The sequence below is a fragment of the Benincasa hispida genome, chromosome 7, assembly GCF_027475165.1.
Source record: "Benincasa hispida cultivar pf3 chromosome 7, pf3_genome.v1.1, whole genome shotgun sequence".
Lineage (NCBI taxonomy): Eukaryota > Viridiplantae > Streptophyta > Magnoliopsida > Cucurbitales > Cucurbitaceae > Benincasa > Benincasa hispida.
The window spans coordinates 11320276-11392364 of NC_143484.1; the positions used below are offsets into that span (position 1 = coordinate 11320276).

At 34.9% G+C, this 72089-nt stretch overlaps 1 non-coding gene across 1 annotated transcript; it reads left to right on the forward strand.

The window, feature by feature from the left end:
• The first annotated feature begins 22831 nt into the window (after positions 1-22831).
• On the forward strand, positions 22832-22938 carry LOC120069287 (small nucleolar RNA R71). Its single transcript, XR_005479498.1, has one exon. It is a non-coding gene; the product is annotated as a small nucleolar RNA R71 (small nucleolar RNA).
• The last annotated feature ends 49151 nt before the right edge of the window (positions 22939-72089 follow it).

A 72089-nucleotide genomic window follows, 5' to 3' on the forward strand; every position in this document is an offset into this window, starting at 1 on the left:
CAATAAGTTCTTTCTTTAGACTCTCTCTCGAGTAGCTCTAAAGGGTATTTGGCACAACATAAATCAAGAAAATCGCAAGCAATATACATCCTAGGTCATGTTAGCTTAGTTTTCCTCAACCCATTCGACTAGTTTAGCTACTCATGCGAACTAAGAGAGTGAACACATGTAGAAATAGAACTTCCATTGTATAAAATGAAGATGAAGTACAAAATAACAATGCAAGTATAGAATAAAGGGTCTGGAAGCAATCTCTTGCTGTCCAGGCTTTTACACTGATTTCTACTCTTGCTCAAAAGATAATCTCGCTCTCGCGAGAGTCGGCCCACTCTCTGCTTCTTCGCCCCAAGGTTCTCTCTCGAGTTGCTTTGAGCGATCTTCGACGTCACCACTCTTCTCTTGCTCTGCCTTAAAATGAAAGAAATACTATGGACAGAGGCGTGAACTTGTGGAACAAAAGATTGTAAAAATGGTGAACCCCTTTTCTGAAGAATGCACTTGGTATTTATAGAGCATCCATGGTGAAAGGTGGCTTCTCTCTCCTGGTTGTACAAATAGGACAACTTTAATTCCTGACTGATGCACTGAATAATTGTCACTGAAAAAGCTGAATGTACTTTGTGACCGTTATCGACTGTCAACTTAATTTGGATTCGACTATCATCGGCTTTCTATCCCATCGTGCTTAATTGGCCTTTCACCCAGATGCGCCCACCATGTTACACTGACCAAGTTGCGGCGATCCTTCTTGGATAAATGTTTGCGAGCATAATCAATGCAAAGCCTTGCGGTAAAGTTGCGCTCGACCAATGATTTCCTATGATCGCAATTCTTGCATTGTGTTAACGCATATTCTATTAAAAAATACAAAGATCAACTGTTCTAATGCGCTGAATGCATGCGATCGCAATATTATGAAATTGATGCTTAATGAACGCAAGTTAACATATTTTATCAAAGCAATCTAACATTGTTTAAGAACTTAGCACTATGATAACGTGCATTTCTGCCCGTTATCAATAGCTGCTTTTTTTATTAACAAAACCCCTTCCCATGTATTGAATTGTCATACTTCTAATTTTCGTCTCAACCAGTCACATGCTAATTATTCCACGCTTCAAGTGTTTGGTTGTCTCTGTTTTGCTGCATCTCTGCCTTCTCATAGATCTAAATTTCATCCATGAGCTATTCCATCGATTTTTATGGGATATCCTCCTGGCATGAAAGGATACAAGCTTTATGATATTGAAAACCAGAAATTTTTTGTCTCAAGACATGTGGTATTCCATGAAACTATATATCCTTTTCATAAGATCATATATCAAGACCATGCCATTGACTTATTTCTAGATCTTATTTTACCTACCTCTTTTGATTTTTCCAGTACTTCTATAGTTCTTACTCCAGTAGTTAATGAATATGATTACCCAGTTGAATCATGTCCCAGTCATTCTTCTGATTCCAATGTGAATGAACCTCATCCATCTCTTGTCGGGAATGATCCTTCTCCTTCAAATCACAGTCATTCTTCTACATAGCCTGTTATTGCCCCAGCGTGAACCTCATGTCCTGACCAAAACCATATCTATCCAGATATGCCCTCACAAGTTATCAGCAACCATCTACCTACCCCTTAGACGTTCTACTCGAACTATCAACCTTCCTTCATACCTAAAAGACTTTCACTGCGGTCTTTTATAGTCTCAACCAATTACCACTTCAACAACTAACTTAGTGTATGACAAGCTTTTCTCTGATTACAAGCACTTTGCCTTATTTGTTTCCTCTGTTTTTTAACCCAATTTCTACCATCATGTTGTTCCTCATGAACATTGGTGCAAAGAAATGACTGAAGAATTCACAATCATGGAAACAAACAACACTTGGTTTGTTGTTCCTCTACTAGCTGACAAACACTCAATTCGATGCTAGTGGGTTTACAAACTTAAGTTTAAAGCAGATGGACCTATCGAAGATACAAGGCTCATTTGTTGCAAAAGGGTATACTCAACAAGAGGGGCTTGACTATATTGAAATCTTTTCACCAGTAGCAAAGCTTATGACTATCAAAATCTTCTTACAATAATTGCCTCACTCAGTTGGACCCTAGTCCAACTCGATGTGAACGATGCATTCTGACATGGTGCTCTTCTTGAAGAAGTATATATGGACCTTCCTTTGGGTTATAAACATGATCATGTTACATCTAAGGGCAAGAAACTTGTATGCAAACTTCACAAATCAATCTACAGGTTGAAACAAGCTTCCCGCCAATGGTTTGATAAGTTTTCTCATGCCATTTTATAGCTTGGCTTCAAGCAATCCAAGAGTGATTACTCTCTCTTTGTTCATGGAAGTGGTACTTCTTTCATTGCACTCTTGGTTTATGTAGATGATATTATCATCACTAGTTCTTCTACTGATGAGATCACTTGTTTAAAACAACTATTGAATGCCAAGTTTAAGCTGAAAGACTAGGGATCATTACGCTACTTCCTTGGATTAGAGATCGCTCGATCAACAAAAGGTATATTTTTATCCCAAAGGAACTATGGACTTTATCTATTAGAAGATTCAGGGTTCCTAGTGATGCGTTATTTTATGAGGTGAAAATATGGAATGAAATGCGGTGATGGAGTTGCGTTGAGCAACAAGTTTTCTCAGTGGAATCCAAGTATAAACCCCACTGAGTTCTTCTGTAAGTCTAGGGTTGAACTCAAAGACTTAGGAAACAGTATGGGTGGTACTTTTTAGGAAGACTTTTTTTGGTGTTGTTGGTTGCGGTAATTGATGCTTGTATTTATGAAGTGGAAATATGGATGATATACATTGATGGAATGGCGTTGTGCACTCAAGTTTCCCCAGCGGAATTCAAGTGTAAATTCCTCTGAGTGTCCTGGTAAGTCCAGGGTCGAACACAGGGACTTGTGAAAATAGATTGTGTTGGTAATTTTTATGAAAACTTTGCAGTAACCAAGTAAATAAATAAGTGTTGGGTTTGTTGTTTGCGTTGATAAAAAAGAAATAAATAAAGGCGGCGGATTTGAGAAAAGACAGTTGTGTTGATAGATGCAATGAGTATGCGATGAACGGGTTGAGAAGATCTTTAGCTAGCGTTACTTAGGAATGTGTCAGACTATGCGATCATGTTACAACCATGCACAGCAAGTCATTTTCCAATGTAAATGTGATGCTTTTAAATCTAGGACGCATGTGTTGAATGCAAAATGTCCATAGAGCTCATCCCTAAGTCTTTACTCTTGTCCTATGCAATGATGCAAAATGCATGAAAGCAAGGTGACTGCATACAATCATATCCTATCTCTAGGATGCATGCGATGCGTTGATAACAAATAGTGCTCATTCCTAAATGCCTATCTCTCGTTTATGCATTCTAATCTGGCTCTTCCGAGTCTAGATTCTAACCTGACCTTCCCAAGTCTAGATCCTATCCTTAGACTACCCTCCCGAGTATCTCTAATGGACGAATGAAGCATACATAAACAAGATAATCGTAAAGAATAAAGATTCCCTAGTTGTGCTAGCAAAATGCTTCTCAACCCATTCAACTAATTTAGCTACTCATGCGTGAATAACAGAGAGTGAATAGATATAGAGAAAGAAATTCCATTCTTATAAATGAGTTGAGTACAAAATGTCAATGGAAGTTAAAGGTAGAGAGCCTGGTAGCAATTCCTTGCTGACCGAGGCTTTTTACACTGAAATCTCTATTCTGATCTAAAGATGATCCCGCTTCTGTAGGCGTCAGCCCTCTCTCTATCTTTGAAGCTTTTGGCGCTCTCCCAAGCTTACCGAAACGATCTACCGGCACAACTTTCTCCCTCGCATCCACCTTAAAATGAAAGAAAACTAAAAACAAAGACGTGCGAACTAAACGGTGAACTGATCTACTGGTTAACCCCTTTTCTGAAGAATGCACTTGGTATTTATAGAGCATCCATGGTGAAAGACGGCTTCTCTCTCCTGGTTGTACAGATGAGACGTCTTTAATTCCTGACTGATGTGCCGAATAATTGTCACCGATAAAGCTGAATGTACTTTGTGACCGTTATCGACTGTCGACTTAATTTGGATTCGACTGTCATCAACTTTCTATCCCATAACTCTTAATTATCCTTTCACCTGGATGCGTCCACCAAGTTGCACTGACCAAGGTGGGCAATCCTTGTCGTGCGAATGTTTGCGAGCACGATCAACGTAAAGCCTTGCGGTGAAGTTGCGCTCGACCAATGATTTCCTATGATCGCAATCTTGCATTGCGTTAACGCATATTCTGCACAAAAATACAAAGATCAATTTTTCTCATACGTTGGACGCATGCGACCACAATATTATGAAAATGATGCTTAATGGATGCAAGTTAACATATTTCATCAACGCAATCCAACATTGTTTAAGAACTTAGCACTATGATAACGTGCATTTCTGCCTATTATCAATAATAAAAAAAATAAATGCAGCGGATTTGAGAAAAGTTTGATTATGTGATAGATGCACTGAGTATACGGAGGAATGAGTTGAGAAGGTCTTTAACTAGCGTTACCTAGGAATACGTCAGACTATGCGATCATGCTACACTCATGCAACAGCAAATCATTTTCCAATGCAAATGTGGTGCTCCTAAGTCTAGGATGCATGTGTTGAATGCAAAATTGTCCAGAGCTTATTCCTAAGTTTATACTCTTTTCCTATGCGATGATGCAAGATGCACACAAAGACAAAGTGACCGCACACAATCCTATCCTATCTCTAGGATGCATGCGATGCGTTAATAGCAAACAGTGCTTATTCCTAAGCTTCTATCTCTTGATTATGCATTCTAATCTGACTCTCCTGAGCCTAGATTCTAATTTGACTTTTCCAAGCCTAGATCCTATTCTTAGACTACCCTCCCGAGTATCTAATGGACGAATGAAGCATACATAATACAAGATAATCGCATAGAATGAAGATCCCCAGTTAAGGATAGAGAGCCTAGTAGCAATCCCTTGCTTCCCAAGGCTTTTACACTGTCAACTCTATTCGGTTCAAAAGATATTCCTGCTTCCGCAAGAGCTGGCCCTCTCTTTGATCTTGAAGCTTTCGGCACTCTCCCAAGTTCACTGGAACGATCTATCGGCAAAATCTCACTTCTCTCACTTCTGCCTTAAAATAAAAGAAAATCTAAGAACAAGGCTATTCTAACTATGGGGAAAATTATCTAAGTATCCGAACTTGCTGAACTCCTTTTTTTAAGGTTGCCTCCGGTATTTATAGAGCTTCAGCGTGAAAGGCGGCTTCTCTCTTATGATTGCATAGATGGGATGGCTTCTCAACCCATTCAATGCATACTCATCGCATCTTTCGCTTTATCAACTCTTTTCGAAACTCCGCCACATTTGTTTATTTTTATTACTGCAACCAATATTCCCAGCAACTACTTGATTTATTTGGTTACCGCAAAGTCTTTTGAGAAATTACCACCGTATATTGTTTCCCAAGTCCCTGAGTTCGACCCTGAACTTACCAGGAGACTCAGTGGGGTTTACATTTAGATTCCACTGAGAAAACTTGAGTGCTCAATGCATTTCCATCATCACATTTCATCCATAATTCCACCTCATAAAATAACGCATCAAGTTTTTGGCGCCGTTGCCGGGGACTTTGGCAAAGCAGTGTGCTAACGGTAATTTTTCTGATTTCTTTGCAGACTCTCAATCTCTGGCGAATTACGACCCGAAGATTGAGATGACGTTTAGATGGAGATTAAGAGACCGCAACAACAGTCAAATAAAGAAGATATAGCAGAGCAGCCTGGAAACGGAGCACCAAACGAAAACAACATTATGGCGAATCCAATCCTTCTGGCTAACGATCGTAATAGAACCATTAGGGATTATGCATCGCCAAACCTCTATGATTTCTCTCCAGGAATCATGAGGCCTACCCTCGATGGAAGCAGATTCGAAATGAAACCGGTGATGCTGTAGATGATCCAGACTGCAGGACAATTCGGAGGACAGCATGGCAAGGACTCGCACGCCCACCCCCGTAGATTTATAGAAATCTGTAATACTTTTGTGTTCCCGAACATCTCTACCAAAGAAGTTCGACTAACTCTTTTTCCATTTTCTCTATGTGATCAGGCAAGAAAATGGGCATATTCCCTGGACCCGGGAGAGATCACTTCATGCCATGAAGAAATATTTTTCACCTACTGAGAATGCTAGACGAAGGAAACTGCTAACCAATTTTGAACAAGACATGGATGAATCGTTTAGTGATGCTTGGGTGAGGTTTAAGAGGTTGGTCAGGGACTGTCCACACAACGGATTGCCAGACTGTCTTCAGATGAAAATCTTTTATCATGGTTTAAATCCCGCTTTGCAGACCGCTGCCAATGCGGCAGCTGCTGGTGGTCTGCTAGACAAAACGTATGATGAGGCTAAGAACATCTTGGATCGCATCTCTAAAAACCACGAGGATTGGAGAGAGAGTGATCGAAAATTGAGAATCAAGGATAACGACGCAAGTAATGGTGCTATTGCTTCACTACAGAATCAAATGACCGCAATGATGAACTTAATTCAGGGAATTACGATCAGCAGCCCAACACCGCAAAATGGGCAAGTAAACGCAATTAATCAAAAGACTGCAAGGTGTTCCACTTGCGATGATGGATACGCAATGGAAGAATGGCCACAAAATCCACAGTCTATTTACTTTGTGAAAAATAATCCAATTTCGAATACCTACAACCCCAGGTGGAGAAACCACCCCAATTTTGTATGGAAGAATCAGCAGCAGAATTTCCAATCTGTGGCGTAGAAGGAAGGGCCACTTGGATTCTTCCTGCGAATAACGATTAAACAAGCAATCAAGCCAGTAGCTCGAAACCACCGCAATCTTCCTCCTTGGAAAGCTTGTTGAAGCAGTATATAGAGAAAAATGAAATTGTGCTTCAAAGTCAGGCTACGTCCATCCAGAATCTAGAATTACAAATGGGCCAGATTGCAAGCGAGCTAAAGAACAGAGCGCAAGAGGTTCTGCCAAGTTCAACAGAACTCCCACGCAACCCGAGGGGATCAGGTAAAGAGCAATGTCAGGTTGTGATATTACGGAGTGGAAAAACTGTGGAGGGAGAAAGAAAGTGCCCAGCCGGACTCCTCCTATTATGCTGGAACCTAAAATTGTGGTGACTCAAGAAGAAGAAGGAGAAAAAGAAGCAATAGAGCCAGAAGTTGCGTCCATCTCAAAGCCAACAGAGAAGGGGACTTTGAGAGTGCAATTACCACCTTTCCCGCAGAGACTCAAAAAGAAAAAGAATGATGAGGTACATTACCAATGCTTCCTGTCTATGTTAAAACAATTACATATTAATATTCCATTCAGTGAAGCGATTGAGGAGATGCCTTCTTACGCTAAGTTTTTGAAGGATATGGTAACCAAGAAGAAGGGCAATGGTAAGTTTGCCATGGTGGCTTTAACACAGAGTTCGAAATCAATAATTCCACCGAAGATGTGCGATCCTGGGAGCTTTACTATACCTTGCTCCATTGGAGGACTGTACATCGGGCAAACCTTGTGTAACCTTGGAGCCAGCATCAACTTGATCCCTCTATCGATCTTTAAGCAGTTGAATGTAGGAATTTTGTTTTGTTTAAAATTATTTGACCCTCTCACTATTTTTCTGACAACGATCGAGACACAGGATTGTGGGGTGTTACACGACGAAGCAACTTATCTTACTCTGTCTTACACGACGAAGCAACTTATCTTACTCTGTCACCGCAATCCAAGGAAGATAGATCGCCACAAAGAAGGATGCATCAACATAAAATGCGGCCGACAGTGTAAATTTGGGGGTTGTATTCTTCCTTAACTTTATTTAAAATTTTGCACTATCGCTTTGCATTTTAATTTTGAAAGTTTTATCACCGCATCCTTTTTTATTACCGCAGTCATTTAATATTTATAAATTTAGTGAGTCGCCGCATGAGTTCTTTGCCTATTATGATTTCCATGATGAGACTCATGTTTCCATTTTTTTCGTATATACTAGAGTCAACTTAATCTTAGAAAAGTCACCTCATGAAATATTTCTAGAACTTAGAGATCTGCTAGTTTTCTTTCAAACTGACCCTTTACCAAATCTTCGAAGAACATCGCATGACTTCTTTTAATCTTTTGGCAATGAGAACATTGCCGTATTTTAAATTTGGAAGTGAGGTATTTATTTTCGACCTTGCTATTTTGAAAAAAAAGAGAGAGAAGAAGAAAAAGAGAAAATTTTTGAGAATAACAACTCCACTGTCAACGAAAAGGGTAAACTCATGTTGATAAGAGTTAAGTTGTAATAGGCACTTACCCGTAGTTGGATGTCCGCATGACACACGTGGGGGCAAGCCAAAATGAAAGTAAGTCGCCAGGATCATTGCATAAATAAATGACCGCAACTCTGCTGCCAAGTGGGTATGAGTTCAGTCTGAGGAAGAGCACCTTGCTCATAGTTTGATGTCTGCATGACACACGTGGGGGCAAGGCAAACGAAGGCGAGACACTTAGATCAGCAAAAGGTCAGAAAAAAAAATAATAATGTTAAGAAATATGCAAGGATAAAAATAATTTGACACCTCGGAGGAAAAGTTTTCTTTTTGAAATAAATCATGCGATGTCTCAGAATTTAGTAAAGTCCTTTTGAAGGTTAAGCTTGCGGTCCCTAGGTCTTAGAAATATTTTAAGAAGAGACTTGAATAAGACTTAAGGAAATTTTGGTGTATAGGAGTTTAATGAAGTATCCTTGAGAAATCTAGGAAAAGAACATTGTGGTCGACTTGTTAAAGGAAATCTTTAGCTTATGCTTGAGGACAAGCATGGTTTAAATTTGGGGTGTGATAACGGGTAGAAATGCACATTATTACAGCACTAAGTTATTAAAAAATGAAGGTTTGCGTTGATAAAATATGTTAGATTGCATCCAAAAAGCATTAAGTTCATAATATTGCGGCCACATGCGTTCATCGCATTAGAACAGTTAACTTTGGTATTTTTATGCAGAATACGAGTTAACGCATGGCGAAAAGCGCAATCACAAGAAATCATCGGTCGAGCATAGCATTACCGCAAGGCTTTGCAGTGATTTGCATTCACAAATATCTACTCAAGAAGGATTGCCGCATAGAGCCGACGCAACTTGGTGGGCGCGTCTGGGTGAAAGGCATAATTAATCACGATGGGATAGAAAGCTAATGACGGTCGAATCTGAATTAAGTTGACAAGTCACTAACGATAACAAGTACACTCAGCTTTTCATGACAAATATTCGGCGCATCAGTCCAAGAATTAAAGCCATCCCATCTGTGCAATCATAAGAGAGAAGTCGCCCTTCACCCCGAAGCTCTATAAATACCGAAGGCATCTTTCAGAAAAGGAGTTCACAAGTTCACCTATTCACGAGTTCGGATACTTAGATAAATTTCTCCATAGTTTTCATTTTTATTTTAAGGCCGAGCAAGAGAAGAGTCGAAACACTGGAAGATCGCTCAGGGCAACTCGAGAGAGAACTTGGAGGCGTAGAATGCGGAGAGCGGGCCGACTCTCGCGAGAGCGAGATTATCTTTTGAACATGAGTAGAAAAGACATTGTAGAAGCCTGGGAAGCAAGAGATTGCTACCAGGCTCTTTATTCTCTTCTTGCATTGTTATTTTGTACTTCATCTTTATATTTATACAATGAAATTTCTTATTCTAAATTTGTTCACTCTCTTAGCACACATGAGTAGTTAAACTTGTTGAATGGGTTGAGAAGAACTAAGCTAACATGACCTAGGATTTTCATTGCTTGTGATTATCTTATTTTATGTTGTGCCCAACGTCCCTTTAGAGCTACTCGAGACAGAGAAAGTCTAAAGAAAGAACCTCAGACTTGAGAGAGCTATGTTAGAATCTAGACTCGAGAGAGCAAGATTAGAACTGCATAAACAAGAGATAGGGACTTAGAGATAAGCTCTGTTTGCCAACATACATCGCATGCACCCTAGACATAGGTATGATATTATGCGGTCGCCTTATTTGTGTGTGTCATTTTGTTATTGCATAAATAAGAATAGAGGCTTATGTGTAGGTCCTATAGACTTATCGCATATATCGCATGCGTTCTAACATTAAAAGTCGTAGCATTCGCATTGAGAGATGGTTTACTATTGTATGTGTATTGCATGATCGCATAGCATGAACGCATCCTAGGAAGTGTTAGGCAAAACTCTTCTCAACCCGTTCACCGCATACTCATCACATCTTCCGTTTTATAAACTCTTTTCGAAACTCTTCTGCATTTGTTTATTTTTATTACCGCAACCAACATTCCCAGCAACTACTTGATTTATTTGGTTACCGCAAAGTTTTCTGAGAAATTACCACCGTATATTGTTTCCCAAGTCCCTAAGTTCGACCCTAGACTTACCAAGAAATTCAATGGGGTTTACACTTGGATTCCACTGAGAAAACTTGAGTGCTCAACAAATTTCCATCATCACATTTCATCCATAATTCTACCTCATAAAATAACGCATCAAGTTGCGGTCATTTATTTATGCGTTGATCCTGGCGACTTACTTTCGTTTTGGCTTGCCCTCATGTGTGTCATGCGGACATCCAACTACGGGTAAGTGCCCTTCACAACTTAACTCTTATCAACATGAGTTTCCCCATTGCATTGACAGTGGAGTTGTTATTCTCAAAATTTTCCTCTTTTTCTCTTCTTTTTTTTTTTTCATAGAGCTAAAAATAGCAAGGTCGAAAATAAATACCTCACCCCCAAATTTAAAATGCAGCAATGTCCTCATTGCCAAAAGATTGAAAGAACTCATACGACATTCTTAGGAAGTTTGGTAAAGAGTCAGTTTAAAAGAAAGCTAGCAGACCACTAACTTCTAGAAATATTTCATGAGGTGACTTTTCTAATACGAAAAAATAGAAGTATGTGTGTCATCATTGAAATCATAATTGGTAAAAAGAAATCATGCGGTGACTCACTAAATTTATCCATGTTAAATGATTGCGGTAATCAAAGAGGATGCAGTGATAAAACTTTCAAAATCAAAATGCGATGCGATAGCGAAAAATTTGGAATTAAGTGAAGGAAAAATACAACCCCCAAATTTGCGCTATCGCCCACATTGTTTGTTGGCACATCCTGCTTTGCAGCAATCTCTTGTCTTTAGATTGCAGTGATGGTATAAAGTAGTTACGTCTTCGTATAGCGCCTCCACAATCGTTCACCTCGATCGTTGCAAGAAAAACATTGAGAAGGTCAAATAATTTTTAAACAAAACAAAATCTTTTACCCCATTTTCTTTTTAAAGATAAAGAAAATGATAGGGAAATGCAAATAGATAAGTGATAACAACAAAGTGATGAAAGTTCATGAAGTATTGATGTAGGAGAAAGGATATTCAAAATGATTGTGTCCTTGATGAGGTTGAGTCATGTAGTAACTTAGGGACCGCTTATTCCAAGCTGGGCTTTTCACGTCCACGGTGGCTTTTTCTTCTTTTCTCGATCTTACGGAATCTTGACTGCCTTAATCCGGAGCTTTTCCCTATTGATGTTCATTATGATTTCCCCCCTATACACATCAATTTGGGCGTGACCGATCGAGAGGAATGGTCGTCTCAATATGATGGGCACATCTTTGTCTTCCTTATAATACAAAATGATGAAGTCTGCCGGCAAGATGAATTTATCAATTGAGATTGCGGCGTCTTTCAACTCTCCTTCGGGATGCATTCGGGATCTGTCCGAAAGTACAAGAATCTCTGTCATAGGCATGAGTGTGCCAATATTCAATCGTTTGAAGATTGATAGTGGCATTAAGTATATACTCACCCCAAAATCACACAATGTTTCGCCACTGCAGACCCCGCCAATGGAGCATGGTATCGTGAAGATTCCTGGATCGCACATTTTTTGTGGGATCATAGCATTTTGCGTTACTGCCATTGTTGTGATCTTGTCTTCATCATTTTGTTTTTCTTTTAATCTTTGCAGGCATGGTGGCGGTTGGACTTCTTCAGTCTCATGTTCTATTTACCAACCCTTGGGCTGACACTTACTACCTAATAACTCTTGCGGAATAACTCTGATACCAATTATAATTCATATGCAATGGGACGTCTTTAGGCCCACAATTTATTAACTTAGAAACTTAATATGTTTAAAGTATTTACAACATTAGATTTACAAGTCCCAAAACCCACAAACCCTAGTCCCTAGATGAACAATAGTAACATGTGTACAATATTAACAGTAACCACCTAGCAAACGGTTACAAGTCTTTTAGTCCTTTAGTGGCAGAGCAGATACTGAGCTGTCTTCAGAGGATTTGACCACTACCTGTAGGGGGAAAAACAAAAATATTTGAAAACGGGGTGAGCTTATGCCCACTGAGTGACTGAGAAAATATAGTAAATTCTCATGCATAATTTCAGAAAATAGTTTTGTTTGAAATATAAACTTTTGCAGCATAAATATTTTCCAAGCGTAAATTATATAAAGCTGTTTTAAATATAAAACAGTAAAATCATTTCTCAAATCAAAGTACTGTAAAACTGGTAAAATAATCCCAACATGAACTACTAGTCCAGAGAGAATCTTTTTGCTCAATCTCTGACTTTATTCACTTGTGGCCACACTAAGTACCTTCACACATTAGGTACTACTGCTCAGATACCTTCTCCTTGTACTTCAGTATCGAACTACTAGGATACCTTCTCCAACGTACTTCAGTATCTCATTGGCTTGGTACCTTCTCAAACGTACTTCAGTACCAATAGATACCTTCTCCTTGTACTTCAGTATCTAGTTGGGTGGATTCCTTCTCCTTGTACTTCGGCATCGCATTTTACCAAAACTATTTATAAACAAATTTTCTCTTTAAAGTATGTACAGTATAACACATATACAACATGGCTTTAAAGATGGTAACGCATGCTGGATAAAATCAATACATATACATATGTAAATAGTTTTTCAACAATATGCATGTGTTCAAATCACAGTTCAAACTTGCTTGGAAACCATTTTAGAAAACTAGTAGGCATGAGAATTATTTTCGCAAACATGATTTCTGTAAAATGTTTGTAATCAAAACAGTTTAAAAACGTTTTAGTTCGAAATCATTTTAGCCACTCACCTCAAATTCTTAGGAACTTTTCACTCTAGTAGATCCTCGGGTCCCTTTTTCACCCCTATAATCCAAGTTCAACTTTCAACTTAGATTACTCATAGTTCTGAACCTTATTTGGAAATACTTCCTTCTACAAACCTATTCTAAAATGTCTTAGGAATCTTACCGTAAACTTTCAGCTCATAATTTCTCGTGGTTTGGCCAGAATTTCAAAATCTTCAAGATTGGCTCAGACTGATCCGACAGTCTGACCCTTATGCCTTCTTCTCAACCCTCAGGCCAGTTACTTTTAGCCTTTTCCTCCGGCAGCCCTAATCTAAAAACTAGACTTCCCAAACTTTCAGATGGCTTTGAAATCACTCCAAATGCACGAGTAGATTGGAAGATCTCCTCGTCCAAAATTGACACATTCCTCTGAACCCTCACTGCCCTCTACTTTCTCTACGAAATTTATGATTTTTGTGTGATTTGAAAATGAAATCACAACAGTGTCGCTCTCTCCACTCTCGGCAGTGTCGCTCTCTCCCACTTTCTTGCTGGTCTCGCTCTCTCCAGCAATCTCGCTGGTCTTGCTCTCTCCAATCTCGCTCTCTCTAGCTTTAACTTTTCTCTCCACTCTCGCTCTCTCCAGCTTTCTCGCTGGTCTTGATCTCTCCACTCTCGCTCTCTCCAGCTTTCTCGCTGGTCTCTCTCTCTCCCATCTTCTATCCAATCTCGCTCTCTCCCATTTCCTCTCCAATCTCGCTGGTCTCGTTCTCAATGATCTCGCTCTCAACGATCTCACTCTTAGCTACTGCGAATCGTTTGTCTCTGTGCAACTTCTACACGTTTTTTCTAGATTTTTCCCAAAATAATTTTCCATATTTTTCTCAGTTCTTCAATCCTTTCTTCATCCATAACGCATTTCACATAACTTCTCTATTCTTAGCCGAAATTTCCCAAACTCAATTTCCATATTTTTCTTTTTCAAATCCCCATTCCTTCTTCACCATTCCACATTAACTTTTTCATCAACCTACTCAACTTATTTATACAAATTTAAATAGAGACACACAATTAAGTAGAAAATTAAGACAATTTAAATAAGAAAACACACTTAAGTGTAAAATTGGGATTCTGGGTTCACATTTACCTCCTCCTTATAAAAATTTCATCCTCGAAATTTTGCCACAAGTCCATCAGTTAAGCAACTGCGGATACTTATTTCTGATTTGCTCATCAACTTCCCATGTTGCTTCTTCTACAGCATGATTCCACCATAGCACTTTTACTAATGGGATTGTCTTATTCCTCAAGACTTGTTCCTTTCTGTCCAGAATCTCCACTGGTTCCTCCTTATACGACAAATTCTCTTTCAACTGTACTGGTTGCTCAGATAATACATGAGTAGGATCTAGCACATACTTTCTAAGCATTGCCGCATGAAACACATCATGAACATGAGATAATTCTGGGGGTAAATCCAATCGATATGCCATTGGACCAATCCTTTCTATATCTCATAGGGTTCAATATATCTCGAGCTTAACTTCCCTTTTCTATCGAACCTGAGTATTCCTTTCCACGGAGATAATTTTAGAAATACTTTATCACCCATTTAAAACTCTAATTCTCTTCTCTGCTTATCAGCATAATTTTTCTGCCTATCTCGAGCCATCTTAAGATTATCTCTTATAATCTTAATATTATCTGATGTCTGTTGTACAAGTTCTGGACCTAGTAATTTCCTTTCACGGACTTCATTCCAGCATATTGGAGTCCTACATGGTCTTCCATATAGGGCTTCATATGGTGCCATTCCGATACTCGAATGGTAGATGTTGTTATACGCAAATTCAATTAACGACAGATGCGTATCCCAACTACCCTTGAATTGCAACACACATGCCCTCAGCATGTCTTCCAATGTCTGGATTGTCCGCTCAGACTGACCATCTGTCTATGGATGAAAAGCGGTACTGGAATATAACTTGGTCCCCATAGCTTTCTGCAAACTAGGCCAAAACTTTGATGTAAATCTGGAGTCTCTATCTGATACAACTGAAACTGGAGCTCCAAACTAACTTAGGACTCGATCAACATATAGCTTAGCTAGTTGGTCTCGGGTATAAGTAGCTTTAATAGGTAAAAACTTAGCTGTTTTTGTCAATCTATCCACAATTACCCATATACCATCATAGTTTGCTGGTGTCTTAGGTAATCCATACAAGAAATCCATCGTAATATGTTCCCACTTCCATTCTGGTACTGGGAGTGGATTAAGTAATTCTGCTGGTTTCTGTCTCTCTGGTTTAACTTGTTGACATATTAGGCACTTGTCAACATACTTTGCTATTTCTTTTTTCATACCCGGCCACCAGTACGATTTCTTTAACGTTCTGTACATCTTCGTACTGCCTAGGTGATAGCATATGCCGAACTATGTGCTTCTTCTAGGATAGCTTGTCTAAGAGCTAAGTCCTTAGGTATGCAAATCCTACCCTCCTTTAGTAGCACTTTTTCTGTTCCTAGTTGATAATCCGTCCTCAATCCTTTATCCACTTCTTCAGCTAACTTCTTCAGATCAGAATCCTTTAGTTGCTCACGTAGAATATTTTCTACAAGAGTAGGACGCACTTGAAATAAGGCTAGTAATCTTCCTTTTCGACCGATTGATAATGCTGCCCTAACATTATACAAATCATGGATAAATCTACCCTTCACTGAATTAATACTAGCTCCAGCTGATCTAGTTTTTCGACTTAAAGCATCAGCTACCACATTTGTTTTACCTGGGTGATAGTCAATTATACAGTCATAATCTTTAATCAATTAAAGCCATCTTCTCTGTCTTAGGTTTAGTTTCTTTTGATCAAAGATACGCTTTAGACTTTTATGGTCTGTAAATATATGACATCGCTCACCAAACAGGTAATGTCTCCACAATTTTAGAGCTAACACAACTGCTGCTAATTCTAAGTCGTGTGTAGGGCAATTACATTCATGCTTCTTTAACTGTCGCGAAGCGTAGGCTACTACTTTTCCTTCTTGCATCAGCACACATCCTAACCCTTGTCGGAATGCATCATAACAAACTTCAAACCCTTTACCTGGTGTAGGTAGAGTTAATACTGGTGCTGATACTAACCTTTGTTTCAGCACTTGGAAACTATGCTCGCATTCTGGCGACCATTCAAACTTCGCATCTTTTTTGGTCAGGTTTGTTAATGGAAGGGCTATCTTAGAGAAACCCTCCACGAATCTCCTATAATAACCTACTAAACCCAGAAAACTGTGTACTTTGGTTACATTCAGGGGTCTTTCCCAATTAACTATTGCTTCTATCTTTTGGGAATCAACACTAACTCCGTCAACTGAAACTATATGCCCAAGAAATATGACTTGATTTAACCAAAAATCACACTTACTAAATTTGGCATATAACTTCTTTTCTCTAAAGTTTGTAATACCATCCTTAGATGTTCTTTGTGTTTTTCTGCACTATTGGAATACACTAGTATGTCATCTATGAATACTATCACAAACTGATCCAGATAAGAATGGAATATTCTATTCATCAAGTCCATAAATACTGCAGGAACATTTGTTAATCCAAACGGCATTACCAGGAACTCAAAATGTCCATATCTAGTTCTGAATGCAGTTTTAGGAATATCTGTGTCTTTCACCTTCAACTGGTGATAGCCTGACCTCAAATCTATTTTAGAGAACACAGTTGCTCCCTTTAACTGATCGAAGAGATCATCTATATGAGGCAATGGGTACTTATTTTTAATGGTCACCTTATTTGGCTATCTATAGTCTATGCATAATCTAAGAGTACCGTCTTTCTTCTTAACAATCAAGACTGGCGCTCCCCAAGGTGATACACTGGGTCGAATGTACCCCTTATCCACAAGTTCCTGTAATTGAACTTTTAACTCTTTCAACTCCGTTGGGGCCATCTTATATGGTGCTTGGGATATAGGTGCAGTACCATGAATTAACTCAATAGTAAATTCCACTTCCCTATCAGGCAGTAAGCCTAGAAATTCTTCAGGGAACACATCTAAGAATTCTTGTACTACAGGTACATCCTCAGGTTTTAGATTCTTATCTTAGGAAACTACTACATATGCTAAATAAGCTTCATATCCTTTACTCAACAGTTTTACCATTGATATTAAACTTCCTGGGAGTATTCTTTTACTTCCTACCAGAGTTATTTCTTTTTCACCGGGTTTCCTAAACATTATTTCTCTTCTAAAGAAATCCATAGTGGAATAGTGTTTACTTAGGAAATCCATAACTAAGATAACATCGAATTCTAGTAATTCTAATGGAATCAAGTCAACCCAAAAACTTTGGTCTCCAAGAATTACTTCACAATTCTTATAATACTCATGTACCACTAGAGTATCTCCTATAGGCGTAGAGATAAATAATTCCTCATCCATACGTTCAAGTATTTTATCTATATGTAATGCACACATACTAGATATGAATAAGTGTGTAGCACCAGGATCAAATAATACATAAGCGGATTGATTACATAAAGTTATCGTACCAGTTACGACATCTGGAGCTTCTTCCGCTTCCTGGTGTGTCATAGCGTACATTCTACCCTATTGCTGATGCGATTGCTGTTGGGGTCGTCCAGCTACCCCTTTCTGCTTAGCTACACCGGATCCCTCACCTCTAGTTCCGGTCGTTCTAGGTTGGTTTATAGTCTGGGTAACTTCTCTTTGCTCATTCTATGCTCCATGACCTAGCTAAAGACAATCTCTTTTGAAATGCCCAGCTTGTCCGCAACGGAAACACACATTCCTATTACCATAACATACTCCTGTATGAGGCCTACCACAGTTTACACAAAGTGGTTTCCTCCCCGTACTAGCTACTGACTCATTAGCACGACCTGATACTGATCTACCACTTTGTTTAGCTACAGGTCTGAACTTCTTTCGACTCAAACTTTGCTGGCTCATGCTCCCAAAACTTCTTATCCTTGACTGTCAAGAGAATGAGGTCTAAATTTTTTACTTCTTGTTTCTCCAGGCACTCTAAATTATCCTTCTCCTGGTTAAAGTTCATCCTCCTTCACTACACTCTGCTCTACTTGAATAGCAGTCTCAACTAACTGAGTGAAATTCACCCAATTAGATGTATAGGTAACAGATGTACGTATTTTTCTTCTTAGGCCACTCTCAAATCTCCTACACCTCTCCTTCTCTTCCGTGATGATCGGAAGGGCATACTGAGATAACTCAGTAAATTTTTGCTCATACTTAGCAACTATCATCACTCCCTGAGTTAGCCTAAGGAATTCCTCCCTCTTCGCATCTCTAAAAGAACTAGGGTAGTATTTATCCTCAAATACTTGTCTAAACTCAAACCAAGTCATAGTTTCTGAACTACTCTTTCTAGCCTTTATCACTTTCCAGCATTTCTCAGCCTCTTTTTGCAGCAAGAATGCCGCTAACTCGACCTTACGGTCCTCAGGGCATCTCATAACTTTAAAACACTTCTCAATCAAATCCAAACAGATCTCGACATCTAACGGATCTGTGGTTCCATCGAATGTCGTGGCTTCTAAAGCTTTCAACCTCTCGACGTCGAATTTCTTTTCTGGATCGTTCTGAATCGATCCTACACTCGTCGCTAATCTTTGAGTGATTCTATCGAATACTCGATCCTCCATCTCAGGATCTACACCTACCTTTGGTGTACTAGTTTTCAGAAGTTGCCTCCTGTTCTACTGAGTCTCTAACTCTTTTCCCCTTCGGATCTGGGTCTGACGAGGCCTCAGGACCTCCACTAGTAGGGTCAATATTCCTCTTCTCAGTCTGCTTACTTGGTCTGCCTCTTTTTCTTAGCATCTTTGCCTAATTATTAGGTACACATGTTAGGGACTTATCTATGGGACTTTAATCTAATGCATGAACTCTCTCTTTCACCCAAAGTCTTATGTTTTAGTACTAAGCTAGCTTAAATCTTTCCCAAACTTACGTATAACCCATCCTTTGATACCAAGTTGGTATTAACTAATTCCTTAATTGTCCCAAAAACTTAATGCTCTGATACCAAACTGTCACACCCCGCCCCAGACCACCTTCTTAGCCTAGAGAAAGGCGTGACTGCAGTAGTTACCAACCTTTGGGCTGACACTTACTACCTAATAACTCTTGCGGAATAACTCTGATACCAATTATAATTCATATGCAACGGGACGTCTTTAGGCCCACAATTTATTAACTTAGAAACTTAATATGTTTAGAGCATTTACAACATTAGATTTACAAGTCCCAAAACCCACAAACCCTAGTCCCTATATGAACAATAGTAACATGTGTACAATATTAACAGTAACCACCTAGCAAACAGTTACAAGTCTTTTAGTCCTTTAGTGGCAGAGCAGATACTGAGCTGTCTTCAGAGGATTTGACCGCTACCTGTGGGGGGGAAAACAAAAATATTTGAAAACGGGGTGAGTTTATGCCCAGTGAGTGACTGAGAAAACATAGTAAATTCTCATGCATAATTTCAGAAAATAGTTTTATCTGAAATATAAACTTTTGCAGCATAAATATTTTCCAAGCGTAAATTATATAAAGCTGTTTTAAACATAAAACAGTAAAATCATTTCTCAAATCAAAGTACTATAAAACTGGTAAAATAATTCCAACACCAACTACTAGTCTAGAGAGAACCTTTTTGCTCAATCTCTGACTTTATTCACCTGTGGCCACACTAAGTACCTTCATACATTAGGTACTACTGCTCAGATACCTTCTCCTTGTACTTCAGTATCGAACTACTAGGATACCTTCTCCAATGTACTTCAGTATCCCGTTGGCTTGGTACCTTCTCAAACGTACTTTAGTACCAATAGATACCTTCTCCTTGTACTTCAGTATCTAGTTGGGTGGATTCCTTCTCCTTGTACTTCGTCATCGCATTTTACCAAAATTATTTATAAACAAATTTTCTCTTTAAAACATGTACAGTATAACACATATACAACATGGCTTTAAAGATGGTAACGCATGCTGGATAAAATCAATACATATACATATGTAAATAGTTTTTCAACAATATGCATGTGTTCAAATCACGGTTCAAACTTGCTTGGAAACCATTTTAGAAAACTAGTAGGCATGAGAATTATTTTCGCAAACATGATTTCTGTAAAATGTTTGTAATCAAAACAGTTTAAAAACTTTTAGTTCAAAAATGTTTTAGCCACTCACCTCAAATTCTTAGGAACTTTTCATTCTAGTAGCTCATCGGGTCCCTTTTTCACCCCTAGAATCCAAATTCAACTTTCAACTTAGATTACTCATAGTTCCGAACCTTATTTGGAAATACTTCCTTCTACAAACCTATTTTAAAATGTCTTAGGAATCTTATCGTAAACTTTCAGCTCATAATTTCTTGTGGTTTTGCCGGAATCTCAAAATCTTCAAGATTGGCTCAGACTGATCTGACAGTCTGACCCTTATGCCTTCTTCTCAACCTCCAGCCCAGTTTCTTTTAGCCTTTTCCTCCGGCAGCCCTAATCTAAAAACTAGACTTCCAGAAATTTCAAATGGCTTTGAAATCACTCTAAATGCACGAGTAGATTGGAAGATCTCCTCGTCAAAATTGACACATTCCTCTGAACCCTCACTGCCCTCTACTTTCTCTACGAAATTTATGATTTTTGTGTGATTTGAAAATGAAATCCCAACTCCCTATTTATAGGCATTCAAATTGCTTGTGTGATTGAAAAAATCTACTTGGTTGCATGGCCAAATGTTTAATCCTCCCTTTATCAACGTAAGCTAACTTCACTTTGGTTCAATGTGTTCTTCTCAAACACATCGAACACAGTTTCTTAGGGTGTAAGAATTTCTCTTAATCGGACATCTAGATTTTAATTTACGTTTGCCCTTACATTTTCAAGCTTTGTTTGTATTCAAATTAGGGTTTTTAAATGCATAATCCACCCCAATGTGTCCAAATACATCGCCCAGAAACTTGCTCGGTCGTTCAATGCATAGGCGAGGCATGGGCATGACGTTCGAATTGATCAAAGCAAGGCTAGTATAGGCGCTCTCGCTCTTTTCGCTCTCGGCAGTGTCGCTCTCTCCACTCTTGGCAGTGTCGCTCTCTCCCACTTTCTCGCTGGTCTCGCTCTCTCCAGCAATCTTGATGGTCTTGCTCTCTCCAATCTCGCGCTCTCTCTCTCGCTCTCTCCAGCTTTAACTTTTCTCTCCACTCTCGCTCTCTCCAGCTTTCTCGTTGGTCTCGCTCTCTCCACTATCGCTCTTTCCAGCTTTCTCGCTGGTCTCGCTCTCTCCCATCTTCTATCCAATCTCGCTCTCTACCATTTTCTCTCCAATCTCGCTGGTCTCGATCTCAATGATCTCGCTCTCAACGATCTCGCTCTTAGCTACTGCGAATTGTTTGTCTCCGTGCAACTTGTACACGTTTTTTCCAGATTTTCCCCAAAATAATTTCCCATATTTTTCTCAATTCTTCAATCCTTTCTTCATCCATAACGCATTTCACATAACTTCTCTATACTTAGCCAAAATTTCCCAACCGCAATTTCCATATTTTTCTTTTTCAAATCCTCATTCCTTCTTCACCATTCCACACTAACTTTCTCATCAACCTACTCAACTTATTTATACAAATTTAAATAGAGACACACTATTAAGTGGAAAATTAAGAGAATTTAAATAAGAAAACATACTTAAGTGTAAAATTGGGATTCGGGGTTCACAGTTCATCCTCTCGGGCTTTTCCAAATTATAAGTCAACGGGTCCTCGGTTGTCACCGCATTCATGTTGGTCGTGATGGGCTCCTCCCCTACTTTCACAGTTATTTTATTGCTTAGCAAGGAGACTGCTAAGCATTGTTCCTTCCCTGAACCCCCAGCGTTGTGAGAGAGCTCAGGAGCTCGGCAAAGCTCCTTGCGGTCTATTTTTGAGCTCGCCCGCAATTTTTCCTAGTTGAATTTCGAGATTTCGAATGGACGTTGCTTGATTCTAAAGCACTAATTCGTTCTTCTCAATGTACTGCTTCAACAAGCTCTCTAAGGACGAAGATTGCGGTGGTTGTGAAATACTGGCATGATTGCTCGTCTAACCGTCATTTCGTGGGAAAAATCCAGGTGGCCCTCCTTTTTGCGCCACAAGTTGAAAGCTTTGTTGTTGATTTTTCCACGCGAAATTTGGGTGCTTTCTCCACCCAGGGTTTTATGTATCAGAGTAGCGATTATTTTTCATGAAGCATACAGACTGCAGATTTTTTGGGCATTCCTTCATTGAATGAGCGTCTCCGCAAATGACACAACTTGCGATCGTTTGAGCGATTGCGTTGACCTACCCTTTCTTTGCTCCCATGTTATTAATTGCGATGCCTTGAATCAAACTCATCATTGCAATCATCTGGCTCTGTAGGGATGTGATGGCCCCGTTGTTTACGTCACTGTCTTTAATTCTTAATCTTTGATCAGTTTCCCGCCAATCCTCGTGATTTTTGGAAATGCGATCAAGTATACTCTTGGCCTCCTCATATGTTTTGTCAAGCAGACCACCAACTGTTGCCGCATTGGCAGCAGTCTGCGAAGCAGGGTTCAGTCCTTGGTAAAAAATCTCCATCTGCAAGCAATCTAGTAAGCCATTATGTGGACAGTCTCTTACCAGCCTCTTGAACCTCGCCCAAGCATCATTGAGCGATTCGTCAACTTCTTTTTCAAAATTTGTTATTAATTTCCTTCTCCTGCCATTCTCGGTTGGTGGAAAATATTTCTTCGTAAACTTTTCGACGACTTGTTCCCACGAGGTTATCTCTCCCGGTTCGAGAGAATACGCCCATTTTCTTGCTTTATTGCATAAGGAAAATGGGAACAGAGTGAGTCGAACTTCCTTGCTGGAGATATTCGGGAACACAAAAGTGTTGCAGATCTCTATAAAGCTCCGAAGGTGGGCGTGTGGGTCTTCGCCACGCCTCTCTCCAAACTGCCCAGCAGCTTGGATCATCTGCAGCATTACTGGTTTCATTTCAAACCTCGATCCATCTAACGCTGGCCTCATGATTTCTGGAGAGAAATCATAGAGGTTGGGCGACGCATAGTCCCGAATGGGTCTATTGCGGTCATTCGCCAGAAGGATGGGGTTGGCCAATATATTGTTCGCGTTCGCGGCCATTTTTGTCGGTTGTTCCGCCATTCCTAGGGTTCTGTCTTGTTATTGGCAGTTGTCTTTTAATCGGCGTCAAAATGTTTTTTCAATCTTTGGGTCGTAATTCGCAAGAAATTGAGCTACAAAGAAATCAGAAAAATTACTGTTAGCACACTGATTTGCCGAAGTCCCTGGCAACGGCGCCAAAAACTTGATGCGTTATTTTATGAGGTGAAAATATGGAATTAAATGCGATAATGGAGTTGCGTTGAGCAACAAGTTTTCTCAGTGTAATCCAAGTATAAACCCCACTGAGTTTCCTGGTAAGTCCAGGGTCGAACTCGGGGACTTGGGAAAACGGTATGCGGTGGTACTTTTCAGGAAGACTTTGCGGTAACTGGTAACTCAAATAGTTGTTTGGTGTTGTTGATTGCAGTAATAAAATAATAAATGCAGCAGAATTGAGAAAAGTTTGATTATGTGATAGATGCACTGAGTATGCGGAGGAACGGGTTGAGAAGGTCTTTAACTAGCGTTACCTGGGAATGCGTCAGACTATGCGATCATGCTACACTTATGCAACAGCAAATCATTTTCCAATGCAAATGTGGTGCTCCTAAGTCTAGGATGCATGTGTTGAATGCAAAATTGTCCATAGAGCTTATTTCTAAGTCTCTACTCTTTTCCTATGCGATGATGCAAGATGCACATAAAGACAAGGTGATAGCACACAATCCTATCCTATCTCTAGGATGCATGCAATGCGTTAATACCAAACAATGCTTATTCCTAAGCTTCTATCTCTTGATTATGCATTCTAATCTGAATCTCCTGAGCCTAGATTCTAACCTGACTTTTTCAACCCTAGATCCTGTCCTTAGACTACCCTCCCGAGTATCTAATGGACGAATGAAGCATACATAATATAAGATAATTGCATAGTATGAAGATCCCCGGTTATGCTAACTAAGGGCTTCTCAACCCATTCAACAGATTTAGTTACTCATGCGTAATAAACAGAGAGTGAACAGATATAGAGAAGTACATTCCATTTCTATAGATGAGTTTGAGTACAAAATAACAATGGAAGATAATGAGAGAAAGCCTGGTAGTAATCCCTTGCTTCCCAAGGCTTTTACACTGTCAACTCTATTCGGTTCAAATGATATTCCTACTTCCGCAGGAGCTGGCCCTCTCTCTAATCTTGAAGCTTCCGGCACTCTCTCAAGTTCACTGGAACGATCTATCGGCAAAATCTCGCTTCTCTCGCTTCCGCCTTAAAATAAAAGAAAATATAAGAACAAGGATATTCTAACTATGAGGAAAATTATCTAGGTATCCGAACTTGCTGAACTCTTTTTCTGAAGGTTGCCTTCGGTATTTATAGAGCTTCGGGGTGAAAGGCGGCTTCTCTCTTATAATTGCATAGATGGGATGGCTTTAATTCTCTGACTGATGCACCGAATATTTGTCACCGAAAAGTTGAGTGTACTTGTTATCGTTAGCGGCTTGTAAACTTAATTTGGATTTGACCGTCATCAACTTTCTGTCCCATCATGATTAATTATGCTTTTCACCCAGATGTGCCCACCAAGTTGCGCTGGCTCTATGCGGCAATCCTTCTTGAGCGGATGTTTGCAAGAACAAATCACCGCAATTCCTTGCGGTAACGCTGCACTCAACCATTGATTTCTTGTGATCGTGCTTTCTGCCTTGCGTCAATGCATATTCTGCATAAAAATACAAAAATTAACTGTTTCTATGTGATGAACGCATGTGACCGCAATGTTATAAACTTAATGCTTTGTGGACGCAATCTAACATATTTTATCAATGCAAACCTTCATTGTTTAATAACTTAGCACTGTAATAACGTGCATTTCTACTCGTTATCACCTAGTAGCTAAGCCTTCTTCTGTTCCTATTGATCCTAATGTAAAATTGAGTACTGATGGAAGCACAATGTGAAAAGATCCAAGCTTTTACCATCGCTCGTCGCCTGCTTGGAAAAATTTTATATTAGACCATATCTCATCCGGATATCACATTTTTTGTCCATAAGCTTAGCCAGTTCGTTGCTAAACCAAGACAGTTTCATCTACATTCTATTCACAAACTTTTGAGATATCTAAAGTCATCACCTAGACAAGGCATATTCTTACAAGCTTCATCATCATTTCAATTAAAAACCTTTTCTGATGCTGATTGGACCTCGTATCTTGATTCACGAAAATCTACTCCATGTTTCTACATTTTTCTTGGAAAGCCAAGAAGCAAAGTACTATTTCTCGTTCTTCAGCTGAGGCAAAATATCATGCATTGGCTACCACCACTAGTGATTTTCTTTGGTTACATCAGCTGTTGTCCGATTTACAGATCTTTTCAACTCAGGCAACTCTGATATTTTGTGATCATGATGCTTCTATTCACATTGCCACTAACCCGATGTTCCATGAATGTACGAAGCACATTGAACTAGATTGTCATTTTATTTATGATCATTTTGCCAAAGGGACTATGAAGCTAATGCCTATTCTTTCTCTTTCTGTTTTTCTTCCTCTGTTGTCCAAGATAGGTGTTGTTAATTTCCTCACTCCATCTTGTGGGGGGCGTATTAGAGTTAGTTTTACTTTTTGTATTTTAACTAGAGTTAGTTTCTAACTCAACTGTATCTAAAAGAATGTATTTGCCTCCTGTAGACTTTAATAAAATGAGGGAATATTTTTATCTAAAACTCAAGTGCCAATAAGAATCTTGATATTTAAGTAAGGGTTGGTTATTTCATATGAGTTTTGTGGATTTCTTTGGAAGATCTTGGATACCCATGGAATTTTGGCACTAATTGGTTGTTACCCATATAATTGTGATTTTAGGATTCAAGTTTTGGGAGGAGTTGAGGTGCTGTCCACTTGGTTTGGGACCAGTTTCCACGAAATTAGTTTTAGGGTCTTTGTTGATAATTTTTGTTCCCCAGTAAGTATCGGCTTAAATATGGATTTAATAATGATATAGAAGGTTGGAATTGATGGCTCAAAGCAACTGTCCATCAAGATTAAAGGTTGAATTTGACACTAGAGTTGTTGGGGTCGTTTGGAATTGTGTTTGGTTTTTAAAGGATATATATTTTCTATGTTAATTTCCCCAAAATTATGTTGATTATTTGCTTTAAATGCTAATTTTTTAGGTAAAAGGGTCCCCGAGACGTTTAGGAGTCAATAAGAGAAAATCGAGCCAAAAAAATTTTAAAAAAAAATGACCAAGAAAATCAACAAGTTGAAGAGAATCAAAAAATTACCAAAATGTCATCGAGTAATCGAGCATCGAGTACCATCAGAACATTCATGCAATCAATCTTGAATTTTCCTCTTTTCTTTAAAGAATCTATTAATTCAGAACATTCGTGCAATCAATCTTGAATTTTCAGTCTTTTGATTTCAAGATTGGAATAATTAAGAAAACCCATGAGTTTAATGCAATTTAGAGATTAATTGTGAAATGTCTTTAGGAAGCAATTAAGACCGCAATTAAGACCTAAATTACGGTTAATGTGAAATTAGCTAATTATGGCATTAGGAATTTATTGTTAATAAACTATTGAATAATCTAATTGCATGATTCTTTATTAAGTCAATATTTGAATTGCCTAGTTTACATAAAATCCCTAAAATTTCATTTTCAATTCAATCTTATCTTGTAATCTCTCTTACTTCTCTCATTAATAAATTTCCTATATCAATACTTGCTTTTTCACTTAGTTAGTTTCTAGTTTCTGGAAAACAAACTGATATGTGAACTCAATCCTTGTATTTTATTTTTTAAAGCATGTCGTTAATTAGTGTAAATTGCATACCTGTTTGTTAGAATGCGTATGTTGTATTTCAGTCACAATGAAATCGAAAAGATCTGAACGTGCTCATGGATCCTCTTCGTTAAGAGTTCCTTCACGAGGTTCATCTTACAGGCTTAGGAACTAGACCTCTTGGTCCCCTGACTAACCCATGAGGTTCTTCTCCGAGCTCAAGAACTAAGTCTATTGACCCTCTAACCATCCTGATCACATATTCTCATTCTCATTCTCATTCTAATTACTCATTCACAACATAAGCATATACATATCCTCTAAAAGATATGCTTAAGACTTAAAGGAAATACCTTCAACATCAAGCTTAGATTACTCATTATTACAAGAATTATTTGGAGACACTTCTTTTTACAAACAGGTTTAGAAATGTCTCAGGAGGCTTATCTTAAAATCTTAGCTCAAAACTTCTCGTGGTTTGGCCGGAATCCTCAAATCATCAGGACTGATTCAAGCTTACCCGAGGGCTCGACCCTTCTGTCTTTTCTTCACTCTCCAACCTAATTCCTTTGAGCTTCTTCTTCAGTAGCCCTGCCTTGAAAGCCAAACTCTCATAGATTTCAAATGGCTTTAGAATCACTAAAAACGCACGAGTAGTCTTGGAGAACTCCCCGTTCCAAGTTGATGCTACTGTCTGTCTACATAACCTGCACAGCCATTGCGTCCTTTGCTTTGATCAATGCACGGATCAACGCAACCCTTTCTCTGCTCGACGCAAGGTTCCCTCCAAAATTCTCTCAACCTCTTCTTTTAAGTGATTCTCTAAGTGGAAATATTTTTGTGAACTGAAATGAAGTCCTTGGCCCTATTTATAGGTGTTCCCAATTCACCTGGTGTTGACACCTCCTGCTCCCTACATGTCCAGGCGTCTACCACTTAGGCTGGCAATGTCTTCCTTTGCCACCACCAGCTTGAACTGTCTGCCTTTTCTTCATCCAGCTCAACCTATTCGGTTTGCATGCTCTTTGGTGCATCCACCTTTTGCGTTGTCTTCCTCATGCATACCTCATTTGCATGAAATCCTATTTGTCCACATCTTACTAACTTAAGCTTAACCTCTTCTCGGTTAGCCACTATCAGCCCATAGCTCTATTATCATCGTATCACTTGTGCCACACTAACCTCAAGGCATCACAAGTCCTTGCTTGGCTGCATACTCCTCTCCTCGCATGGCTCACCGCTTGACAAATGTGTTTAACTAGAACTATCAAGACTATGACCATCGCAATCTTCCAACGCATGCTACTAGCCTTGCCCTATGCACCCACATGCCCTCGGATGTCCTTGGCACATAACTCAGCCTTAGCGCATAACACATCACCATCGCATAGCTAAGCCTTGTCAACGCATGGTTAAGTCCAGCCAACCTCTATTCTCGGCTACATCTCCTAGCCAATAGCTCTATGCACCCAACATGTTAGCCATATGCATTCTACTAGCTTTCCCCAAGGCCAACACTTAGTCCTCATAACCGCATTCTCATGCCTAGCCTTATGACTAATGCAAGCATTCCCTTGTTGCTTGCCAATGCCCATAGCCTCTTGCACAAGACCAATGCATCTAACCTCACAAGCCTTGTGTGTCACAAGCCCTATCAACGTATAGACACTACACTATGCACCCATCACGGCTTGACATATTTCCTAGCTCATCGTGTAGATTCTGTGCCCAGCGCATAGCTCATCGTCTAGCTGCCTCAACGCATGACCAACCTTAATAGTCTAGCTTTGCGCCCATCGCATAGCTCATCGTCTAGTGATCTCGTTGTCGCTCATCATCTAGTGCTCTCGTTGTCGCTCATCGTCTGGCATTTGCATCTAACGACTAGCGCCCATCGTCTAGCGCTTGCATCTATCACCTAGCGCTTGCACCTATTGCCAATCGCTTACGTCTATTGCCTAGCGCTTACGCTTATCGACCAGCACTATTGCCTAGCTCATCATCTAACGCATCGCTTAGCTCATTATTTAGCACCGCATGCAGCTATGCGATCGTCCACGCGCATGCTTCAACGCTCAGCGCCCACGCTCGCATATACTAGTCAGTGCACATGCCCAGTCTCAATGCCCAATGCCTTGCGCTCATGTTCTAGCCCTTTCGCTCTCGCTCACGCGGTCTCTTATCATCTCAACACATGAGCAGCCTTTGTCATACCAATGCCTAGACAGCGCCTCATACCAACTCTTCAGCCAACATGCATCCAAACCTTACAAGCTCAACGCATGGTTGTCCTTGGCTTCAATGCTTAATCTTTTATAACCTCTACAAACTTAGCCTTATTAGAGCCTTATGCATAAATGCTTCCTAACACCAAACGCATAGTTTCTTTTTTACTTCATACTTTGCCAAATTTTTATTAGTTAAGGCTCTACTCAAAGCTACTCAAAGAAAATCTATTCAAACACTTAGAATTTTCTTTCCCTTCAACATAGGATTTAATTTATACTTAGTTAATTTCCTTAATTGCCTGCTTAAGTAGGAAAATTGAGATCTGAGTTTCACGCTAATGGACCTACAAATCATGGGCTCCAATGATCCGAGATTAACCGGCTAAACTCTTTAACCTAATTAACCAACATTCGTTAACTACCGGGTCACTCCACTAAAGTCCAGTAGTTTCACTCCCCTCACTGTAGATATATTTTTGTCCATTCGATATAACCATAATTAGTAAGTCAAACCATCAAAGGTTGTTTGTAATAACGGCTGGGTCAACAGTTATTTTACCTCCGAGATTACATTTTGTTCCTTAAGTCTCACTGATCCTCTAATGAACAATTGGTTTGTGATCCAATCTCCGAACTGAGTCCCTCTTTGTTCAAGACCTAGAGTCATCACTTGAGAGAACAACCTTTTTACTATCATTAAAAGTGGGTAGGAGTAAATTTCATCTTGCACCTTATGTCCCCAGCTATCTACCCGGTCTTACCCCTGAAATAGAAGGCTTATTGAGCCGGCGCTATTGATTCAACCCTCACTCATGATAATCTAATGATAATCCAAAATAAAAGAGAGTTCATAGTTAGCTCGGGATTAAGGTCCAGTTACCTAGGTCATCGTTTTGAAATAGTTAGTCTTAAACGGTAAACAATGTTATAAAGTAAGAGTAATTTATTTCTTGGTCCAATCTTATACCAATTCTTTGCATAAGACGCCCTCACTCGCATGTCACCACATGAACGAATCAGGATCACATAGTTTGTAGCACTTTACTATTGGGATTGGTGTCCTAAATCTCTATAGTATTCTCGTAGTTTGTAAAATTTGTATATACAAATTGTTATTAATAAAAGAATTATTATTTGATGAGCATACACTCAATCCAATAAACTAAGATCCTACGTTATTTTATGTAATTCACACATATATGTAGAAAAATACGGGTGAATCATGTTTAAATGTTAACCTAAATGGTCTGTAGTAGATGGATAAGGCTGGGTACCTTATCTTGGTGACAGTATGGATACGATTTGCTTTGTAGATGTTACAAGTGTTGTGAAGTGCTACAAATGATCTGATCTTGATCATTCATGTGGAGACATATGAGCATAGGTATCATATATAAGGAGTTTGTATAAGACTTGACCAAGAAATGATTAGTCTCATTATATAACACCGTTGATAATAGACTTATATTTCACCAAGATGACCATAGGTGACATGACCTAAATGCTGACTGAGTTGTGAACTCTTACCTATGAAGGCGGTCCTTTGATTTGTATGGGTGAAAGCGGCTGGATTGCCAACTCAATATGCCTACAATTTTGGGGATTCGTCTGATTGGGAAGTTGGGGAACACAACTACACAAGACGGAATTCACTCATTCCCTGATGTCAAGGTAAGTAGATAAATTGCTCTCTTAAGGTCTGATTCTGGGGCTTAAACAATGTGGTCACACCCTCTCTTGGCCCGAGAGGGACTTGGTCATAGTTGGACTATGACTTATTATTCATTAGAGGGATCAGTAGGACTTAAGAAGTTAGATGTAACTATAGGGGCAAAACGGTAATTTTGGCCTAGTTGTACTCACAAGCAATCTGTGAAGGATCATCACACTGTTGACTTGTCATATTCAATGGACACAGAAATATATCTATAGAGCGAAGAGTGCAGCATCAGTCTTTAGTGGAGCGACCGTTAGTTAATAAATGTTGGGTAACTTAATTAAAGAGTTTATTTAATTATCCAAGTACCATTAGAGCTTCAATCTACAGGCCATAAGGTCCCCACTGTAACTCAACAGGGATTATTGAGAAATAATTTTGGATTAATTTGAATTGTTCAAATTATTTGAGGGAATTAATTATATATGATATAATTAATTAAATTAACTATATGTGATATAAAAAAATATAATGTATTTGATACATTACAATATTAAGTTTATTTCGAGAGGAATTAAATATTTGAATATGATTCAAATATTAATTATATGGATGAGATTCATACAATTGAATTTAGTATAATTGTGATTTATATTAAATATCATAAGTGATTGAGAGAAATAAAACTATAGATTATATCGTATTTGATACAATATAAAAATTATAGGTTATGTGTTATATTTGATATAGCTTATAATATAATATATATATATAATTAGTTATTTTATATATATGTATAATCTCCGGTCTCTCTCCTCTGTTACCAAACCATTTCCTTCCCACTTTTCTTTTCTTTTCTTTTTTTTCTATTTTCTTTTTCTTACAAAAAAAACGTATTTTCTTTTTCTTTTTTAATTTTAATTAGTAATTTAGTACTGGGGTCTCTTTTTAATTTTTATAATAAAATCATTAGTTTTTCATTTTGGCTTATAAATACAAATGAGTTTTTTAAAATTCAATACACAACATACTATGTACTTGAAATTTTAGTTTTTCCATATAAATTCTTTTATGACAAAAACTAAAATTATAAAGAACAGAAAGTTAGAAATAATTATCTATAAAATTGATTTTTTTTTTATAATTCAGAAAAAAAAAGTAACAATTACTTGATATTTTTCTCGAAAGAATATGTGATAAATAAAATAAGTGAGATAAAAAAAAAAAGAGAAATGAAAAAAAAGAGAGAGAGAGAAAGAGAAAGTTAAGACAATTTTCAAAAGCAATTTTTTTTAAAAAAAAAAAAATCAATTCTTATGTAAAATGCATTTTTATCAAAAATTACATTTATATAATTGTCAGAGAGAGAAAATTAAGACAATTCTCAAAAGCAAAATTAAGAAAGGGTAATGGACAATTTTTGAAAATTTACTCACTAATTGAAAAAAGGAATAGTACAAAAATATTCATAATCTCTTTCAATTTAAATAAAGTAAAAATTTACACAATAATAACTAAAAATATTCAAATTTTATCTCAAATGAGACTCTAAACTAGTGTTATAATTTCTACCCATATAGTTCAACAGGTTTTATAACATTAAAATAATGTCAAAACTAAAAATAAATAAATGTATTTAAAACTTATATATATTGTTAAAAGAATAACTAATTTATATTAGGTATAAAACTAAATTATGTGGTTTGAGATAGGATCCTAAATTTCAACTTTAGTATCTACTAGTTTTATTTGAGTAATACTTTTAATGTATATATGAGAATTATATTGCTGTAAAAAAGAAAAAAAAAAAGGAAGGAATCATGAATAAAATTTAAAATAAACACTAATAATTAGAAAATAAAAACTACTCCATAAAAAAAAGGGAAAAAAAACTACTCCAAAAAGAAGAAAAATGAGAAAAAGACGTTAAAATCAACTATTGATCCAGAGGTTAGGGATTTGGATATCCCATAGAACATAGATAACAATTTTTGTATATAATATATAATTTGAATAAAAAAAATTGGATATTTAATTTTTAAAATTAAATAGATAAAAAATTTTAAAATAAAAAAATCCAAAGCTAAATTCAAAAAATTCTTAACTTTTGAGAAAATCATCGATACACCAATTTTTGTAAGTGCATAAACTTTTTAACACATGAAGGTTTTTTTTTTTTAATGATCAATAACGATAACGATAAAGATGTCAAAATCATTCAATTTATGATCGATAGGAATTTAGATAATATATAATTTGAACATAATAGGCAAATTTATTGAAGCACCACATGGATTACATCATTTGTAAAAAGATAAACACGTTTTCAAATGGTGGATTACATCATTTGTAAAAAGATAAGCACCATATGCAAATATGTGTTTTTTCAAAAAAAAATTTGGAGAATTTTGTGTTCTAAAATTAAAATGTGTGTATTACCATCCTTTACTTAAAATTGCATTTTCACCAATTAATTTCAAATTAAGAGAATACATTCATATCAAAATTTACAAGAGAGAATTAAGACAATTATCAAGTTTAAAAAAAAAAAAAGAAAAATTAAAAAAGGTTTCTCGTGGTTTTAATGGTGATCTACCCAATGGATATTCTCTCAAATAATAAGTAAAATAGATATTTTCTACAACATTTGTATTTAATTGATATTCATGTTAAAATAACTAAATCATACTAAAGGTTACATGACTTAAGTGGCAGTTTAGAAACTTTCCCACGTTAGGATAGAGATTTGAACCATGTATCTCAACACATATAAATGTCAATTGAACTAAACTCTTATTGGTAATTAGATTTCATTCTTAGTTATGAGGATTAGAGGTTATGGTATAATGTAAGGTTTGTTTTCTAAGAATAAAAAATTTTGGAATTAGCAAACCGTCCTTATTTCAAAATACTTTCTTTTTTTTTTCCAAATTATTTAAATCTTATAAATCTAATATCTTTTTTTTTTCAATTTTAAATTTAGAATTTTTATTAAAATTTTGGTCTATTTTAGATATTTAAATTTTAAATTGATCTTGTTATCCCTTATGAAAAATCTACATTTTTTTTAATTTAAATATTGGTATATCTATTTATTCCTTATATTTACTTTCAAGTCTAGTTATCCGTCTAATTTCAAATTTAAAATCTTGTTACCCCATCTATATTTTTTAAGTTTTTTTTTTTTTAAAATTAAACATAAACACCAAATGGTTACAAAGATAACAAGGCCAAACTAACCTCTACCAAACAATAAAATCAATTAGGAAACTCATTCTACCAACACGGATAATTATCCCAGTCACACCCACCAAGCTATATCATCGGCTTGCTTTCATGAATAGGATATATATTATGCCACAAATTTCAATCGAGATAACAACTCTTCCTCACCTGTCAACATCACACCACCGTCACATTATTTGACTCTACCACTAAAAGCAGCTAGCAAACTCATTGCCCGTAACCCAACAACAATCGTCAAACCTCAAAAAATAACACATCAAATGAACTTTGTATGAGATTCCCAAGCACCCAATTGATACTGCTTTTACACTCCATTGTGTCCCAAGCGGAATCCCATGATAAGACAAGTCACTGATCAGGGGGATAAGTCTACCCAACTCGGTCTTTGTCATTCGTCGTCTCTCTTGTCGTCATAATATGCCATCCAACGAACATACCTGTCGTCGAAAAACTCTGAAAGAAACCCCTGAATTGAAGCAATCAAGGCGTCAACGAGCCATCGTCCCCACTAAACACCACTCAATTACAAGCCTCCCAAATGCACCATAGGACCACGACAAAAGTCACCAACACCTCCTACCAACCATGCTCTCAAACCCATCCAAAGTGATCTAAGATCGTCCAACTATTCCTACCACACCAAAAATAATTTAACATTAGCTGGAAAAAAATAATATTAAATGGTAAAACAATAATGTTAAATGGCCTTAGTCACACGATACTTCCAAAATAGAAATAGATGTGTTATCGTCTCCCCACAAAGTTAGATGGTAAATATTCAAGTAATGACGGTTCAATTTGTAACAAGCATGGAGAAAAATTGCTTTACTAGCGGAGAGTTTTTTGCCACCGGATCACGAATCGGTGAGGAGAATTAGAAGAAAATTAGTATATTTTAGTTAATATTTAATTTAGTTGATAGTTTACATTAATTAATGTTTAATTGATTAATTTCATATTTACTTGTAAGGGTATAAATAGCCAATTTAGGGTTTGTAATAGGAAGCTTTTGATCAACCTTTCAATATAAAACACTTGGTTTTCTTAGATACTCTTCCCTCTTCTTTAGGGATGGATTTTCCTTGCCTAAACCCGTTGCATCACAAACGCTCATCCATCTTGCATTTTTCGTTGAAAATTTAGAGATCATGGTGATGACTTCAAATCTCTAATATTTAACTGTCGATTCAAATTCGTCAAAACTTTTTTGTGACGTGATATTGATAGAAAAAATGGGAAGAGTTGGGCGAAAGAGAGGATAAAGTTGAAATTTTAAAAAAGAAAACCTAAATGAAATTTATAGGTTAATTGTAACTTTTAGAATTTTTACTATATTTATAAATAAGTAGGTTAGTTTTGCCATTTATTACAATTAGTCAACAAGAAAGTAGAAAGAATAGCTACATTTAAAGAGTACTAGTTGTAAAATAGCTACAACTATATGATTTTGCAAAAATGATAAAGTACATCAGAATAATTTCGTTCAATTACAATATCCCATTTGCTAATCATAGTACTCGTACTATCGACTTCGATGTCTGAGGTTCAAGTCCTCCACCCCACACTTTAATTACAATACATTTACCAAAAAAAAAAAGTACATCATCTAATATTTACATAGCTTGCCAACTACCAAAATGACTAAAAAATAAAGAAAGATTTAATAAGAAATTATAACAAACAAAAGAAGATGAAGAACTAACCAGGAGGAGGGAGGGAATAAGAAGCACATTGGGATTTGATAAAATAGTATTTACTGCAACAAAAGGTGTTATTATAATCTTAGGATAGTATCTGTGCAGTTGTGATGTTTATAGGGTGGGGTCCACACATCACATGTGAATGCAAAAAACGCCTATTCATGTGCACATGGGCTTTTTCTCCTTTCCCTCACGTCTGTATTAAATATTTCCGGCATCTCTTCGATTTTATTATTTTTTATTTTTTATTTGTTTAAAAATTATTATTTTAATTTGTATTAACTCAATACTTGAAATTTTAGTATATTTCATTGAAAAAAATGCATCATCATAATAATAATAATTTAGTATATAACATACCGATTTTTAAGGGGCGTTTGGCCGAGGAGGAGTGGTTGCCTGGGTTATTCTCTTTATATATATATATATATGTATGTATTAATGAGTAAATGGAGTTATCCAAATATCTATTAGACAAAAAAAAAATGATAATTTTATAAAATACATGAATAGGGGTTTAGGGTTTGAGGGATATAAAATTATGGACTATTTTTAAAATTAATCCAGAACTAAATAGACACACATTTAAAGGTTTAGTGACTAAACATGTTGTTACTGCAGCGTGGTTGACTGATATTATCATAAGACTACAATGTGGTAGATTGATTCATGTAATTTTCATTAATTCATCTCAAATTGTTTGGATGTTATTTAGTTAAATGGGGGCTAAAACTGAGTCTAGGAGGTAAGCTATTTAATTGGAAGGATACTTGTAAAAATTTTGGGAATTTTGAAATTTATTGGATAATTTATTTGAGAAAAATTGGATAATTAAATTTGGAGTTTACAATTTAATTAACTTGATAAATTAATTTCAAATTGATTACTTTTAATTAATTGGAGTTACATTTGGTTTTGTGATCAAAATTGGATTATTATAATAAGATAATTCAATTTTTATTAAGTGGTGGAGGATTTAAAATATATTGGAGAGATATTTTGGAAAATATTTAGGACATTGGGCTTGATTTAATTAGGGTTAATAAGAAGAATTATGGAGTTTAGTTTGGATTTGGGATTTAAGAAGGAAGAGGAAAAAAAATTATTATAATATATAAATTTATGTTTTAGGATTGGAAGTAAAAAGAAAAAGAAAAAAAATATTGAATTAAAAATTTCTCTCTCTTTCTCTGCTACACACGTAGTAACCCTCCCTCTAAAAACCCTCATCCATCATTTTCTTCTTCTTCGTGTGGGTCACCAGCCGCACACCACTCTCACCTCAGCCTTCTCCCAGCCAGCCACTCCGGTTACGCCGCTCACCGTGTTAGTGCTCCTCCACCTGCAGTCGTGTATCGTCGTCAGTCGTGAGTCGTCGCCACGCATCGCCTTCGATTGAACGTTGGTAAGTAGATCTCTCTCTCCTAAAGTCGTTCTGCACTTCACGTCTCAAGCCATTGCTGATCGTCCGCCGATTGTCGCATTGGGATCAACCTCGCAATGCCAGTTTTCACTGGCTGCAGCTTCTAATCGCTCGGATCTTGCCGCTGGTTGCTAAATGCGCGGCTCACGAACAACCGTCGTTGGTTGCACGATTCGAGTTCCATCCACCGACATCCATTTTCATTAAGTTCTACCCATCTACCCATGCTGTTCAGCCACTGAATCTCGTGAGAATCATTAGAGTTAGTTTTACTCTTTGTATTTTAACTAGAGTTAATTTCTAACTCAATTGTATCTAAGTGTATATATTTGCCTCCTGTAAACTCTAATAAAATGAAGGAATATTTTTATCCAAAACTCAAGTCTCAATATGATATCAGATGAAAATTTCGCGTTTCTTTCTTGAGTTCCTTCTTCTCGCACCCTACTTCTCTTCCTTTCTTTCTTGAATCTTTTTGCCATGGTTGATGAAGATCCACCTTCCTTCTCTACGAAACCCTAACATCCCAACTACCTCTTAAATATCTTGGAGTCAAGCCATGGTCATCGGTCTCATTGTGAAGAACAAATTGAGATTTGTTGATGGATCCATTCCACGTCTAATAGGTGTGATTTGATCAGTTCTTAGATTATTTGCAATGGTGTAGTTATTGTCTGGATTCTCAATTCATTATCCATGGAGATATCTGCAAGCATCAATTTCGTTGATTGCTGATTTCTTCTACTTGCTGATTTCTCCAGAGAACCTTCACTAAACTTATTTCCCGATTACGAAGTGACTTCTTTTCTCTTGCTAGGATTCAAATTGGAGTCTCTTCATATTCCAAGTTTTCACTTATTTGTAGAGGTTCATAATTTACTACATGTGATGGGTCAGATACGTATTTTCAAAGCATCGATACATGAAAGACATTATGTATTGTAGAAAGGGTAGGTGGTAATGTTAATCGATAAGCTACTTGGCCAATACGTTCTAATATTTCAAAGGGTCCAATAAAGTGGGGGTTAAGTTTTCCTTTTCGTCCGAAACGCATAATGCCTTTCATTGGTGCTACCTTTAGAAATACGTGATCTCCTACTTTGAATTTCAACTTTTTTCGACAGTTATCAGCATAACTCTTCTGTTTGCTTTAAGCTGTTCGCATTCTTTCCCGAATTAGCTTAATTGACTCTGATATTTGTTGCACCAATTCAGGTCCTAGTAGTATTCGTTCCCCGACTTCATCCCAGTATACAGGGGATCTGCATTTCTTTCCGTATAAGGCTTCGAAGGGAGCCATACTAATTGTTGCCTGATAACTATTATTATAAGCAAATTCTATAAGATGTATCTGCGAATCCCATACTTCAGTAAAATCCAAAGCACATGCCCTCAACATGTCTTCGAGGATTTGATTAACTCGTTCTGTTTGGCCATCAGTTTGTGGATGGAAGATTGTGCTAAAATTTAGCTGTGTGCCTATTGCTTTCTGCAACCTTTTCCAGAACTTGGAGACAAAACAAGGGTCTCGATCTGAAACAATTGATACTGGGATTCAATGTAACTGGATGACCTTTTTTAAGTACATTTAAGCTAGTTCTTCCGTAGTGTGGGTAGTCTTGCATGGTAGGAAGTGGTCCGATTTGGTGAGTCGATCCACAATCACCCAAATTATGTTGTGGCCTTTAACAGTTCTTGGGAGTCCTGAGATGAAGTCCATAGAAATATGCTTCCATTTCCATTCTGGAACATTTAGAGGCTGGAGGAGTCCTGGTGGTTGTTGCTGTAGAGCTTTCACCTGTTGACAAACCAAACATTTACTTACATAGTCGGCTGTATCCTTTTTCATGTTACACCACCAGTAATGTGCTTTCAAGTCTTGATACATTTTGGTACTCCCAGGATGTATTGAAAAGCATGATTCTTGAGCTTCCTTCAGTAGTTCTTTCTTGATTTCTTCATCATCTGGTACACATAGACGTCCACAATAGAGGAGTGCAGAGTCTGGGGCTGTAGAGAATTGACTGGTTTCTTCATTCTCTGGCTGCAGCTGTTTGTTTAGGTATTTATCTATTTGTTGTGCATCAATTATCCTTTGCCTTAATGCAGGTCTTGCAATTAATTATGCTATTTGAGTTGTGAAGGTTTCTGGTATTAGTGAGACCTCAGCTCTTTCAAGGTCATCCATTATGTATTTGGAGATGGTACTTAAGGCTGTTGTATGAGCTGAATTTCTGCTAAGAGCATCAGCAACAATGTTAGCTTTTCCTGGATGATAGAGGATCTTACAGTCATAGTCTTTGACTAATTCTAACCATCTTCGTTGCCTCATATTTAACTCTTTCTGGGTAAAGAAGTACTTAAGGCTTTTATGATCTGTATAAATTTGGATCTTTTCCCCATATATGTAATGTCTCCATATCTGTAAGGCAAAGACTACGACAGCTAACTCCAAGTCATGAACGGGATAATTTTGTTCATAAGGTTTTAGTTGTCTTGAAGCATATGCTATTACCTTTCCGTGTTGCATCAATACACAACCAAGCCCCTTCTTCGATGCGTCACTGTACATAGTTAAACTCCCTGATCTGTCAGGTATAGTGAGAATAGAGGCTATGGTCAACTTTTCTTTTAGTTCCTGGAAGCTTTGCTCACATGCTTGATTCCAGACAAAAGGATTATTCTTCTTGGTGAGGTTGGTTAAGGGTAATGCTATACTTGAGAAATTCTTCACAAATCATCTATAATATCCTACTAATCCAAGGAAGCTGCGCACTTCGCTGACTGTTGTTGGGCGAGGCCACTTGCTAACTGTTTCAGTCTTAACAGGATCCACTGGGATTCCTTCTTGCTTTACAATATGCCCTAGGTAGGCGACTTGTCGTGTCCAAAATCACACTTGGAGAATTTGGCATACAACTTTTCATTTCTTAATATGGAAAGGACGTCCCTAAGATGTTTTTCATGTTCTGCCTCAGACTTGGAATAGACCAAAATATCATCTATAAATACGATCACGAAGTTATCAAGATAGTCCTTAAAAATTCTATTCATCAAGCCCATGAAGGCTGCTAGGACATTCGTTAATCCAAAGGGCATCACAACGAATTTATAATGCCCATATCTTGTTCGGAAAGCAGTCTTGGGTATATCAGACTCCTTGATTCGTAGTTGATGATATCCAGATCGTAAATTTATTTTGGAGAATACTGAGGCTCCTTGTAATTGGTCAAATAGGTCATCAATGCGTGGAAGTGGGTACTTATTCTTTATTGTCAACTTATTCAACTCCTGATAATCTATACATAAACGCATTGATCCATCCTTTTTCTTAACAAATAAGACAGGTGCTCCCCATGGAGACACGCTAGGGCGTATAAATCCCTTATCTAACAATTCTTGTAATTGTATTTTGAGTTCTTTTAATTCCGCAGGTGCCATTCTATATGGTGCTTTAGATATTGGTTCAGCTTCGAGAATTAGATCTATACAAAATTTTATTTCTCGACTAGGTGGTAAACCTGGTAGCTCTTCTGGGAATACATTTTCAAATTCTCTTATTACAGGAATGGCCTTAATTTCATCCTTTTGGTTTCGTAAATCCACTACACTTTCTAAATATGCCCAAGCCCCATGGTTGAGCAAATGTTTAGTTTTTAAGGCTGAAATTATTCTTGGGGCTGATTGTGTATTAGAACTCTTAAACTTAAACTTGGTTCCTGTTGGAAACGTGAATATAACCTCTTTATTATGGCAATCTATGCTTGCATAGTTTGTTGCTAACCAGTCCATACCTAGTATTATGTCAAAATCACTTATGTCTAGGATGATAAGGGTCACCCCTAGTTTATGTCATGATACTGATAATTCACAGTTTTCTACTACTGAGTGGGCCAACATAGATACTCTGGCAAGAGTAGCTACGGATAGAATGTAGCCTAAGGGCTTTGATGTTAATTAAGCATGTTGTGCAAATGTTGTAGAGATGAATGAATGACTAAAGCTCAAATAAATAAAGTGAAGGCATAATACCCGAGGATGGGTAATGTACCTGTAACAACTGCATCTTGATCCTCTGCCTCTTGACGTGTAACAGTAAACACCCATCCTTTCTGTTGTTGGGTAACCTTGTTATTAGTAGGCTGGGTGGTCTGGGCAGTTGATACTTGGTTGATAGCTTTGGGCAAGCCTTTGCATAGTGACCCGTCTGGCCGCAGTTGAAACACATCCCTAAGTTCCGAAGACATTGCCCCTGATGGTGTTTTCCACAATTTCTGCACTTAGGATATGTGAATGTTTGACTCTTCTGTTGTGACTGTACGCCCTGAGTACTTTGGAAAATTTTTTCTTGCTGTTGTGAACGTTGGAAGCCCTGTTGGGTGAATTTCCTCTTTTGATTTGGCATGAATCCTCGTTCAGAAATTGAGGTTTTGGCAGCAATATCTACTTCCATGAGTAAGGCCGACTCGAGGGCAAGGGCATTCTCTTTGTGTCGGAATGCAGTAACAATGCCTCGAATGCCTTCTCTTAATCCCCAAATAAACCTTTCCACCTTCTTCTCTTCTGTGTCCACTAGTCGAGGGACAAAGTGGGACAAGCGATTAAATTTTCATTCATACTCTGCCACCGATATGTTCTCTTGACGAAGATTAAGAAATTCCACTTCCTTTTGATATCTCACTGTCAAAGGGAAATACTTGTTGTAAAAAGCCTGATTAAATTGCTGCCATGAGACTGTACCTTTGATTGTTCTTTATGTGGATTCCCACCAGAACTTTGCATCGCCTCTCAACATAAAGATGACATAATTTACTTCTGTTCTTTTGGGATATCCATATGGTGGAAAATATTTTCTATTTCTGTTATCCAATTCTCTGCTATAATTGGATCCACAGATGATCCATCAAATGTTGAAGGATTGAACTTCCTAAATTCTCGAATGATCTTCGAGTCATTTGTATCGTTGGTTATTGGTGTGGTGGACGAGGTTGTGTTTCCATTACTCATATTTTGTATTAGTATTTGTAGCGCCTCAGGTGTAAGTAACACGTAAGGCGTGTCTATGTCCTTGATTTTGATCCCTTGTGGATTCACTTCGAGGTTTGCCTCGTCGTGTTGGAGCCCTTTGTGGTGGCATCGGGTACACACATTTTATTTTCATAATAAAGAAGCAATCTAATTTTAATTATTATTATATTTTTAACTCATACCTTATGTTTACTAAATTATTTACTAAATTACTTGTTTGAAAATTTCACTTACCAGCGTATTTGGCATAACTGTGGGCATCACTTAACAAGCCGAACCATCAAACACCACGGCTCTTCTAATTAGTAGAGCCTAATTGGCTCAAATGCTCTGATACCAACCTGTAACGACCGGATCCTTACATATTATGGTCCGACCGCTACGACATGCATACTTAGACTTTTCAATTATGATATGAGTTTTGGTAAAAATTTCAAAAGAACATATCTAAGATTTTATTCATAGGTAGAAAATTATATAAAAAGTTTATTTTACAAAACACAAGGATCCATAAAACACTAGCGTAGTGATACAAAAATGCATATGCCTATAATAGTGAGTTTGATGGTTGGCCATTTGAGCGACGTCCAGTTCTGCCATCTACGCTGTGTCCTTACCTACAAAGTCTGTAAAAATAGGATGAGTATATAATATACCCAGTAAGTAGTTCTCACATAGGGTAGTGACCAAATGCACAATCACATGCAACATGTTCTAAAAACATATGATTGGGACCGAAAACATATAATAACATGTGGTGGTCGGTTATGCTTCTAACGTAAATTTCTCCACCCTGATAGAAAGATGAGGACTTAGGCGGAAACTAACCCATCTGATGATTAGCGGGTCATGCAGTCAGTAAGGCCAGAGTCGCATCCAACATCAACCATTAACATAAACGTAAGATTGGACTAGAGGGGTGCAACCATACATACCCTGTTAGTCCCTAGCATAATCTTGACATAGAATTGGGTTTAGAGGGGTGCAACCATACATGCCCTGCTAGCCCTAGAAGCATAACCTTTATCTAATTAAAATTTAATCTTATTTCATCATTGTGAACAAACATAATGCATGGGATCCCTTGTCGATAAACGTATTTTAAACATGTAATACAACATAACAATAACATAATTATGCAACATATTAAAGGTACACTACCGTGAACCACTTAAAGGGAGGGTGAGATAAACTACTTACCTTGACTGCGATCCTAGTTATTCCTTATTATTCCTTATGGTTTAATCAGTAGAGCTTTTCCTCTTAAATTAAAAGGAAATTTGGGCAGCACTTCCCTCACGTTTCCTCCTTCTAGCTAACAGAATTACTTCACCCTTTTCACACGATTTTTACTACTGAGTTTTGTTTGAGAATCCATTTAACTTCCAGCCTAAAGCCTCCTATTTATAGCCGTTTTCAGCTCTTCTCTGTGTGACAACTCATCCTACAAATGGCTTCTTTAAAATTACTTAGGTTTAAGAATTTATGTTAATAAGACACCTAATTTTGGCTAACGTTTGCCCTTACGTCATCAGCCTTTGTTTGTATTCCATTTTAGAGTTCAATGCATAATCCACGCTTCTGTCCAAATCACGCTCTTTCTGTTCTCAAAATCTCGCTCTCTACAGCTTTCTCGCTGGTTTGGCTCTCGTGACTCTCGCTCTCGCTTTCGCTCCCAATCCCGCTCTCTCCCACTGTCTCGCTGAGAATCTCGCTCTCTCCACTCTCGCTCTCTCCAATTTTCTCTCCAATCTCGCTAGTTTTTCACGCGTGGGTTGCCTTCACTGCTTGTGGATTCCACTTCCCCTTTTTAACTCTTTCAAATTTTAAGAGTATATGGGCAATTAATTCACCTCCAATTCTTCCAATGAACAGTGCCTAAACAAAAAGTTATCTATTGCCATTTGTCTTCTGAATTAGCTAGCATCCAACTTCTAATTAATCCTCCCTGATTCTGCCCCCTTATTCATTATTTTTGGATAATTAATAAATTTCTTATTTTTTTTCCAATTCTAAATTTTCACCCGATTTTCCTATCAAGTTATATATTTTTCATTCTTAATTATATATTTTATTTGTTTTCCTGCTTTCTAAATTAAGGTTAGGGTATTACATTTACGACCCCTTTAAATAAAATTTCATCCTGGTTAACATTTGACATTTAATTTCGTGTATTGTATGCGTTCAAATTTGGGTTGTTACATTATACCTATTGTTATCAAATTAATTTGATCTTTTATATATATATATATATATATATTTTTGATGTTTTCAATTTTTCATATACAAATAGGTAAAAATGGCTTGTTGAAACTAAAAAGAAACATATAAATGGGAATTAAATTTTAAATGTTTGAAACATGTGGGTGTGTATATATATTTTTTCAGTTTATTATATTATTATTATTATTATTATTATTCTTATTATTATCATCATAATTATTATTATTTATTAAAAGAAGTTAACAAAAAAACCCTAAATCTCATCTTCTTCATTTAGTCGCCCAAAAATCTCATTTTCTCCTTTGCAATCTCATGTCTTTGATCGTCCAACAACTCTTTCTAAATTCCATCACTTGGCTAGCTTTTAATGACCACCCTCACCAGGTTGCCGACCTTTTTTCGCTTGCACACATGTTTTTTGCTTTTGTTTCTACTTTGAACATCATTTTCAACAATGACGTTCTGGGATTGATAGTGTTTAAAGTTGGCTTTCAAGATCCAATGAGTAAAATGGTCACATGGAATGAAGATGATGAGACTCCCTACAACTAGTTTGGTGTGAAACGCAATCATACTTCCAATGGTCACATCGTCATGAAGTTGCAATTCCTTAACATATTCACTTGCCAACAACAAACTTTACTGGTAAAATCAACTTTGCTCTTTCTCATCTTGGAGAAAGTCCATTGTTGTATACATCCATAAGTTTCTAATGACCCTCATCGATTGCTCGTCATCTTCCTTTGCATAAAGGACAATATTGGGTGATTTTTATAGAGTGTATTTGTGATATTCGTGTTGTTTTTGTATCTCTGCATTTTCATTTGTACCTAATTTGGTTGTTTTAGGGTAGTTTTGTCTATTTTTTATTATATAAATTTGTTTTGCTATTTTTATAAATTTGAAACTTTTGTCAGTTTTCCAAATGAAACTTTAAAATTTGTTGTTTCTCTTGTCAGCCCTACAATATTACATAATAATCAAACCCCAAAAGTTCATGATACCCCCATTAATTTCTGATCATTTAAAGAGAGAAGAAAATTTTGAAAAGACACAAAAATGGAGAAAAATATAGAAATGATGGGGAAAATTAAAAGGATATTGCCCTTTTAGAAACTATTTAGGAAAATATTGTTGTTTTCAAACTCTTTGTAAAAATATTGTTGTTTTTTTTTTTAAATAAATCGATGGTTGAAAATTCGAATTAGATAGGTCGAATTTTGAACCCTCGACCTTCCCCTTTCGCTTTACATTTGCACGTCGAACTTTGAACCCTCGACCTTGCCCTAACATTATTATTGAGTCTGTTTAATTATCATTCCGGAGACCTTCCTCATAATTATTTGATATGGAGAGAACGAAAGACCTTCCTCATTCCAGAGACCTTCCTCATTCCGGACACCTTCTTCATAACACTCATAATTATTTGATGTGTTAAAAATAATTTTGTATTGGGAGAGAACGAAAGAGGGAAGAGTAAGAGAGAGAGCAGAGATTTTGAGAGAGAGAGATTTTGAGAGAGAGAGATTTTGAGAGAGAGCGAGATTTGAGAGAGCGAGAGTTTGAGAAATCGAGAGTTTGAGAGCGAGAGTGAGATCTTGAGAACGAGATCGAGATTTTGAGAGCGAGAACGAGAGCCAGATTTTGAGCGAGAGCGAGATATCCGTACAAATTTCCCTTTTTTTCTTTTTTTAATTATTACACATTCCACCTTCTTCTTTCTTTCTTCCTTTATTTTTTTTTTTTAATTTTCCATTTTATTAAAAAAATTTCTAAAAATATTTTATTATTATTTATAATTTAAAAAAAAAAGAAAAAAAAAACTCCATCAAAATCTTGGTACCAAATGTATAAAAGGAATCCAAGATCATTATTGTAAAATCTTTTAAACTATTGACCTTACTACTGTGATTAAAATTTATGTTCTTTATATCGATAATACAGTCTTATTTATAGACTTGCATGTGAAGGTTTTGAGTGTTGATTTGATTTATTATTTCCCCAAATTATTATCTAAAATATGTAAATTTGAATATTGAAGTTTTTTTTACCCAACTTTTTAGATTTAGACCATCTGATGTTATTATTTATGTCAGTGACATTTAAAAGCTTCTATATCAAAATAATTACTATTCATAATATATAAAAATAATAAATTAAAAAAATAATATCTCATAAAAATAAAAAAATGTAAATTAAATATCTCATTTATATAAAAATAATTACAAAAATCAATGTGTCCCACAAGGCAGACATCGTCGATTTCGAGCTGGTTGTCGTCGTCGACTTCGAACTTGAGGTTGCTCGGGTTCATCTTGATGTTGCTCTGGTACCTCTGCAGGCGCTTCATAATATAAATATTCATTATGCTCTCCACGACCCCGACCATGTCCATGCACGTATGAAGACGAAGGACCAGCCTCTGAGTCATAATGTCTTGAACCAAATGCTGGCATCATCATCATCGGACTAACATAATCAGTTTGACTCTGCGTCTGCATCATAGAGGGCAACTCTTCCACATTATGTGCAACCTCATCAAACTCATCCTCTTCCCGAACAGGTCCTCTACGTCTAGGAGCTGGTAGAGGAACAATAGGTATATCGTACATATAATGAATTTCCTCCATATAGCTTTGGTTGTCACTACATATAGCAAGAACCTGGTTCGGATCATTCGCAACCTCACGGAGTCTACGGTTGTTAAATCTCTGTGAATTATAAAACAATTAGACAATATTTAAAATAAATTTAAATTAAAAATAATTAGATAATATTCATTTACCATATGACCCACAGCTGCTCCCGGACGAGTGACGTAGTGCATTGTGATATTATTATACCAATGAATATATTCTAGAGTGGCATATGTGTCAAACTGTTTAAGAGAAACCCCCACTGTAATAAACCTTGCACGATAGTACCATCGCACTACCAAATGTGCAACTTTTTCGGATCAATCTCCAGTCCTTAGGTCAATATCATGCAGTACGGCTTCAGTATTACAAGGCGATGGTACATTCTGCTGAAAACCGAATTGTCTCATCACCCTGTCAGGAAGATGCTACTCACCAATGTGAAAACTATGAGAGGACTCATCGTCCGCCATATGTTTTGACCATTCGTACAAAAATTAGGCAAAGTATGCATAATAATTTTGTATGGCTCTCAAATAACCTGAAACACAAAATATTGTATTAGAGAATATTAAAGACAAATACAATAAAAATGTGTATAAAATAATCAATTAGGTTTAGTGTAATGTACCTTTTCAGGTTGAAGTAGATCAAACATTTATCTATACTGGCTGACTACATGGTTGTCCTAGTCATACAAAATTTGTCTCTCCACCTAAATTTTTAAATTAATAATTTAGAATTTAAATTAACTAGATTAGTGATATAAAAATTAAAATGAATTGAAAAAACATACCGAGAACCGTAGGCTCGTCCAACTAACTGAGTGTCATTAACATGTTGTAGCTGTAGAGCCATTGTTGGAAATCGCTCCCAAGCCCATAGTTGCAAAAGTATTAGAGGCCTAACTATCTCTCGAACCTCAGGGCTTGCTGCTTTGCATAGTTGTCTATACAACCATGCCAAGCATGCTCCACCCCACGAATACAGCCCCGCATCATGGAGGTTAGCTAACAGTGGCAGGAACATCAAGTGAACAAAATGACTTGATTTATCTAAAACCAGACTTCCACCCATCATTTATAGTATATATGCTCCCGCATATCTTATGACGGTTTCCTCGTCTGCATCATATGTGAGCTCACAAAATTGTGTTCCTAACCATATTAAACTTAACCTCGATCCTTTAATCTTGTCGGCAGGTGGAGTCGCATCGAGGTACAGTTGACAAACTTCTAACCAGCCATCGTACATCACCGTCAACAGGTAACCCCAACAACACTTCTATATCTTGTAGAGTGATAGTGCACTCTCCAACAGACATATGAAATGTATGCATCTCGGGCCTCTATCTCTCGACCAAGACTATGATCAGATGCCAGTCCAACTGAATAAATCCTAATTTGGCAACCCCATAGAATTCATATGTGCGTAGTAGCGGTAGTATTCGAGGGTGGAGCGGGATAGTGCACTGGAGAACTGCCTCTCGACGCCTACAAGATATTTCTCCAGTAGTACGATCTCGCCATACAATAGATGATCGATGAATGGACTGGTCGTACAAAACATCGGGATCAACAGGTCCTGGGTTTAAAGCCATGATCTGAAAAAAAAATATTTATTTCTCAATTAAAAAAATATTTGTTTCTCAATTAGAAGAATCATGTACAACTTAATTAAAATAATAATGTACAACTTAATTAGAAGAATAATGTACAACTTAATTAAAAGAATAATGTACAACTTAATTAGAAGAATAATATATAACTTAATTAAAAGAATAATGTACAAGTTAATTAGAAGAATAATGTACAAGTTAATTAAAAGAATAATGTACAACTTAATTAAAAGAATAATGTACAAGTTAATTAAAACAATAATGTACAACTTTATAATATAAAAAATTGAATATACAATAAATTTATTTACTTTCCATAGAAATATATATATATATACACATGACCAATGAGAAAAAAAGCTAGTAATCATTAATGAAAAAAATAACAATAATAACAGAATTTTGAATTGTAAGAGAGAGCGAGATTCTGAGCGAGATTGTAAGAGAGAGCGAGATTAAGAGAGCGATATTGTAAGAGAGAGCGAGATGTTCAGAGAGAGCAAGATTGTGAGAGAGAGAGCGAGATTAAGAGCGAGATTGTAGGAGAGAGTGAGATTGAAAGCGAGATTGTAGGAGAGATCGAGATGCATACATTCCATAGACGTTGGAGATTGCCCCATGCTACAATCTCGCTATCTCAATCTCACTCTCTCCTACAATCTCGCATTCAATCTCGCTCTCTCCTACAATCTCGCTCTCTTTTACAATCTCCCTCTCTCTTACAATCTGCTTCACCCACTTATCTTCCTTGTCGAGGGTTGAAGTTTCGACTTATGTATGTAAAAAATTATGAGATTTCCTTTTCCTTGTCAATGGTTGAAGTTTCGACTTATGTATGTCAAAACTTTAACCCTCGACAACCCTAATTTACGTATTGTTTCCAAGTTTTTCTTTGTTTGTCGAGTTCTCAACATTCGACCTCAACATTAGTCGAATCCTCAACCCTCGACTTCTAGCAAAACAACAATATTTCTCTAGTAAGTTTTAAAACAACAATATTTCTCTAATAAGTTTTGAAAACAACAATATTAATATTAAAGGTCCGAAATGATGTGCATTAAATTGGTTTTTCTAAAACTGTTTATTTTTCTCACTCCCCCTAATTATCCTTAATTTTATTTGTGTTATTCTTTTGAGTTTATCTCAAAATTTAATATTAAAAATTTTAGGTATTGATGTTTATTATGGTTCATAAGAATTTGAAATGTTGACATGAATTTAGTTCAAAAATATAAACTTGTTTAATGGTCTTGCTATCATCTTTTTGTTTGGTGATTAATTTGTTTATAGAAAATTATCTTGGGTTATATTTTAGTCTTGAAAATAATTTATTTTTATTCTTTTGTATTGAACTTTCTAGCTCTTAATTCAAGTATTTGTGTTATTCCAATGTTTTCAAACTATTTAGTGGATTGAAAACATAGCAAGTTAAGCACGATCTCCAACATCATTGGTCTATTCCAAAATGAAAACCTATAAAGGTAAATTTGCATTCATACTTTAACAAATTATTTTCATTCAAACATAAATATAATTTGTCTACAAATTTCTTTACATGCAGTTCCCCCATCAATTGGATTTTGTAGGGTGTGGGTACTATGTGCAAAAGTATATACACAAAATAGTGCATAGTCCTAGTACTCCCATTACTAGCTTCGTACGTAAATTATTTATTTTTTATATGCTACAATTTAATAAATGATGTAAACTTATGTTTTTCTTTTCTTTCTTTCTGTAGTTATATATAGAAAATACATATATCCAAGAAGAGATTGATGAGATTCGAACACAATGGACAAGTTTTGTTGGATGATTTATGTAAGACTGGGCTTTTTTTTTTTTCTTGTCTTAATAGAATGTAGATACTAATTTATAAATTTAATGGAAGTTAATTTAGATACTGATTGTAGTTTGTGGAGGGACAAATGGTTGTCCATATATTTTAGAAGTACTTGAAGCTTTTAGAGGGGCAGTCGGTCCCATAGGTAATATATAGAAGTGTTGAATCTTTACGAGTTTTGAATAAAATATGCAAGTTTAGAATGGATCAAAAAGTACTATTTTTATTTGTGGATAGACGAATTATTATCTAACCATGATCTTTTTGTTGGAAGATTTGTATATAATTTCTTTGTTTATGGGTATTTAGTGTAAGTACTCATGGAAGTACTAATTGTTGTTTGTGAAGGGACAAATAATTAATATTATAAAAGTGTTTGATATTTTTTTTATAGTTTTGGAGGGGCGGGTAATTCCATATGTGATATAAAAGTGTTCCATATGATTATATATATATATATCATATATTTCTTTTTATATGTTATTTTCTCGACAAAATAATATATATTAATCTTATATTTTAAAAAAATAAATATTAATATACAGTTAAATTTCAATATTTAAACATCATTTTTAAAAAAATAAAACAACTATGATGTAACAGAAAAGAGTGATATATATGGTCGATAATATTTATCTTAATTAAATAATACAATAAAAAAGAGTGATATATATATAAAAAAGAAAAAATGAAGGGTAAAAGAATAGAAAGGGGATGCCTTCAACATGGGAATATAGAAAACAAATATTTTTAGAGGGCATCCAAAACTCTCAAGATACCAATTCTAAGTACATCTTAGAATGCTCGTAAATATCTAAATGCCAAGATATCTTTTATTATTGTGAAACAAACATACTAATACAGATGCTCACGTGAAAATTTTGGATGTCTGCAAAACAAATTTCCCTTTAATTATATATGTGTGTTTTGTTTTTATAAATAAACGTAGTAAGCACACATGGTGCATAAAAAATTTTTAAAAAAAAATTCCAAAACAAAACCATTGACAATGAATAAACCTAACCATTTGTTTGTGGCAACTGATATATCATAATATCTTCTAATATCTAGAAATCTTAACAAAATGAATGAAATGAAATCTCCAAACATTGAATGAATATGTCCCAAAATCATTAACTAATTATTAAAACAAATAAATTCTTAATTTTAATAAAAGTAAGAATTAAACAAATAATAATGTACTCAATCAGAAGAGATAAAAATGTTTATAAGGTTAAATTTATTCAAAAAAAAAATCGCTAATTAAAATCTTTGGACATTTTCAAAATATTTATTATGAAATGGATTGTCTCGTTGCTTTATTTTAAACAGTTTCATGTGTTATTAGAAAAAAAAATATAGAAAGAAAAAAGGAATCATCTAAAAGGAAAAATGGAAAATTGTGTCAGAGCAATACGAAATTAGATGGTAATTTTGGGGGAAAAAATCTAGTATAATAGAGACTACTATTTTCATTTATTATTTGACACGTCATCAAATGATTTATATTTAGTTTAATAATTCATTCATTTTTTTTTTTAATATTAACCCCATTTTCTCCCTATTTCTTAGATTTACATGTTTATCAAGTACAATGGTTAAATCTTTAGTTAAATTAAAGAAAAAACTATTTTTTTAAATTATTTTTTTTAGTTTTTAAATTTTATCTATTTTTTTTAACCATTGATAAAATGTAGATGACTAAGGAAGAAATTTGAAGCTGAAAAGAATGTATATAAACTTAATTTTTAAAAATGAAAATAAAAAAACAAATGACTACAAAAAAAAAAAATCTTAATAATTTGTCATTCATCTATTTTTTTAGACAATATATAATTCTTTAATGATCCAACGATTTTTAAATCTATATGCACAGTTTCAAAATCAAAATTAGTTGACCATTTAAATTGAAAATAAAAATTTTCTAAATCAACAAAACATTTTCGATATCATTAAATAAAAAGCCAAATCAAATATTTAGTTCGAGATACCTGAAAATTTATTTAAAAACAATCATTTAAAATTAAAAACCGCTAAACTCAATAATTCTCACTCGAACATTCAAAACATCTTGAAAACATAACTCTTTGCGAAAACATTATCTCTAGTTCCATGACACTATTTTTTATATAATGTGACAACAAGACGAGTAGCTTATTATAATTGCAACAGTGTTACATTTGGTATGATAAATGAAGCTCAACTTTCCTCCATATTCTACGATCAAACTTATCCTACTGTACTCACTATTGTCCAAACTGTTATTAGGCAGGCGGTTTCCCAAGAACGTCGAACAACTGCATCTCTCATTCGCTTTAATCTCTATGCTTATTTTGTTCAAGATTGTGATGCGTCAATTTTTCTCAAACCATCTATGATCAGTGAACAAAATGCAGCATTCAACAGAAATTCTGCAAGAGGTTATGGAGTGATACACAAGGCTAAAACTAAAGTTGAGAAGGCATGCATGTCCTAGCGTTGTGGTTCATGCAAACATTCTTGTTATGGACGCAAGAGATGCATCTTTTTCTTCGAGTAATATATTTATATATCTTGGACAATATAACTTGAAAGAAGAACTTCTTTCTTTACAAGTGTGTGTATATATATATTTATATATTGTCTAATTAATTGCTATAATACTTATTTTAAATTAGATTAAAATAGATTTAAGAAGAGAGTGAAAACTTAAAAAAAAAAAAAATCTAGTAACGTCAAGTGATTGTTGAGCGACTAGAGTAGACGATAGGAATGAAGTAGAAGATGAAGATTGAAGAATGAAGTTAAAGATTAAGGGGGTATGAATCATGATTTAAATAGTGAGAGAGAAGGGAAGAATGAAGATTTAATTACGTTTCGGGTTTTTTGTAAAAAAAAAAAATGTTTTTATCATTTTTAATTTATTTTGTTTTGAGTTGGTCAATTTAAGAGGATTTTTATGTTTGAAAGTGATTTTAAAATGGTTTAAATCACTGTTGTCATTTTCAAAATCACCGTGAAACATGTTTAATTCTTCAAAGCTAATTTTGATGATATGAAAATTGCATTTAAAAGTGTAGAATTCAAAACTAAATTAATTTTGAGTAATTCAAAGTGTGTTTTTGAGTGTTTTTAAAAATGATAAAAAATGATTTTTGATGATTTTAAAATTACTCCTAAACATGCAAATAATCGTAAGAAATAGAGGGAAAATAGACTTAATTAAAAAAACAAACAAAATGATTATAATACCGTGTCTAATTTTTTATAGTAAAATTGTACATCGATTTAGTCCTAGAAGTTGGGATCTTGAATGGTGCATAGGACAATATGAAATCTTGCAATGCATTAAATCACAGAGATATGCTACTTTGGCCTTTTTCAATTTTGACTTTTCTTTTATCCAAAATTCAACGCAGACCTTTTCAATATTGTTCACGGGTTATTTTGATACTATGGAATGGGAGATCGAGCCTTTCATCTTGAAATTGGTTGTGGGTATTTTATCAAAATTTTTAATTAATATTACTATCTTCAAAACTTAGAAATAGTTGCAAATATAACAATCGGATCCGAAGTATTAGTACATGAGCAATATAAAAAGATTTGTAAATACAACAAAATTTAGATCAAGCTTTTGGCCAAGTTTATTAGTGATAGACAATATACTGGTACGAGTCTATCACTCATAGACTTTGTTATATTTGTCATTTTTTAAAAATGTCGCAATGGTGTTTAGCTCCCAACTTCAACTAGGTGGTGTGGGTGCAATTTTTATAATCTATCATTAATTATTAATATTACTATTTCAATTATCTCTTTATTACAATATTTACTATTTCTTATTTATCAACTGTTACAATATTTACAATTTATTACATTTATACTAAAATAGTCTATACCTCAAACACAAACTATTATAATCTAGAATTATTAGACCACATACTATAATAATCATGACTATAATAATTAAATTAGTGTCAAAATATTCTTAATAGTTTGAAATTTATTATTAAAATATTGTTGTTTTAAATATCAATATGTTTTAAAACACATGAAATTCGATATCTTTATTATTAATGGGCAACTACATTATTTGGAACATTGAAGGAAGCTTCTTCATGCTTCGAATTAACTGGCATGGTGTTCATACCATCAACTTCGTAGTTTGAGGTTTAATTTCCCCATCCCATACTTTAATTACAACACCTTTTCAAAAAAAAAAAAAAAAGATTAATTGGAGAAATAATGCTTTTTAAAAAAAAAAAAAACTGGGGAAAACGGGTTGTTTCAAAATTATATGGAGAAATAGGATCCTTTTAGGGTTATTTTTAAATATAGAAAATAAACTAAAATATTTATTGAATATAGCAAAATTTTATAACTATCAATGATAAATACTGATAGATAGTCTATCAGTGATATTGATTGACACTTAAAGAAGTCTAACAGTGTCTATCATTGATAGTTCTAAAATTTTGATATATCTTGTAAATATTTTCAACAATTTTACCAATTGAAATAATTTTATTCTATTTGGTCTATATATTTTAAAATGTTAGATTTTTAGTTATTGAGTTTTGAGTGTGTTTGGTTTTAATTTAGTCTTTAAATTTCTTAATGTAATGTAAATATTTTTGTTCATTTTTCTATATTTGAAAATAGACCTAAACAAACTACAATAACAGAGTTTCATCACAAAAATGAATAATTAATAGATCAAATGTCTATATAATTTTAATTTTTTATTAAAATAATAGTTAAAATATAATTTAAATATTAAGATAATAATCATCTTAGTTTTGATATTTATTAAAGGTGCTCGAGTGTTTTTATTTATAAAACATGGTATATTAATCGCACTTTGGTTTATTTCAATGATATATTAATTTTTTTTATGTTACACTTAAGATGATTGATATTTTAGGGGGCGTTTGGGGCAAGAAGTTGGTCATTGTAATTCTAGGTTATTATAGTTGGGTTATAATTGTTTGTGTTTGGGGTGTAAATGACTTTAGTTTGGGTAATATTAGTATGTGTTTGAAGTGTAAACTATTTTTGTTTGAGAAGGATATAGTAAACACTATAGCAAATAATAAAAAAATGATGAATGTAAAATAGTAAAAAATGTAATAAATAATATGGTAACAAATAAGGGTTTTGAAATAGTGTTGACGGTAGCTAATTGGGGACTACAAAATAGTATAACTATAACAAGAGATGGTTTTTATAATCTTATGATAGTTGTGGCCCCCAACATCCCCTTCCTATTTAAATTGTAATTTAACTATTAATTATATTTTTTTAATATGACTATTTTTCGAGTTGGAGAATTCAAAGTTTGACCTTCTAGCATATACATTAAATAAAGAAAATATTTTTAAGCGTAAAAGAATTAAATACTTTTTTAATTTATATTTAGTATTTAAATTAAATTTTAACTACTACTAAAAATATGAATTTAGTTATTATAGTATTAAATAAAAATGATGAATTAATTAAATTTTTTTCTTGCAAAATTATAGGATTATTAATAGGGCCTTTTTAAATTAAAAAAAAAATAAAAAATATTTACACTTTATAGTAAAAAAATTTAAAAGTACAAAATACTTTTATTATAAAATATAAATATTTTTAGGATTTTTCTATTTATAAGAATTTTTCTTATTAATATTTAAGATTAAATTTTCAAAAATAAAAAAAAAGGAAAAAATGCATTGTGGTGTGAGACTAGAACATTTAAAAAATAAAAAAAAAGATCATTATCTTAATATTTAAATTAACAATTATTTTATTAAATTAAAATTATACAATTACTTAATTCATCAATATTTAATGTTGTACTAATTATAATATTCTTTTATAGTAAAGTGATAGACTATTAATATTTAAAGATGGTATCAAACCAAGAAAAAAAGAAAAAATAAAAACATTTGGGGTTGTACTTGAACCTAGGTGGGTAAAGAAAAAAATAGTACACTACCACAAATCCAAATTGATACTCATCGATCATAAGTGTACTTGACTATAATTTCAGAAATGCTTTCAATAATAATTTTTGAATTCTTGTAGATTTTATAAGAACTTGAATTATTAAAATGTAGTTTGATATTGCCTTACTGTGATTTGTATGGTTTGTAAATGAACCTATTAATGGTGGTTTTGAGGTTTTGAATGATTTGTAAAAAGGGTTCAAAGCTACTGAGTCTTGTACTCGCGAGATGTGATTTCTCTGTGGGCTACGTGAATGTGTTTCCGTAATGCCATTGTAGTTGTAATGTGATAGGTTGATGACTTGGAGCCATGACTTACCTTCGGGCTAATCCACGTACACGTAGGATCTTACTATTGTTATTATTATTTATCACTACTAGTTGTTCTCAATGTTTGTGAGCTCAGGATTACTGCATGTTCTACCGTAGTTATGGAACGTGTGTGAACTCTGTTCGGCCGCATATTTGGAATATGATCATGCCATTGTTTGAGTAATATGAGTGTGAGTTATTAATGAATCTTATATACTTTTCCAACGACTTATCATATATTTTTTTTTTTTATATAAATTTACTGATTTTTGGAAAGAGAAAGTTTATGTTTATATTAAACTACCACTCACTAGGCTTTAGTTCATGTTTTCAATGTCTTATGTTTCCCCCAGGTAACAATCAAGTTCCAAGACCAAGCTAAGCTGCCACTGCCTTACGACGGTAGTTTCCTTTTGCCTTGTAGGTGTTCATATATGGAGTCTTGATTTTGATACACTACACATTTATGATTTGTAAGTACTTGAACTTTTTTTTTTTTTTTTTAAGTTTAAGATTAAATGAAGGAAGTAAAATTGAAATCTATGACCTAAGGATGTTTGTTGTTAGGTGTTGAAGTTAGTTGTTAATCTTCTTTTCTTTAAACATTTAAAGTTTTGGACCTTTGGTTGTGTGTTGGGATAATTGAATAAGTGTGGAAGTTGGCTAAGTGTTAGTTGAAAAGAAGTAGGTTTATTAAGGAAAGAGGTTTGATTTTTTTTTTTAAACAAACAAAGAGATAATAATAATAATAAACAAATAAATAAATAATAATTTTTAGGGATAAACTTCATTAAAATTTGATTTAAATTATTTAAAGATGAAAAATAGAAGGAAAGTGGAAGAATGACCATGTTTTAAGCTTGAACCAGCTGATTGGATTGTTTTGATTGAAGGAAAAAAAAGGAGCAGCTTTGCCCATAATTTGGGGTCTGAAGAAAACAATAATTCTCCCAAACTACTTGTGCAAAATTTGCAATTTTCAAACGAAATTGAAGCTCAATGAATTGGAGGAGGAAAAGAAGAGAAATTGTGAAGATGGTGAAGGTTCTGTAAATTTGACAAATCCGAGCAACGTGTAGTCCTGGAGAGATTATGAGCTATAGAAGATGAGTTAAGGGTTGAAATTTTTAGTTTTGTTAGTTTAATGGTTGCTTAACATGTTTCATGAAGGAAGTATGTGATAATTGTTGCTTGAAGTAGGGTTAAAATTGCCTTAAATTGAAATGAGGGCATTCTCGAATAGGGCAGCAATAGTGCCACCTAACCACGCCCACACGAATGCCCATCAACGCCCTTGTCGCCCACCTTGCATGCCCAACATGCCCATCAACCCCTTGCATGCCTACAATGCACGACCAGTGTGTCAGCATGCAGTCCACACCCTATTTTGATGTCATTGACTAGTTTTACGCCATTTTAGGGGTTGGTGAGTATTTTTTATACCCAAATTATATTTTTTTTTGCCCCAAAATAAATTACTTGGATTAGGATAATGTAAGGTTATTTTAGAAAATTTTGGAATTTGAAAAGAAAATCCTGAATTAGGATTGATTAAGGGCTAAATGCGATTCAGAGAGGATTGAGTTACTGTATTAATTAATTATGAGTCCTTGGAAGTGACTTAGTGTTTAATGACTTATGTTTCAGGTCAAACTGGGGTTGGAAAAACTTATAATCCGAGGAGCTCAGGCCAGTGATTGTAAGTTGTTTTCTTTTTAATATTTGATATGAAAAGTATTGGAAATGTCCTCGAACTCGCAATTCGTGTTAAACATTCTATTTATCAATAAAATATTATTGAGTAACTTATTCAATAAAGTTGTTGATTTTTCATTCTATTATGAATATCCAATAAATATATTTATGGCTATAGTGTGAATACTTTAACTTTATGTGGTGACATAAACAAGATCAAGTTAAAAGTATATAGCCTAAATGGTCTAATAAGTATACGAATGAGATTGGGTATCTCATCTTAGTAACACTATTGGATGCGACCCATTTTGTAGGTAATAAAAATGATATGATCCACAGATCATTCATATAGAGACATGTGAGTGGAGGCATCCTATGCAATGATTTGCATATAGACTGGACCACAAAAATAGTCATTTTTCTTTATAACGACTGTTTACTATCAAAACTAACTATTTCATTATTAAGTAACCTAGGATAACTCGATCTTAATCCTGAGCTAGCTATGAACTCCTGTTTATTCATGATTATCCTTTGATTTTCATGGGTGAGAATAGTCCAACAATACTGCTCAATAAGCCATCCATTTTGGGGATAAGACCATATGAATAGCTGGGGACATAGCCTGCAAGATGGAATTCACTCTTACCCGATTTAGGGTTAGCAGATAGGTTGTTCTCTTAAGAACTAATTCCAGGTCTTGAACAATCGGGGCCCCGCCTTCTCATGATAGAGAAAGGACTTGATTCATAGGTATTATGAATCAAAATTGTTCATTAGAGGGATAGTAAGAACTTAAGGAACGAGATGTATTCACAGGGGTAAAACAGTGATCTTGACCCAGCTGTGATTACAAACGACCTGTGAAGGATAGATTTACTGATCATGGTTATATCAAGTGGACATAATATATCTACAATGGGGGGAGTTCAACTATGGATTTTAGTGGAGTGACCCATTAGTTAATGAATGGGGGTTAATTCGGTGTAATGAGTTTAGCCAATTAATCTCGGATCGTTGGAGTCCATGATTTGTAGGTCCGCGAGGTCCCCCTACTAGCTCGTAAATGGATTAGCTTTAGAGTAGCATGATAAGTTAATTCGAAACGTTCAAATTAACTATAACAACCTGTGTTTGGGGTGCATATTATTTTAGTCTGTGTTATAATAGTATGTGTTTGGAGTGCAGGTTATTATAGTCTGTGTTTGGTATATATGTTATTATAGTTTGGGTTATAATAATCTGTGTTTGGGGTGCAGATTACTATAATAGTTGGTTATAACAGTATGTAAATAAATGCATGTTATCTTAGTATATATCACAATTGATTCTATTTTTTCTTATATCAAAGGAAAAAAATTAAAATGAAATTTCATATTTTCACGAACCTAAATAAAATTGTTTGTACCACCAATTTGTATAAAATGTGTTGAACGTTGCATTGTCCTTATTCTACCAATTTTAACATTCTTTGACGTATCAAACTTTGTGAGCATGCAACAAATACAATTCTATTCTCTTCAAAGAATATTAATCATTGCCCAACACATTAATGCATGTAGAGATAGAGAAATTTCACAAACAACAAAAAAAGAAAACCAAATCACATTCATGTCCATAAAATAGTAAGGAGTGAAACATAAAAAATATTATAAAGTACAAGCCATAATTTAGATATGTCCAAATTAAACATGGAAAAGTAGACGATGAAAATAGTTGGTTAAGCGTTGTCTAGAAGAAGAAGCTCGCAATACTCCAATTTCATATCCGCTGGAAGAGACAAAAAAAACTCTGGGTATTATGCACATTGCGGAATATGGTATTCATAAGTTTCAACTTTTGTTGGCTTTGCAGTTCTGGCAAGTAGCTTAACCTCTGTTGCACGTTGCTCTTTTGGCCATTCAGCAATCAACTTCAATTGGTCATTTGCAAAGTCCAGTGCATTCTTAAGAACCTCAGCCAACTCAAACTGATATCCAGAACGCTTTCCCTTACTACCCCTTGATGAATTGCCTCCTTCAGAACCAAAATTAGTTGGGGTTCCATGAAACTCATCCCGTGACAAGTTATGTTCATGTGAATCACCAGTAGGAGCACCTTCATGCATACGCCCTGCCATGAAAGAGAATCACATCATGGAAATAACATTGTAATAAATATTTATAATAGTCATTGAAATCGTAGCAGAGACCAAGAGTAAACAGATAAAGAAAGAAGTAAGAGACCGATAATCAAAGACCAAGAAGATAACATACTTTTGACCTATAATCAGAGACTAAGAAAAAGAATCACATCATGGAAATAGCATTGTAATCAATATTTATACAGTGACAAAAAATGAATAGGGATCGATAATCAGAGACCAAGAACAGGTAAAGAAAAATATAAATACAATTATAATCAATGTTTATACAGTGACCGATAATCAAAGACCAAGATCCGAACACTGAAATCAAGCATAGAGCAAACTAATCGGAGTAAGCTGAAAAGATGTGTAAAAGAATAAGCTTACAATTGTCAAAAAAATGAAGGGAAAAATTTACAATGACTCATCATCGGCTAGTGAAGAGAAAGAAGACTTACCATTTGATCTGGTAACACTACCAAGATCCGAACTCCATCCTCCATCTCCTACCATACTCCAAATGAGGATCTCCATCCCCTACTAAACAAGATCTAAGCTCTAACATGGTTGTTGGATTTCAGACTCAGATAGATAGGAGGGACAATACAAAAGATTGGAGAATCGAAAGAAGCGGCAAGGGGAATCATTTGTTTGGAGTAGCAAGATAAAAGAGGAATGAGAGTGGCATTCGGAACAACAAGATGAAAGTGGAAGCCGAAAGAAAGGGTTATGGATCTAGAGAAAAACACAGATCTAGACTACCAATCATACCGTAGTCTAGATCTGCTAAGGATTTCTTCAAATCCGACCAAAGCGAACAACAATGCCAGTCGATGGAAGGAAACGTTCATAGGTAACAATGGAAAAGCCCTATGGAGTAAAGATGGAAGGAAACGAGACATAGAAAATAATACAAACGAGCAAAATAATCAGAGTAAGAAAAAGGGGGGAGTGCATAACAGTGGTCTATGGGTTAAGTGTGGGTTAAATGGGAACAGAGAAGAAGAAGCTCCAAAACCCATCGGGAATGAAGCAAAACAGGAACCATGGCGAAACCTCAAGGAGAAAAGAACTAAGGAGAAGAGATAGAATGAAACGAGATGGAGGAAACAATATAAACAAATAATACAAATGAGTAAAATAATCGGAGTAAGCAATACGGGAGAGTGCTAGAACAGTGGTATATTGGTTAAGTGTGGGTTAAGTGGGATTTGGACTCCAACTAAATGTTGAGTGGGCTATAATAGCCCACCTGCCCAACTCGAAATAGGGGGCTCAAACGCCCCCTAGTAGTTTATTGTACTTAATAGTCAATGTTATATAATTGCTTTGGTACAATAGGGAGTGGAGGAATTCAAACCATAAACATTTTGGTCAGTAACACATCCATACGTCAGTTTAGTTATGATTATTTTGATAATATTATATGATTTGAATATTATGTTGACGAATCTGCAACTATTTTTTCGAATGAGACCCCCTTCAAATTGATTTTATGAAGGGAAAATGTAGAGGGAAGGTTTCACTTAATAGTGTGTTTATACAAAGACTTCAAATGTAAATAAAATGAAGTAAGAGTCAATGTTTTGTGCATATAACAAAAAAGCAAACCTTATTTCTTCTCTTTCCTTTTCAATTTTATTATATTGAAAATGTCAATTTTGGGTAAAGCAAAAGTCTTTTAAAATAATGAAAAAAGGACATTATCTAATTACATTAATGCCTTTTAAAATAATGCAAATTGTAATTGAGGTCAAACATCAATTTTTGATAATTGTTACCCTCTCTCTCTTTCTTTTCTGGTTCTAAATACTGTTTTTAGGTATAGTATTTGGATATTGGTTTAATTTTAGTCATTATATTTTTAAATATTTAATTTTGATTTTTTATATTTTCAATAAATCTTAAATTTAGTCCGTACTACTAATTAATTTATTGTTAGATTTTTTTTTTTTTAAAAAAATTGTTTTATTTATGAGTGTGTTTACTATAAATTTTGAAAACATATTCACATATTACTTAGTTGCATGAAAACTATTATTATTATTAGTCAAACTTCAATCATAATTACTTTTGAGAGGACTAAATTCAAGATTTATTAAGGGTATATAGAAACAAAATTAAAATCGAACATTTTAAAGTATGACAACCAAAATTAAATAAACTCTTAAAAACATAGACCAAAATAGTATTTTTTTTTTTTAAGAAATCGGAGGAAATAGCAAAATGGAGTGTCCTCTTGATTTTTGTCAAAAAAAAAAAAAACAGAATTAATAATATTTTTGGAAAAAGCGTGCTATACACATGACATATATATTTTTTTAATTTCCAAATTGCCCTTAGTATGGTCGGATAATTGCTTTTTAGATTACTGTGGTAATTGCTATATCATGTATCAATTTTCAATGTAAATGGAATTTTCGATTATGAGATCATGTATCAATTCTCAATAGAAATACCATGTAATTGGAATTGTTGGTTGTGAGATTTCAACCTAAAAGATTTAGGGATGATGATGATTTGATTTAACCACTTTGTGAAAAATGTTCAGAATTAATCCATATCAAAGTGAGAGATTGATTAATAACTGAGATAAAAATATGATATAATAACATATTATAAATTAATAGATTTGTCAAAACAAAAAATGAGCACCATTTCAAATTTTGTTTGCCCCTTCTTAAATTCAAATTTATATTTTATTATCAAATTAGATTTCGATAACTATTTTTCAAATTGATTCAAAATAAACCAACTTCTTCCTTATTTTTCTCCCTCATTTTTAAATTTGAATTTGCCTTTTAGTATCAATTCTTTTTTATCTTACTAATCAACAACTATTTCAAATGTTTGTGGCCACATTAAATTGTATTTTAATCTTTTTCATTATTCTATACATTTTGTTATCAAACTAATTGTAATTTTTTTCATATTTTTAAAATTTTCACATTTTATCCATGATATATTATAATTATTAATTTTAAAAAATATTTTGAGATGCATATATTATTTTTAGATTCAGTTTTTTATTTATTAAAAAAATATATGTGCCTCGTTAAGAAAAAAAAGATTTAACTAATTTACATATACAAATAAGTGCAATTCTAATGCATAGTTATGAGATTTTTACCGACATATATTATAATTTAATGTAAAATTGTGAGGTTTTAACCAACATTGTTTTTAATTCTTAGTTATAACAGAATACATTTACAAATTGTAATGTGAAGTTATAAGCCATCATTTTTGTGATTTTGAATTATAACAAAATTTTTAATATCATCCTGATTTTTCTCCACCAATATATATTCAAATATATCATTTGTTAATCAAATTTGATTTTATTTTTCGTGAAATTGTTTATATATTTTCTTATCATGTTGTAACCTTCTTTGGATTTGATTCAGTTTCATGTAATTCTTTTCAATTTTTTTTTATACATTTTCTTATCACGGTTGAAGTTTTTGGATTTGAAATTTTTGAATTTACATTGATAAAAGTTTCAAATTTGTAAATTTTGAATTTGAGATAGAAAAAGATCACAGTATATATATATAAGAGAATTAAAAGAAAAATTAGATTTTTTTTTTTTTTGAAACCCATGCTGTCAGCATAAATTTTAATAGAATTTTATACTTTAGATTTCCTTTTAGAATCTAATAAATTTTAACAGAATTTAAATCAATAAAATGTTTAAAGGAGATGTAACTCTATTATACATCTTCAAGATCAAATATGGGTGGTTTTCAGTTTTTCAAAATAATGTATATTATTCAACCATCTAAATAAAATAAAATAACAAAAATCCATAAATCTCTTTTTTTTTTTTTTCTTCTTTTAGTTAGCCGCTGCCTTTTCTTTAAATCTCTCTCCTCCTCAATCTCATGCCTACCCCCATTCGGTCAGCAACCCTTGAATTTCATCATCTCAGCTAGCTTGTGATGACCATTCTCACCCGATCGCCAACCTTGGTTGCTCGTACGCGTATTTAATTTCTTACGTTTGTTTGTGCTTTTATCATCATTTTTAACCATGACGTTTTGGAGTTGATGTCAAATAACAATTCTAAATCTAATAGTGTTTTTAAACTTGTCCTCGAGTGCTTCTCTTTTTCTAATCCTATCGTCTAAAGATTGCAATTTCTTCAAACATCATTGTAGATTGAGATTTTGAATTTTAAAATTTAAAATGCAACATTATGTTAAATAAAGATAAAATGTTTATAATATAGTACATCATGTTATAAACTCAGTGAATTGTTTATAAATTAAAATATGTATTATGTAATTCTAAATTATATAATATTACAAAATAATCATTATACAATTTTTAAGGAAAATTACATTGTATGACAAATATATTTTAAAAAATCAAATACTTGACTTCAATTTTTTTGTAATTACAGGTGGTAATCACATAACAATAACATAATAATCACATAACAATCACGTAAACATCATATCACAATCAAGTTTTTAGGTGAAAGTTTTTTGTCATGTTTGCAAAAAAGCAAAACCTAAGGACACACATTCAATTTTCAATTTATTTTTTCATTAAAGTTACAATTGCCCCATTTTTTTAAAATATAAAACGTGTTCTTAAATAAATTAATAATAGTTTGTAGTCAACTTACATTTTAATGGGTAACTACCACTAATTTGAAGATTTATAAATAGTGTCAAATACTTTAAAAATAATTATTTTAATTAGAATGCAGTTTCTAAAATTTTCACCAAACGCTTATTTGAAAATATGAAATACAGCTCTATTTTCAATGAAACCTTTATTGTCACGATACTGTTTTTAGATTCTCCATCAAACAAGCACCAAATTGTAATATGATAATAGTGAAATATATGAAGTTATATTTGTATGACATCACAACGGACAATAGGAATGACACCCACTAAAATATACTCTGACTCAGTAGTAGACAAGGCAACAACTGACTGTAGAGCAACCTTCCAACTGACCACATTACCAAACAAACGAAAAACACAATGATACACTGACACTACCTTTCAAATATCGAAGCACTTATTTAACTGCACCAAGTCAGGCCTAGTACAAATCATCAAATACATAATACTTCCAACAGCATTTATCCTTTCTTGTTTAGTAACAGGACAATGAGACGAAGAAAGCTTAAAATGAGATGCTAAGGGTGTCAAAACTGCCTTACAACCAGACATATTATATTTCTCAAGCAATTTATGCACATAACTCTCCTGCGAAATGGTTAACAATTCTCCTTATCTCTTTTCACATCCATGCCTAGGATCCTTTTCAGTTCACCTAAATCTTTCATCTCAAATTTATTACTCAATCATTTCTTGAGATCACATATTTCAGAATAATCCTTAGACACCAGAATCGTATCATCTACATACAGAAGTAGAAAAGTACATGTACCTTTCTGAGATAGTTTCCAGTACATGCAGACATCATATGAGCTATTGTGAAACCCCTGCTTCAGAATAAAGGTGTCAAACCTGATATACCATTGTCTGGGCAATTGTTTCAATCCATAGATGAACCTGTGAAGACAACAAACCATGTCTTCCTTTTCTTTTACTTCATAGCCTTTAGGTTGAGCCATGTAGATCACTTCCTCCAATTCACCATGAAGGAAAGCTGTGGTGACGTCCATCTATTCAACAAACATATCAAAGTGAATAACAATAGATAAAATTAATCGAATGGACGAATGCCTCACCACCAGAGAGAAAATCTCATGAAAGTCAACTCCCTCCTTTTGAGTGTAGCCTTTGGCTACCAGTTCAGTCTTATACCTAGGCTTGCTATCACCTTCTATACCTGGCTTGATTTTATAAATCCACTTTGACTGAATGAGTTTCTGATTAGGAAGCTTTAGAACCAATGACCATGTCTGATTCTTCTGCAACGAGAACAACTCTACTTCCATAGCATCCTTCCATTTTTCCTTCGAATCAGATACAATAGCCTCTTCAAAAGTAAGAGGTTCTTCTTCAATACTGTCAGCTGCACAAGTAAGAGCATAAGCAACTAAATCAGCATAACCATACCTCGTAGGAGCTTGCCTCACCTGCTGAGGCCTGTCACGTGTAAGCTGATAGTTCTGTAAGTCACTACTACTTGAGCTTTCTTCACCAAAAGCTCCCTCATCAATCAAAGTCCTCTGCAGTTGAGGCTGTCTACCATTAGAACTGGATGACTAATCACTGGAATCACCTGAACTAACTGATGGTTGTGCTTTGGAATCAATTCTAACCTCTACCTCAACCTAATCAACTGTCTGCTGTTTCTGCTGTTCTTTGACATGGAATGGCATCTCGATTTCATTAAAGGTCACATCTTTACTGATAATGTATTTATTTCTGCCTTCTTCCAAGCACCAAATTTTATATCCTTTAACACCCTGAGGATAGCCAATAAACATACATTTCAGTGCCCTCTTATTTAGCTTCCCTTCCTTAACATAAGCGTATGCTGAATATCCAAACACTCTAAGATGATCTAAGCTTGGAGCTTTTCCTATCTATATCTCCTAAGGAGTCTTTAGGCCTAAAGCAGAAGATGGACTCCTATTAATAATAAGATAACAGGCTGTTTGGGCAACTTCCCTCAAAACTTCAAGGGTAATGAAACATGTGTAAAAAGACATCTTGTACACTCCATAATTGTTCTGTTGAACCTCTTAGCTAAACCATTCTGCTATGGAGTGTACGTAACAGTGAAATGCCTCGTAATTCCCTCAGATTTGCAAAATTTATCAAATTTTTTATTCACAAATTCTAAACCATTGTCTGTCCTCCGATACTTTACCTTCATGTCTGTCTGGTTCTCAACCTGCTTTTTCCATTCAAGAAATTTCCCAAAAGCTTCATCCTTCTGTTTCAGTGGATACAAAAAGTCATCAATGATCGACATAAAGTATCTCGAACCTCCCATAGAAGGTACCTTTGTAGAACCCCACAAATCTAAATGAACATAATCCAAAATTCCTTTGGTAGAATGCACCCCTTTCCCAAACTTCACTCTGGTAGACTTTCTCATTATGCAATGTTCACAAAATAGGAGTTCAATGTCTTTAACTCCTCTAAGCAAACTTTGTTATGAAAGAGCTTGAAGACCTCTTTCACTCACATGAGCTAGTCTGTTATGCCATAACATAGGTTTATCTGTTTCTTTCCCAGATGCAACAACAGTACTACCTGAAACTGCAATACCCTCTAACACATAAAGACCATTCCTCAAGGTCCTCTTCAGCTTAACAAAAGAACCCTTGATAACCTTCAGAACTCCATTCTCAGCTTTATAGGAATAACCTGTTCTATCTAATTTTTCCAGAGAAATTAGATTTCGTCTGAGTTCTGGAACATACCTTACATTCGTAAGAATTCTGATCATACCATCATGTGTTGCAATTCGAACTGACCTAATTCCTTTTACATCACAAGCACCATTATCACCAAGCAAAATTGATCCCCCATCATTTTCCTGAAAGTCAATTAAGAAATCTCGATTAGGAGTCATGTGAAACGTGCACTCTGAATCCATGATCCAAGCATTCTGAATGTCCCAGTTGGACACCATCAAAACCTCTGCTGAATCATAACCATCAGTAACATTTGCTGCACTAGAATCCCCTGCATGCTTTCTACCTGATGCTTCCTTACTCTTATTCGTGTCCTTCTTTATGATATAGGAAACACTTTTTAGTTTTTCCCTTTGATTTTGACCTGGATCTCGACTTTTATCCTTTTCCGTTCTTTTTCTCACTTCTGCCTCTGACCATGAGTAACTCTCCATTCTTGAGTTCCTTTTCTCATTCTCAAGATATCCAACACTATATCCATGGACAATGAATCCCGTCCATATTTAATAGTTGCCTTAACTTCTCGATACGATTAAGAAATTAGAAGAATAACTGCTTGATTTTCATCCGACATCTTCTCACCGATGTTATTGAGATCAACTATAATCTTCTGGAATTCATCTAGGTTCTCTTCTAAGCCTTTACTTGAGTCCATCTTATATCCAAAGAATTTCTCCTTTAGATATAATTTATTTGGTAAGGACTCAGTCAAATAAAGACTTTCTAATTTCTTCCACAACTCCACTATAGTAGTGACTTCACCTACTAGCCTAAGCACTCCATCTGACAGATACAGAATTATCGTCGAATAGACCATCTCATCTATATCCTTTTTTCAGCTTCTGTAATTATTGGTGGAAGGTTATTTTCTTCTGAGATTTTGGCTACCTTTTGTTGTACCATAATAGCCCTAATCTTTTTCAAATTAAACCCAACAAAAATATCCCTGAACAAAGAATATGCCAACACACACTACCACACACCCTCCTTGGATCAACCGGAGCTCTGATACCACTTGTGAGCTCTGGTAGTTTCAGAACCTAACTTAGATGGCCAAACAGAACGCAAATAATCAGCAGAAATAAATCGAAAGCAGTAAAGAACACCAAGATATATAGTGGTTCGACCAGTTTGGTCTACATCCACTTTGAGAACCAGCTTGAATTATTTTATTAATGAGCAATAAAGGAATTTATAAATTACAGATAATCAATAAAATCACCAATTTGTGATTTCAATATCCACTGATACCGAGAGATCCACACACAACGTCACCTCCGAAAATTGAGAACAAGTTGCTGCAAAACAGTAAAAAACAGTGTGCTTCCCACCTCTGACCGACGAAAGCACCAAACCCAGATCTGTAGCGAACCCACGCGCTAAACTAGAACTGACCGGCGCATCCACGCGCTAAATCGGAGCTGACCGGTGCACCCACGCAAAAAAACGGAGCCGACTGCACGACTCTCTGTTTTCTTCCTCGAAGAAACCGACGGCCTCTCCCGTTTTTTGTTCAGTCGGTTGCGTCGTTTTTCTCCAGGCGGCTGTTGCCCGAAGATTTCAACCCTCAGACGGCTTTCGGCTCTCCCTTTATCTAGACGGCTACCAATCTCCCCAGGCGGCTGCTCTCTTTTTTCAGCCCAAAAAGAGACACACGAAATTCTACCCTATTTTGGAGAAGATAGGAATAATTATCAAAATGCCACTGCTCATAATTACAAGAATGCCATTAGACTTTTAAATTCACCAAAAACCCAATAAAACCCACTTAAATACCTTGTTATTTTCTATAGTCTACTCCATCAAAGAAGGCTGACCCTTTGGGACTTAAAATTTGTTGCAACCATTGCTAATCTAACTAAAAGCATTTCAAGAATCTCGATGAGATCTAGTATGAGTAAAGAAATCCTCGATTCCATCTTGAAGTCCTTGTGACATGATTAAGACGACTTTTTACTTGTATCAAGATCATAAGTCGGGATATTAGTGAGTTCGAACTTTCCTTAAGTTGAAAAACCCACCTCTATATAAGAGGGGAGAAAGCAACATTCAAGAGGGCACTCAAATAAAATACAGTGCCATTCACAAACTCGATAATAATTTAAGTGACTTTAGGGAAATTTCTATTCTATTGTAGTACATTTTACCTCCATTAATTATTTGACACGTCATTTAGTGATTTATTAATTTATTAAATCTTTATTACGTGGACCCCACATGATTACTAAAAGCTCTTTATATGGCAAACAATAAAAGGAGGTAGTATGAAAAATTTTCCATACTACCTAATACTAGAAATTTCCTATGACTTTGAGGTTGTGGTTAATGACCATTGGGTTTACAATGGAAACTCACCATTAACATAGAGAATAATATATTATATTATTGATTCATTTATATTGGTAATTAGGAAAAATGACCTTTTTAGTCCTTAAGTTTTGAAAAATATGACGGTTTGGTTGTTGAGTTTTCAAAATATGACTATTTAGTCTCTATTTTTTTTTAGAATAACTGTCGTTGATCCCTAAATTTTCAAAATATATCTTTATAGTCTCGAGTTTTTAAAAATAGGTTTACTCGAAGACTAAAAATGTATATCTTGACAACGGAGGAATCAAACGCACACTTTCTTTAAAACTTTAGGGTTAAAAAGGGAGAGCAAGAATTTGAATTTTCTCATAAGTTTTTCTTTCCACTTCCCTCTGTCCGCCATACCACATCCATAATCTCATATCACACATCTCAACTATTTGTATTTTCTTCCTTTGGTTTCTTTCTTAATTTTTTTTCCAAACAATTATTTCATAAATTTTTATAATAAACAACTACACATGTGTGCCTGTCTCATCTTTTATGGAGTGTTGTATCTAATTCATTTATGCATTTAGAATCAATGTTTACATCTTCCCAAAAAATTTTCTCTTTCTTTTAATTACTCAAATATTTTATGTTTTAATATTTTTGCATTGTTGTTTTTCCAATTAGAAACGACAATGACTTGAGTAATGATCGTATCTGTCAAAGTTGTTAACTCATTTGGTAATCATTTGATTTTTTGATTTTTGTTTCTTAAAGTTATGTCCATAAATACCCACTTTCACCTCTAAATTTATTATTTTATTATTTATTTTCTATCAATTTTGAAATAAGTAAAGTTTTCAAAATTTTAAAAAAGTAATTTTTAAACTATTTTTTTGTTTTTGAAATTTTGCTAAAAATTCAACTATTTTACTTAGGAAATATGAATACCATTGTAAAAAATTGGAAGGAAGTGGACATAATTTTTAAAAACTAAATTATTACAAAAAGGGACAAAAATAACTCCAAATAAATACAGAAGGCATAAGCTAACACCAAAGTTCAAAATTTATCAAGAAAATGAACGGGTAATTATTTTAAATGCTAAAATTGCTGAAAATATTTTCAAGTATAGCAAAATGTCACTGCCTATTAGTGATAGATGGTGATAGACTGCGATATACATCTTATCACTAACACTAAATAGATGCTGATAGACTGCGATAGATACCTATTGCGGTGATTTATCATTGATAGACAATGATATTTTACTATATTTATAAATAAGTTGGTTCATTTTTTTTATTTGAAAATAGTCCAAAATGAAACATCAACTAAATCCAAAATAGGTATGAGACATTAAAGTTTAAAAACAATGTAACTCCTTTGTTTCCAAAATCTCAATATTCAAATATTGAGTTCATTATCTTCAAAATTAAATTCGGCTATTAGATCATCGACTGTCCAAAATTTTTGGTGTAAACGCAAGTACAACGTATCAAATGTAATGTAGTAAAATGGTCTAAGAGATTGAGTATCATTTTTTAGAGATCAAATGCCTGGATCGACTTTGTCTATTCTAAAATAGTGTT